General features: G+C 40.3%; 5 protein-coding genes across 25 annotated transcripts; 2 read left to right on the forward strand and 3 right to left on the reverse strand.

Moving 5' to 3' along the window:
- Positions 1–20,684: 20,684 nt before the first annotated feature.
- On the forward strand, positions 20,685–22,079 carry LOC122035110 (probable WRKY transcription factor 41). The gene is made up of 3 exons (XM_042594504.1): positions 20,685–21,030; positions 21,114–21,248; positions 21,335–22,079. Exons 1-3 carry the CDS (start codon positions 20,738–20,740, stop codon positions 21,864–21,866), a joined length of 960 nt encoding a protein of 319 aa, XP_042450438.1. The 5' UTR covers positions 20,685–20,737; the 3' UTR covers positions 21,867–22,079.
- Positions 22,080–22,274: 195 nt separating this feature from the next.
- On the reverse strand, positions 22,275–25,026 carry LOC122035103 (protein trichome birefringence-like 26). The gene is made up of 3 exons (XM_042594492.1): positions 24,794–25,026; positions 23,621–23,904; positions 22,275–23,251 (listed from the first exon to the last, which is right to left on the reverse strand). Exons 1-3 carry the CDS (start codon positions 24,957–24,959, stop codon positions 22,493–22,495), a joined length of 1,209 nt encoding a protein of 402 aa, XP_042450426.1. The 5' UTR covers positions 24,960–25,026; the 3' UTR covers positions 22,275–22,492.
- A 377-nt stretch (positions 25,027–25,403) lies between these two features.
- LOC122035119 (mitogen-activated protein kinase kinase kinase 21-like) lies at positions 25,404–29,038 on the reverse strand. Of its 2 annotated transcripts, none has more exons than XM_042594518.1 (3): positions 28,772–29,038; positions 26,613–28,526; positions 25,404–25,812 (listed from the first exon to the last, which is right to left on the reverse strand). In XM_042594518.1, exons 2-3 carry the CDS (start codon positions 28,510–28,512, stop codon positions 25,649–25,651), a joined length of 2,064 nt encoding a protein of 687 aa, XP_042450452.1. In that variant the 5' UTR covers positions 28,513–28,526; positions 28,772–29,038; the 3' UTR covers positions 25,404–25,648. The 2 variants fall into 2 exon arrangements, with proteins under 2 accessions (XP_042450452.1, XP_042450444.1); XM_042594510.1 differs by having other exon boundaries at positions 26,613–28,530.
- A 512-nt stretch (positions 29,039–29,550) lies between these two features.
- Positions 29,551–37,235, forward strand: LOC122035135. Of its 19 annotated transcripts, XM_042594567.1 has the most exons (11): positions 29,551–29,817; positions 31,544–31,615; positions 31,730–31,788; positions 31,910–31,960; positions 32,042–32,119; positions 32,906–32,939; positions 33,055–33,445; positions 33,557–33,627; positions 33,723–33,918; positions 34,152–34,756; positions 35,340–37,235. In XM_042594567.1, exons 10-11 carry the CDS (start codon positions 34,722–34,724, stop codon positions 37,162–37,164), a joined length of 1,860 nt encoding a protein of 619 aa, XP_042450501.1. In that variant the 5' UTR covers positions 29,551–29,817; positions 31,544–31,615; positions 31,730–31,788; positions 31,910–31,960; positions 32,042–32,119; positions 32,906–32,939; positions 33,055–33,445; positions 33,557–33,627; positions 33,723–33,918; positions 34,152–34,721; the 3' UTR covers positions 37,165–37,235. The 19 variants fall into 19 exon arrangements, with proteins under 19 accessions (XP_042450501.1, XP_042450545.1, XP_042450574.1 ...); XM_042594611.1 differs by having other exon boundaries at positions 31,881–31,960; positions 32,906–33,445; XM_042594640.1 differs by lacking the exon at positions 32,906–32,939 and having other exon boundaries at positions 31,881–31,960.
- A 750-nt stretch (positions 37,236–37,985) lies between these two features.
- On the reverse strand, positions 37,986–58,425 carry LOC122035241 (small subunit processome component 20 homolog). 2 transcript variants are annotated; one of them, XM_042594661.1, is made up of 31 exons: positions 58,147–58,425; positions 57,949–58,071; positions 57,692–57,849; positions 56,595–56,639; positions 56,300–56,378; positions 56,141–56,214; positions 55,156–55,262; positions 53,787–53,993; positions 52,468–52,662; positions 52,134–52,341; positions 51,965–52,039; positions 51,535–51,878; positions 51,259–51,451; positions 50,934–51,183; positions 50,558–50,864; positions 50,051–50,306; positions 49,821–49,961; positions 49,431–49,692; positions 48,958–49,350; positions 48,158–48,618; positions 46,749–46,885; positions 46,381–46,562; positions 45,856–46,284; positions 45,648–45,773; positions 45,508–45,573; positions 43,511–45,303; positions 43,149–43,428; positions 41,006–41,239; positions 39,470–40,006; positions 38,929–39,061; positions 37,986–38,523 (listed from the first exon to the last, which is right to left on the reverse strand). In XM_042594661.1, exons 1-31 carry the CDS (start codon positions 58,210–58,212, stop codon positions 38,267–38,269), a joined length of 8,118 nt encoding a protein of 2,705 aa, XP_042450595.1. In that variant the 5' UTR covers positions 58,213–58,425; the 3' UTR covers positions 37,986–38,266. The 2 variants fall into 2 exon arrangements, with proteins under 2 accessions (XP_042450595.1, XP_042450600.1); XM_042594666.1 differs by lacking the exons at positions 56,141–56,214; positions 56,300–56,378; positions 56,595–56,639; ... (1 more) ...; positions 57,949–58,071; positions 58,147–58,425 and having other exon boundaries at positions 53,894–53,993.
- Positions 58,426–70,416: the final 11,991 nt, after the last annotated feature.

Below are 70,416 nucleotides of genomic sequence, written 5' to 3' on the forward strand. Positions count from 1 at the left end.
TGTTGCTTCATCCTCCTCCAGCGCCCCTCTGCTCTTTTTCTTCTCCGGCGACCTTGCTCCTCAACTCTTCGGCAACCCCCAGGCCCCAGTCGATCATCCCTTTTGCTCGTAAGACCCTTTTCCTCGCTCCCTACGTTTTCTTCTTTCTGTTAATCGTTTCATTCAGTCGGTTTCCCTTCATTCCTTGTTCGAACCTTCCCTTTTGGTCCCGCATTCTTGTCTCTCGACCATGACTAGCACCTCGTAATCGACCGGCGGCGCTCCTAGTCTATGGTACACGACCATGGAGAGCCGGTTTGACGAGGAGGATGCGCTGCATCTCGTTCGGACTTACGACATCCCTTCCGACCACCACATAGTATTAGCCACACCGGCCAATCGGCCTCATGAACCGCCGCCCGACACCGTTCTCTTCTTCCGAGACCAATTTTTGGCCGGGCTACGCTTTCCACCCCATAAGTTTTTCGTGCAAGTCTGCAATTACTTCCGCATCCCGCTCGGCCAGCTAGTTCCGAATTCCATAAGGCTGCTGAGCGGGGTGATAATTCTATTCAAGCTGAACGGCATTCCCCTAGACCCCAAAGTTTTCCACTACTTCTACTACCCCGAACAAGTCGAGTGGGGTACTTTTGTTTTCCAATCTAGGATAGGTTTCGTCCTTTTTGATAACATGCCGAGCTCCAACAAACATTGGAAGGAGCACTTTTTTTACTTTCGTTTCCCCGAACCACCGACCTTCCGTATCAAATGGCAGACGGCGATGCCAGCGCAACCAGAGCTCGGCAAATTTAGAGGCGATGCGGCCTATCTTCATGCAGCCGATCGGCTGGTCGGCCAGCGCTATCACATCGACAAGCTGCTCCTTCCGGGAGTAATGTATATATTCGGCTTGTCTTCTACCCCAGCCGATCTGCCCTGCAGCATGAGTAAGTTCCCTTATCTTCCCGTTTGTTTTGTTCTAACTGATTTATTTTTTGCTTATGCAGCTGAAGTCATGTGGCGCGCCAAGGCTACCGAGCGGCTGAAACTGCGAGCCGCCGAGATCGAGGCGGCAAAGAATAGGGAGGTCGCCGAGCAGGGCTCGGCTTCAGCTGAGCCGGCCGGCAAAGAAGATGAGGGGACTCAGGGTGTCCCCGAAGCCTTAGACGCTCCTGCCTCTCACGACGAGGTCGCGGGCGACATAGAACCATCTGCTCAAGTCGAGGTAAAGGGTCGTTCGGTCGACGACGTTCCTCTGGCAACTCGGAAGCGCAAACAACCGGAGGCAACCTCTCAACCAACTCGATCTGATGAACCGCAATCCGAGCGGGGCGATGAAGCTCCGGTGTTATCCGGGACGGTCTCTATAGAGAGTACCCCGACGCCACTCGGCTCTCTAAGGGCTACCTCTGAGGTGTCGCCCTCCAGTCCTCCCCGAACCCTGCAGCGTCTTAGGCGATTGGGCGACCGTCCTTCTTCCTCCATCGGTGAGCCGTCCGGTAAGGCCGCTGCTTCGAAGGGTGATCCGAGCGGCCCAAAACTGATAAAAACCGTCCTGCGCCTCCCGTCGGAAGAATACATGGCGGCCGCTGATCGGCCGGTGGTCCCCGAACAGCAAACCACACTCACGGGTCCCCTCGCCAAAGCTTGGGAGGATGCTCGTCTCCGAATCGCCATGATGACTCCTAGTCAACTCGGCGACAGCAATCTACAACAGGCGACCGGGGTATGTTGTTTTGCTTTGTTGGTTATTTTGGATCGAGCTTCTAACTTGCTCATATCCGTTCGCAGAACTGGGTGGAGCAGATTGCCATCAGCAATCGCCTAGCCGAACTGGAGGACGAGCTGAAGAAGCTCAAGGCCGCGGGGGACAGCAGATAATCGACGGCCGCTCTGGAGAAGGCCAAAAGGTTGCTGGAAGCCGAACGGGGTAGATCTTCCGGCTTGACAAGCGAAGTGGCCCGCCTTGAAGCCTTAGTCAAGCAGCGGGACAAGGAAATAAAGACTGCGACCACCCGGAAACTTAAAGCCATCGAGGACATGGATATGATGAAAGTAGAGAACCGAGGACTAGAGCAGCGCGTTAAGGAGTTGGACGCCTCTCTGACTGCCGAACGGGAGGACCGCTCTGCCGACCGGACTAAAGCAGAGGGGGCTTTGAAGGACCTTCAAGATGCCCTTAACGCTTCCAAGGCTACTCTTAAAGAGTATCAAGATGGAGAGCCCAGTCGGTTGGCGGAGGCGCGCAAAGCATTCGTCCTCTCGGATGAATTTGGTGAAAAGTTCAGCGACAAGCTGTCCTTGACTTTTGAAGAGACGATCAAAGTGGCAGTGGACTACTGATAACCATGATTTTACTGCATTATTTTGATTTATTTATGCATGGTTTTGAGGTTGATTTTATAGATAAACCATGGTTACATCACATCTTGTGCATAGTGTGTATTTTTGGACTTAATTGCAAATGATATTATTTTTGGTGTTATTTGATGCTAATATTTGATTCTTATTTTGTAGGCATCAAAGGATCTTGAATTTGGATTTGGACCGAAATTGGGCTCAAATCGGAGTTCAAACGAGAAGATCAAGCTTTGAAGCATTATGGGTCGTTCATCAAGAATAGGAGAGATCTGAACCATCCGTTGAAGATCTGGCCGATCCAACCTAATGGGGAGCAGATCTAAGCCATTGATGAAGATCCAGAAGTTTTGATCAAGATCTGAGTTCATCCAGTCATTGATCCAGCCGGATTAATCTGGACCGTTCAATAAAGACTGTGCAGATCCGGGCCATCCATTGATGATCTGATCGATCCGACCTACGGGAGGGTAGATCCAGACCCTAGATCAACATCAGTACCTTAAGATCGGAATTTGGATGACTTTTCACTGTTGATTTAGCCCGGAATCATCTCAGCCGTCCATTTCAGATCCAAATCTGATTTAAATCTGAGAAGCTACAGTGAGCTTCTTCGTCGAATCCTCCACGCACAGCAGCTTTGTCCCCGCGGCATTTCTCCGGATTCCAACCCCGATTTCTTCTCCAATCATCTTCTCAAGCTTCTACCTCGGTGATAATCTCTACGGCAGCTCATCCCGATCATCTGGAGCTTCCGGTGGGTGTTTCTTCCGGCGAATTTTGCATTTATGTTCTTCTCTGTTTCAGCGCCGATTTGGAGGTGGTCTTCCAATCGGCGACTCCGATTCCCATCAGAGACGCTTGGAGGTGGTCTGCCGGCGTTCCTGAGCTTCATGCGATGCCCATCCGCAATCCACAGTGCTCATTCCGATCCAGAGTTTCAGATTTGCAAATTTCCAACATTTTCGGCACTTGAGTGGGTTCCGGGATGTTCTTAGCTCGCCGGGGGTGGTCCGTCGGCGTTGTTGAGCATTCCTTGAACTGATACGCCACTGAGATGCTCCACTGAGGTCCAGAGTTGGGTGGTCTCGACTTTGGCACTCTTGTGTGACGGCAAGAGTGTGAAACTTGTGTGGATTGGTTGTGAGTTGGATCGGTTAGGATTTATTTCATTTTGTTACTGTTTTTATTATCTTAGAACAGATTCATTTGAAGTTTTGTTATATTTTTATGCAAGTAGTTAGCATTTCTTTCCTTGTTGAAGCTTAGTTTAAGTTTTAGTTGATGCTTGGTTACTTGTTTAGTGTTTAAATTCTAAGCTAGGGTTTACATCTTGTTTTAGATCATATTTACTTGAGTCTTGTTATTTCAATCTTAGTTTGATGTATGTTAATGATTTAATTATAATGTAGGGTGACAATGCATTATGGTTTGATTGTTGGCACACAAGTAGATTTCATTTGTTTAGGTTTCACTCTTGCTTTAGATTAATTTCTTAATTGCTGTGTTTTTCCTCTGTTAGATTTAGATTTAAAGCTTTTAAACCCCCAACTCCATTTTTATATCGAAAACCCCAAAAAAATAGGAATAAAAGACAATCCTAAATTACATTCTACCGTTGATTCCTCGGATCGATCCTGGGCTCGTTACTACAACATTATTGCGAAATTAAGGGGTTCAGTGAATATTCATTGTTAATTTGATTTACGAGTGTGACAGACATCGTTATCAAATTTTGGCGCCGTTGCCGGGGAAATTGTAATATGCAATGTTTAGTAATTTTAGGATTGTTGTTTTGATTGCTTTCATGCTTATATATCCATGTGTTGATTTTATTTGTTCCTGAGTCTACTGATTTATTTGCTAGTGTTTTCAGTGTAAGAACAGAAAATTCATGTGACCATGGATCCATATCATCAGTATTTTGGAGATGGGATGGAGAATTATTTTTATCAGCCTCAGACTCAGTTCTATCAGTCCTACCTACCTATGGAGCAGCGGAATAGGTATGAGGATGCACAAGAACAAATTGAAGAATCAATGTGGAAATACAATGAAGTTATGCAACAAATGAGAGAGCATCAAGAGCAACAATTTGCAAGGTTACAGAATATTCAGAGTCAATTGGATCAGATTGCATCGTCCATCAATCAGTTACAAGAACAGAACTCTAGTGGAGAGATGGAGAGTAATGATTTTGTCAGGCCTGACCCTATTCCCATTTATTCACAAGATTTATCTAATATTATTTGTGATGATGATGTAATTGTTCAAATTGTTGATTCTACTAATGTTGTTGCTTTAGATGATGTGAGTGATGCAGGTCTTGTTGCAGAAGATAATTTAAGTGTAGGGGAGTGCTTACTGGAAGCATTACCTCAAGAATCACCAAGAATGGAGGATGTAAGTGTAGGGACTTGTGCTATGGAGCCAAGCACCCAAGAATCACTACATGAAGATGTACATACACTAGAACTGGAGTCTGAGCCATTAGTTGATGAGATAGAGGTAACAAGCACCACTCCAGGTACCTTTCAAGATGACAAGGTGAGTATTTTGTGTAATTTTTCAGAGAATTTTATAGAGGTACCATGCATTGATTTTATTATATGTGAATCATTTCTTGAAATATCTTTTACCCACACTAATATTCTCCTATTTTCTTTTTATCCCACATGCATATGGGAGGTATTTTCTTTTATTGATGTTATAGAAGAATTTAAGCTTCCAAAGTGGGTGCTTAAACTGATCCGACTTAGACCTCCGGAGAGAATTTTGAAAGGAAAAAAGGATTAATAAGAAGAATTTGAGTGGAACCACGATTACTCCACTTCCGGGGTGGCTTCTTCATCTAAATCTTCTTCAACCACCAGGAATGAAAGGGGAGTTGGTTCCAATTTTGCTTGTTTTTGCATTTTAATTCATGCTTTGTGTTTAGTTTTTCTTTAATAAATTCTTTATACATTTCTTTGGTTCTATACTTTGCATTTGCACTTTGTTTTTACATTTTGCATTTTATTTCCATACTTTGCATTTAGTTAGTGCATAGCATGTCATTTGAATAAAAGTCTCCATGGGAATTTTCTAAGTAATATTTTTAATATGGTAAATGTCTCTTAAATTTGATCATCAATTTTAGGTCATTTGACATGATTGAATGCCTCACTTACATGATATTGGTTAATTTGGTGGTAGATTCTATTTTGATCAATTGAGCTTGATTGCATGAAATTACCTAGAGAGGACCACTTTAAGTCTATACACTATTATTTTCTCTTGTGTGGCATGCACTCATAGCAAATTAAGTACTCTAGAACTTGCTTAGTTTCTTTTTAAAGTCACAATAGCATTTGTGTGCATGGAAATTGAGGATTTTGTCAATTTTGTTTCCCTACATACTTCCCAATTTCTTTCCCACAATTTTCTCGAAAATTTTTATCTAGCATTCTGACTATTGATCACTTCATACTTTCCAATTCCTTTCTCACAATTTTCTTTAAACATTTTCCTCTTGCATTTTATCCTTTTATTACCTTTGCATGCTCTATTGTATTTAGAGTTTTGGTTGAATTCTTGATGAGTTTGATTTTGCAAGATGGGTAAAGGTTTAAGTGTGGGGGAGAATTAGTATACATTTGAAGATGTTGAAGGTTTGGATGGTTCTTTGCATTGAATGCTAAATTTAATTGTTCTTTGAGTCTATTCTTGGAAAGAGCAAGTTTCAATAGTTTGGAATTTTTGAACTTGATACTATGGTGATACACTCAACATCTTGGGATGATTTTAAATGCTTCTCAACTGTGCTACTAAGGTGTGTGCTGAATTTCTGGAAGTTGCAATTTGATGTGCCGCTTCGGACATAAGCTACAACGAGTTGAAGAATTGGCATCAAGTTGAGCAGTTACATCTCTTACAAAGTTATAAAAACAGTAAAGAAGAAAGGAAGAGATGCTGAAGTGTGCAGAAGTAGGACTTTATAGCAACAATAAGCTTGGAAAATGAGTTTCAGTGCAAGTGTGTGCCAAGTTTCCTTTGCTAGTCAATGGAAGGTTCAAGGAAAGTTGAAATGGAACCATTATTATCAAGTAGGAATTGCAGTGAGGGCAAAATCTGGAATTGAAACTCATTTACTGGAACCAGAAATTGAATTGGAATCAATGTGCCAATGGTGTGCCAATTTTTCCATGTGATTCTCAAATCAGTGAGAAACTAAGTGAAGGTTGTAGATTTTTTTCAAAAACCAATGGTGTTCTTCTCCCTCCAAGACCTATCCAAACCATAAAGATAAAGGTTTAAGTGTGGGGGAAGGAATGTTTGTTTGGCAAGACTATGGTGTGCTAATCTAATTTGCAAACAAAAAGAGTTCCTAGAAGCTGGAACTAATTTCCGAGAGTGTGCATTTCTGAAACTGCTCTTTGGATTTTCCGGGAACAAGAGTTCTAAAATTGAATTTGGTAGTTGAGTGTTGAATTGGAATTACAGGAATGAACCAGCTTTGAATTTCTGCTGAACTGTGCTAGTTTTAAATGCTGAAATGCTGAATTTTGTCCTGCAGTATATCAAAATCGGTATGCAAATTAGTCATTGCTGGAATTTTGTAACTTGGTTCAAGTCTCAATGAATTGAATTAGGAGCTGATTTGAATGAAAGTCAAGTTGATGGTGTATTTCCGGAACATGGAAATAAAGAGCTGTGCAGATTGGAATGGCTGTATTCTAGACAATGTATTGTGCAGAAATGCAAAAATGGAATGAACATAGAAGTGCAGAAACAAGGAAGCTGAGGGTGTTGTGTATCATATGGTGTATCAAAATTCGGAATGCAACATTAAAAATGAGTGGAAGCTTGACTGAAATTTAAGAAGAAGCTGCAACAAATGGTATTCTTGCTTCCAACCTCTACAAACTCTATATGGGAATACAGACTTTAGAAGCTGCTGATGATGAAACAGAGAATCAAATCAGATTTATAATTTATTGCAGAGGAAGAGTATCAAATGTTTCAATCTCAACTTTATTCTAAAATGGATTGATATTGAATTTTGACATGCAGAAATGTAGTATGCAGTGAGTTGCAGCAGTGAGAGCTGCCACTAAACAGAATTGCAAAATCAGAGCTGAATTCAGCAAGTTAGAATTCCTGCTTAAAGTATCAATTGCGTGCCAAGATCCTTATACAATTTTGCTATCAATGAAAAGATTAAGTAAAGTTCATGCTTACTCACTATTAAATAGTGTTTATATATGTACAAATTGAACAAGGGCTGAATTTGGTCCCTGAAATCAGTGATTTTAATCTGAAATGCACAGAATACAGAGATGCAATTTCATTTCATGGAGAAGTTTATTTCCGGAATGTTGCTCATTTCTTTGTGCAGTTTTTTGGATATTAAATTTCATTTAATCTGATTGCTGACAGAAGAAGCAACAAACTGATGCTGAAATTGATTTGTGAAGTTGTTAGTCTTTGTTGGACAGAGTTGCTGGTGAGAGATTTTCAAAAGTCAAAAGGTTGTTGAGATTTCATCTACTTAGATATCAAATTAAATTGTTATTTTTCAAGGGAGGTCATGCTTTTCTTTTCAAACATCACTTGCTTTCCGAAATCAAATTCTTCATTGATTTAAGATGAATCATTTTGAATCCCAATTCTGAAACGTAAAGCTTCAAATCTGAAATTCTGATTTTGAATTCTAAGTGCTGAAGTTTTCCTTGCAACCTGCTGATTAGTGTTGAAGCAATTGGCCCTTTAAACAGTGAGGTGATAATGCTGGAATTCAGAATTCTGAGAGATAAGTGCAGAACTGAGAAATTCTGTGAAGTTGCAGTTTGGAATGAATGGAGTATCAAGATTTCAGAAATAATGTCTAGGAAAGGAGAAGCTTAGATGAAGTTTCATAATGTGAAGAAACAAATGGAACGTTGGCGTCAACAGCTTCTAACAAGATTCATTTTAACACTGCAAAGATGGAATGGCAAAACTGAAATTGATATGTCAATTATAATTAAGTTGTGTGCCAAGTATCTATTGCGAGTATAAGTTCAGTAAAAATTTTAGTTGAAGAATATTACAATTCCAATTCTGAACTTATTGATTTGTGTTAATGTGCCAATGCTGGAATGTTGTCCAAAAGTTTCAGAAGTTGCTGAAAACAAGAAATAATACTCTGTAAACAGATTTTGTTGATTCTATTTATAAGGAAGCAATGGATTAGTAATGATAATCTTTCCAATGAAGCATACGAGGAAGATATAAACAGGAATTGACAGGAATTCATTGATTCACAACTTGGCATATCAACCCTGTTTTGTGCTAACTTCTCTTGCTGTTTTTGTTCAGAATACACATTGAATTCTAGTCCTATCAATTCAATGGTAATGGGATCTCATTCCAGGTTAAACCTTTCATGATTCAGGCAAATTTTCCATGAAATTTGAATTCTGAAACTAAGGATCAGAAACCATAATGCAGTGTCAGAAATGCATGTTCTGGATTCTGTGTATCAATTGCTAGTGTTGCCTCTGATCAGTTTTATGTATGATTCGATTTCTTAATAAGTTGTTTAGTTGAAAATAACTAACATGAAGGAAATGCAGCTTCAGCTGGTAATAGATCATGTATAAATCTGCTGCTGAATCAGGAATCCTGAATTTTGCAACTATTCTGGAATTCTGGTACAAGAAGCAAAAAAAGATAATAATTGAATCAGTTAGGAACAGCTGGAATTTGAAACCTAGAACTTAGCTATCAGATTCAATTCTAAAATACAAGAATTAATTCATGAGAAGCAGAATGTTAATGTTATTTCTACAGTACTGAAATTCACAAAGAATCTCAAGTTGTTTAAATTCATGAATGGATTCGGAGTTCAACCAATTAGTGGTGGTAAGATAGAAAATTGTTAATATGAATTTAAACAACTGCATCACCTGGAATTGAAGGAATCTGCTGGAAATGGCAATGCAGAATTAGCAATTGGTATGAGTTTCAAGAGGAGATTCTGGAATTGGTTGAAGCAGTAATTTCTTCTAACACTTGCATTGTGCTAATTTTTAAGGTTAATGATGATCAGATTGCAATGTTTGGAACTAAAATCAGAAATCTGAACTGTGAAATGCAGAATTCAGACTTGTACTGTGCTGTGAAAGATTCTTATCAGATTATGATCTCGGAAGTTGCAGCTGAACATAATAGTGAATTTTAACTTACTGAGTAATTGCTGAAGAAGAAAATTGGTAGAATAGCAATACTGGAATTGAAGAATCAACTTATATTATGTTGTTGAAGCTGTAATTTCATAAGCTATTGGTGTTATTATGAAGAAGTGATTTCTTTGTTCAGATTTCTGTAACCTTATTGTGAGAAAATTGTAGCTGCATTTCACCACAGAAACAAAGGGAATGATGAATCAATTCTGCAGATTATCAAGTTTTTGGTTACATGTTATGTTCTATTGTCCGAGACGGCCAATGATTTAAGTGTGGGGGAGGAAGCTCTTCTCCATGAGATGATTTGAGATTATTTTAGTTTCAAAATGCTGAAATTGAAGTGCAAAAATAGTGAAGAAGAAGAAAAAAAATATTTTGGCACATCAAGAGAGTATCAAGTGAAGATAGAGTATCAAGATTTTTGGATTGTCATCAAATTGAAGGAGAGATTAGCTAGATCTTTTGAATTGGTTAAAACAAATGGTATTCATCTCTTTTTACATCAAAATGGTCAACTCATCAAGTATATTCCTCCAATACTCTCATCTTCTCATTTGCGTCATTAATGCCTTTTCTTTTGTCAATTTCATTCACTTCACTTGTTCTTTTTGCTTCCATTTCAATTCTTCATGATTAAAAATCCTTTTGATTCATGTATGCTATATTTTATAGTGGTGGAGAATTAGAAAATAAGCAAGCTTATGGTAGTGAAATGTTGTGAGTTGCATTGAGTGAGCTCCACTTATACATGCTTGAGTGTGAGAGATATAATAGGTGAATCCCTTGTGAGTTGCAACTTGCTTTATTTTTCAATTGGATTAAAACTACCATACCTACTGATTATTGTTTGAATGGTATGCATGATTGTTTGTGATCTTTAGATGATCTTAGTTAAATTCCTTTTACTACCTTTTAGATATTGCTAGGGAATTTTTTGTGGAGATGATTTTGAGTTTTCTTTATTTGCACGGGACGTTCAAGACTAAGTGTGGGGGATTTGATAACCATGATTTTACTGCATTATTTTGATTCATATATGCATGGTTTGATGTTGATTTCATAAGTTAAAATCATGGTTACATCATATTTTGTGCATAGTGTGTATTTTTGGACTTAATTGCAAATGATATTATTTTTTTTGATATTATTTGATGCTAATATTTGATTCTTATTTTGTAGGCATCAAAGGATCTTAGATTTGGATCTATTTGGACCGAAATTGGGCTCGAATCAGAGTTGAAACAAGAAGATCAAGCTTTGGGTCGATTTGGACCGTTTATCAAGAATAGGAGAGATCTGAACCATCCGTTTAAGATCTGGCTGATCCAACCTAATGGGGATCAGATCTGAGCCATTGATGAAGATCCAGAAGTTTTGATCCAGATCTGAGTTCATCTATCCATTGATCCATCCCGACTTAATCTGGACCGTTTATTGAAGACTGGGCCGATCTGGGCCATCCAGTGATGATCTGATCGATCCGACCTACGGGAGGATAGATCCAGACCCTAGATCAACATCAGTACCTTCGGATCAGATTTTGGATGACTTTTCACCGTTGATTTAGCCCGGAATCATCTCAACCGTCCATTCCAGATCCAGATCTGATTTAAATGAGAAGCTACAATACCCAGCTTCTTTTTCGACTCCACAGCGCACAGCAGCTTCGTCCCGCGGCGATTTTTCTGGATTTCGACCCCGATTCCTTCTCCAATCGTTCTCTCAAGCTTCAACTTCATTGTAGAGCTTCACAGCAGCTCATCCCGATCATCTGGAGCCGCCGGCAGGTGTTCCTTCCGGCGCAATTCTCTTTTCTGTGATTTTTTGTTCCCGCCGAGATTTGGAGGTGGTCCTCCAATCTACGGTATCTCCGCCCATCAGAAACACTCGGAGGTGGTTCGCCGGTGTTCCTGAGCTCCATCCGATGCCCATCTGCCATCCACAGCTCCACTCCAGATCCAGATTAGTAGATTTCCAGATTTTCGGCACTTGAGTGGGTTCCAGGATGTTCTTAGCTCGTCGGGGGTGTTCCGTCGGCACTTGTGAGCATTCCTCGAATTGATTTGCAGCTTAGAATCTCCACTGAGGTCCGAAATTGGGTGGTTTCGATTTTGGTACTCTTGTGTGACGGCAAGAGTATGAAGTTTGTGAGTTGATTGTGAGAGGATTGGTTTTTATTTTATTCTAGTTCTTTTTCTTACTGTTTTATAGCTTAGACAGATTTATTTTAATGTTCGTTATATTTTTATGCAAGTAGTTAGCATTTCTTTCCTTGTTGAAGCTTAGTTTAAGTTTTATTTGTGCTTGGTTAATTGTTTAGTGTTTAAGTGCTAAATTAGGTTTACATCTTGCTTTAGATCAGATTTATTTGAGTCTCGTAATTTTATCCTTAGTTTGATGTGTGTTGATGGATTTATCACAACGTAGTGTGACAATGCGTAATGATTTGTTCATTGGCACATAGTTATGTTTCACTCTTGTTTTAGATTAATTTCTTAATTGTTGTGTTTTTCCTCTGTTAGATTTAGATTTAAAGCTTTTAAACCCCCAACTCCATTTTTATATCGAAAACCCCAAAAAAATAGGAATAAAAGACAATCCTAAATTACATTCTACCGTTGGTTCCTCGGATCGATCCTGGGCTCGTTACTACAACATTATTGTTTAATTAAGGGGTTCAGTGAAAATACATTTGTACAATTTGATTAGCGGATGTGTCAGATTCTCGATTTTTAATGTCGGAGCTCGACGGTCTTCAACTCGGAAGGTTTATAGACACCGGCTCGTCTCTCGATATTTAACGTCGGAGCTCGACGGTCTTCCGCTCGGGAGTTTATAGACGCCGGCTCGTCTCTCGATATTTAACGTCGGAGCTCGACGGTCTTCCGCTCGGGAGTTTATAAACGCCGGCTCGTCTCTCGATATTTAACGTCGGAGCTCGACGGTCTTCCGCTCGGGAGTTTATAGACGTCGGCTCGTCTCTTGATTTTTAACGTCGGAGCTCGACGGTCTTCCGCTCGGAAGGTTTATAGATGCCGGCTCGTCTCTCGATATTTAACGTTGGAGCTCGACGGTCTTCCGCTCAGGAGTTTATAGACGTCGGCTCGTCTCTCGATATTTAACGTCGGAGCTCGACGGTCTTCCGCTCGGGAGTTTATAGACGCCGGCTCGTCTCTCGATATTTAACGTCGGAGCTCGACGGTCTTCCGCTCGGCGGGTTTATAGACACCGGCTTGTCTCTCGATTTTTAACGTCGGAGCTCGACGGTCTTCCGCTCGGCGGGTTTATAGACGCGGCTCGTCTCTCGATTTTTAACGTCGGAGCTCGACGGTCTTCCGCTCGGCGGGTTTATAGACGCCGACTCGTCTCTCGATTTTTAACGTCGGAGCTCGACGGTCTTCCGCTCGGCGGGTTTATAGACGCCGGCTCGTCTCTCGATTTTTAACGTCGGAGCTCGACGGTCTTCCGCTCGGGAGTTTATAGACGCCGGCTCGTCTCTCGATATTTAACGTCGGAGCTCGTCGGTCTTCCGCTCGGGAGTTTATAGACGCCGGCTCGTCTCTTGATTTTTAACGTCGGAGCTCGACGGTCTTCCGCTCGGAAGGTTTATAGACGTCGGCTCGTCTCTCGATATTTAACGTCGGAGCTCGACGGTCTTCCGCTCGGGAGTTTATAGACGCCGGCTCGTCTCTCGATATTTAACGTCGGAGCTCGACGGTCTTCCGCTCGGGAGTTTATAGACGCCGGCTCGTCTCTCGATATTTAACGTCGGAGCTCGACGGTTTCCGCTCGGGAGTTTATAGACGCCGGCTCGTCTCTCGATATTTAACGTCGGAGCTCCACGATCTTCCGCTCGGGAGTTTATAGACGCCGGCTCGTCTCTCGATATTTAACGTCGGAGCTCGACGATCTTCCGCTTGGGAGTTTATAGACGTCGGCTCGTCTCTCGATATTTAACGTCGGAGCTCGACGGTCTTCAGCTCGGAAGGTTTATAGACGTCGGCTCGTCTCTCGATATTTAACGACGGAGCTCGACGGTCATAAAGGCTAATCTTTAACACAGCCGCTCGGCGGACACACTAGCCATCCTTTAATTCATTTCTGCTTCCTGCATTACAAGGACATGGGCGACTAGAATATACACAAAAATGAGTTACATCAGTGCACCTTTCACCCAGCTCGATAAGGCTGGAGATGATTCGCGCTCCAAGGTCGGTCCAACTGCCGTCCGTCTTCATCCTCCAAATAGTAAGCGCCCGAGCGGAGCTTTTCGATGATTTTGAAGGGGCCCGCCCACGGAGCTTCTAGCTTGCCGACGTCGCCGACCGGCTTCACTTTCTTCCAGACAAGATCGTCGACCTGGAATGATCTTGGGATTACGCGCCGGTTGTAATTCTGCTTCATTCTTTGACGGTACGCCATCAGCCGGACGGATGACTTGGCTCTCTCTTCTTCGACCAAATCCAGCTCCATGTTCCTTCGCTCGGCGTTGTTGTCATCATAATTCTGGATCCGAGCGGACTCGACGCCAACTTCGACAGGAATAACTGCTTCGCCGCCATACACCAGATGGAAGGGCGTGACTCCAGTTCCTTCCTTCGGGGTCGTTCGGATGGCCCATAAGACGCCGGGCACCTCATCCACCCAGCTTCCTCCCATATGGTCGAGCCGAGCGCGCAAAATACGAAGAATTTCCCGATTGGCTACTTCGGCTTGACCATTGCTTTGGGGATATGTCACGGACGTGAAATGTTGCTCGATGCCATAGCTTTTGCACCAATCTTCGAGCAACTTTCCTGTGAATTGCCGCCCATTATCGGAGATAAGTCGACGGGGGATGACGAACCGACAGATGATGTTCTGCCAAATAAATTTCTTGACCATCTGCTCGGTGATCCTGGCTAGCGGCTCGGCTTCCACCCACTTGGAAAAATAATCAACCGCCACCAATAAAAATTTCCGCTGTCCGGTCGCCATAGGAAACGGACCCACAATATCCATTCCCCATTGGTCGAACGGACAAGACACAGTAGCGGCCTTCATTTCTTCTGCCGGTCGGTGGGAGAAATTATGATACCTTTGACAAGAAAGGCATGTCGCGGCGGTCCGAGCTGCGTCTACTTGTAAAGTTGGCCAGAAGTATCCAGCCAGCAATATCTTTTTAGCTAATGATCGCCCGCCCGGATGTCCTCCGCACGACCCTTGATGCACTTCTTGGAGGATGTATGCTGCATCTTCTGAACTCACGCATTTCAGAAGCGGGCGGGAGAAAGTCTTCTTGTATAGTTGATCTCCAATGAGCGTGAACCGACCGGCTCTCCTCCTTAGCAGCTGAGCTTCATCCCGATCGGACGGTGTAGCACCCGAGCGGAGGAACTCCATGATGGGTGTCCGCCAGTCGCTCGGAAACGAGAGGCCCTCCATACGGTCGACGTGCGCCACCAACAATACTTGTTCAATTGGCTACTGAATGGCGACCGACGTTATCGAGCTCGCGAGTTTGGCTAATTCATCGGCCGCTTGATTTTCCGCTCTCGGTATCTTCTGGATAATGACCTCTCTAAAATTGGCCTTAAGCTTCTCAAAGGCTTCAACGTAGAGCTTGAGCCGAGCTTTGTTAATTTCAAAGGTGCCAGAGAGCTGCTGCGAGGCCAACTGCGAATCCGAATGCAGCGTTACCCGACCGGCGCCAACATGCCGAGCTGCCTGCAAGCCGGCTATGAGGGTTTCATACTCTGCTTCATTGTTTGTGACTTTATAATCCAGCCGGACGGATAAGTGCATCTTTTCTTCTTGAGGGGAGAGCAACAGTATTCCAATCCCGCTTCCGAGTCGAGTGGATGATCCGTCCACAAATATTTTCCACATAGCTTCCGGCTCTGAATTCTGCACCTCAGTCACAAAATCTGCCAATGACTGCGCTTTGATTGCCGAGCGGGGCTGGTACTGGATGTCAAATTCACTTAACTCCATCGTCCATTTGATGAGCCGCCCGGATGCTTCTGGATTTAGTAATACACGCCCGAGCGGGCTATTGGTTTTGACAATGATGATATGCGCCAGGAAGTATGGACGAAGGCGCCGAGCGGCGAAGACCAGGGCGAAAGCCAGCTTCTCGAGCCCAGTGTAGCAAGATTCAGCATCTTTTAAAATATGACTAAGAAAATACACAGGCTCTTCTCCGTTCGCCCTCGCTAGTGCCGAGCCGATTGCTTGATCGGTGGAAGAAAAGTAGATATAAAGTGGCTCACCCGCAGCCGGATTGGCTAATACGGGGAGAGAGTTCAGATATGCCTTCAAATCTTCGAACGCCCGATCGCATTCTTCGTCCCAGTGAAACTTAGTGGCCTTGCGCAAGATTTTGAAAAAAGGAAGGCTCCGGTCGGCGGTTTTGGAGATGAATCTGGATAGAGCAGTTATCCAACCGGTCAAACGTTGCACTTCCCTTGTATTTCTTGGAGGCGGCATGTCTTGTAGAGCTTTCACCTTGCTGGGATTTGCTTCGATGCCCCGCTCGGTCACTATGTAACCTAAGAAACGTCCTCCTTTTGCCCCGAACAGGCACTTCTGGGGATTTAGCTAGACTTCATATTTCCGTAGCGTTCGGAAGGTTTCCTCCATGTCTTTGAAGAGATCGGCCGCTCGGACGGACTTGATAAGAATGTCGTCCACATAAACTTCCAGATTCCGCCCGATCTGCTCCTTGAACACTTTGTTCATCAAGCGTTGATAAGTGGCTCCCGCGTTCTTCAATTCGAACGACATCACATTATAGCAGTAGGTGTCGTCAGCCGTCACGAAGCTAACTTTTTCTTGATCTTCCCGGGCGAGCGGCACTTGATGATATCCTTGATAGGCGTCGAGCATGCATATCAACTCGCAGCCGGCCGTAGAATCCACCAGTTGATCGATTCGGGGCAAGGGGTAAAAGTCCTTTGGGCACGCCTTGTTAAGGTCCCGGAAATCGATGCACACTCTCCACTTGTTGCCGGGTTTGGAAACTAGCACCACATTCGCCAGCCAGCTCGGGAACTGGACCTCACGTATATGGCCGGCCTCCAATAGTTTCTCCACCTCCGCTCGGATGATGGCATTCTGCTCAGCGCAGAAGTCCTTTTTTCTTTGCTTTACTGGCCGAGCGTCGGGTCGGACGTGGAGCTCATGCTGCGCTATACTTGGTGAAATTCTGGGCAGCTCATGTGTCGACCAGACGAAGACATCATGGTTTCTCCGGAGGCATTGGATCACCTCCTCTTTCTGATTCGCCTCCAGATCGGACGCGATGAAGGTCGTGGCTTCCGATCGGGTCGGGTGTATCTGCACTTCCTCTTTTTCTTCATAAACTAAAGAGGGAGGCTTTTCAGTTATAGCATTCACCTCGACCCGTGGCGACTTCCGAGCGGAATTTGCTTCTGCTTGGACCATTTCAACGTAGCACCGCCGAGCTGTCAGTTGATCTCCCCGTACTTCTCCCACTTTGTCTTCGACGGGAAACTTGATCTTCTGGTGAAAGGTGGAGACGACCGCCCGGAACTCACTGAGCGCCGGTCGTCCCAAAATGACGTTGTAGGATGAGGGAGAGTCCACCACCACAAAATTCGCTGTCCGTGTCCTCCTGAGCGGCTCTTCTCCCAGTGAGATGGCCAGCCGGATTTGTCCGACCGGTAGGATTTCATTGCCCGTAAACCCGTAGAGAGGGGTTGTCATGGGCAGCAGCTCGGCGCGGTCAATTTGTAGTTGATCGAACGCCTTTTTGAATATTATGTTGACCGAGCTTCATGTGCCATTAAAAACGCGGTGAATAGTGTAGTTAGCTATTACCGCTTTAATGAGCAGAGCGTCGTCATGGGGCACTTCAACTCCTTCCAAGTCACCGGGCCCGAAACTGATTTCGGGTCCACTCGCCCGCTCTCTGCTGCAGCCGATTGCATGGATCTGGAGCTGCCGGACACTCACCTTTCTTGCTCGGTTGGAGTCTCCTCCGGTTGGCCCACCAGCTACGATGTTGATCTCGCCTCGGGAAGTATTGCTTTTATTTTCTACTTCCCGAGCGGACGGTTGGGGACGTTCCCTAGACATCCGGAGATTCTCCCGTCTCGGAGAGCGATGCCGCTCCGGAGTCTGTTGTCGTCTATCAGCTACCGTCCGTTCGGCTTCACAAGGCCTTTGTCGTCTGTCGGCTGATGGCGACCGACGACCGCTACCTCTAGGAATGGGGTGGGCGATTAGTGGAAGACTACGGCAATCCCTAGTGTTATGTGTGTCCGTCCGGTGGAAGGAGAAGAACATCGGAGTCCATCTCTTCTTTGTCCTGGGCCGTTCGGCTGCTACTTCTTGAACATGAGGTCTTGGATGAGCACGGATTGTTTCGGCCCGTGGTCCTCTGGGTGGCTGATGAGCTGCGTGCGGCTTCCGTTCGGCAGGGGGAGCCCGCTCGGCTAGAGTTTCTTTTTTCCGGGCCGCTTGCGCTTCCTCCACGTTGATGTATTCGTTGGCCCGGTGTAGTATGTGATCGTAGTCTCGAGGCGGCTTCCGAATGAGCGATCGGAAGAAATCCCCATCCACGAGGCCTTGTGTGAAGGCATTCATCATGGTCTCCGAGGTGGTCGTTGGAATGTCCATGGCCACTCTGTTGAACCGCTGGATGTAGGCTCGGAGTGATTCGCGGGCTTCCTGTTTGATGGAAAACAGACTAACACTAGTTTTTTTGATAGCGTCGACTGCTTGCGAAGTGATGGAGGAAGGCCGTCCGGAAGTCCTTGAAGCTTGTGATGGATCCGTCCGGCAACCTCCGAAACCACCGTTGAGCCGATCCGGAGAGGGTGGTGAAGAAAACCCGACACTTCACCCCATCTGTGTATCGATGCAGGGTTGCCGTGTTATCAAACTTGCCCAAATGATCATCCGGATCGGTGGTTCCATTGTATTCGCCGATCGTCGGGGGCACGTAGTGTTTGGGTAGAGGGTCTCGTAGAATAGTCTCTGAAAATTGGCGATTAATCCGCTCGGGCGATGAGTCCGATCGGGGGGCTTTTCCTTTTTTGTCGTCTCGTCTAGGCATTTTATCCGAAGAAGATCCCCGATCTCTATTAGTTGCTGCGGCTTCAGGGGTGCGGAATAGGGCCCGATGAAATGCAACGGTGGCCTGTGGTGCTTCCGCTCGACCACCAGATGCTGACGTTGCTTGCTGCTCCGGCCGCTCGGCTGTTGCTTTCTGTTTTTGCTCCACAAGCTTAGCGGCCCTCAACTCGATCAGAGTGTCGAGTTCCTCCGTGGAAAGCGTCACCGTGTGTTGTCGTCAAGCCTCGTCCATTGTTTCCGTTCGGATGCAGGAGCGTTCCCACAGACGGCGCCAAATTGATCCTGTCCGAATGCTGAATCAACGGACGCTGGGCACGTGGCGCTCTCCAGTTGCTGATGTGGGTCTTCGACTGGTTGCACGAACCTCCGGTGAACCTGCACAGAAGTCAGGCCGGGAAGGGGCTCCCGGCGGCGACCCTCCGACGCTCAAGTCAGGCAAGCTAGTAGTGAAAAAAGTGGCTCCAAAGTTATCGAGCGCGTACCTCCGGCGAAGTATAAGGCTCTTTATATAGAGCGGTGAAAGAGCTCACGCACGTCCACCGAGGTGCATACGTGTCCGCAGCCCATACCTCGGTATGTGTCTGTCAGAAAACTTACCTGACGCCATACTGCTACAGTCCACGCACGTCTTCGATGGGACAACAGAACACCTCGTTATCAGACTTGGAGTATGGCCTAGCCATAGGACTTGACAGCTGTCATAAGATGTTCTTGTCCTTCTCTACCTACCACAGGCCGGGGCGTCCGGCCGGCCGGCTGGACGGGGAGTCCGTCCGGCCGGCCCTCATCTTATGCGCTGGTCGAACGGCATTCACATCACGTCCGACCCTCCGTATGAATCGGTATGCTGGGGAGACTTCAGGTAAGGTGCTATGTAAGGATTGCTAGCAGTATGTTACCTTGCGTCTTTGGCCAAGCATGACTTCTGCTCGGCCCTCGGCTCTTGTCGGGGCGCCTTTTGCCATCGATTATTCATCAGTCAGCCGGCCGGGAGGTCGGCTCATCCTTCTCCGGTCGACCGCCCAGTCTGCCCTTCTCCGGTCAGCCACCTGACCTTTTGACTTCCACATGACATTGACCTCTCAAAATAAGGGTCCCCTATTCTATCTGTCGGATCAACTATCATTTCATTTCCTCATTCTTAAATTCATCAATCAAACACCTCTTTACATGTGATGCGAAATCTATTGTCCCATCAAGATCAGTTTGAGGCCATCTCAAAACTCGTGATAAGCACGAAATCGAAGTGTCGAGGAGGAAATTAACAACCGTTTAGAACTTTTAGGGGTACTCTGAAACAAAAAACAGAATGTGGGGTAAAATGTAAATTCGCGGCACGAGGGAAACGCGCCCCGCCCCGGCATGATCGAGAGGATTGAAAATTGATGCGAAGGACGACGCGTTTACGTGTCCTTTCATTTTATATTATCTCTTTTTTTTTTCTACTTTAATTTTTGTTCTACAATAAAACATTAAAACTGGCTAGAAGACTTGAATCTTTCGTTGGTCAAGTCTCCATTTAAAATCTAACTTATTATATTTTTAACATGAGTTAAGGAATTCTAATAAACAAATTATAACTAATTGTGCATTGCAAGTGGGAAAATGATGTTAAAAGTAGTAGTTGGTTTTTGTCTTTCGTAAAGTCCTCTGGCACTGGCACTTGATGTGTTCCGTCCTTTTCATTTCTCATTCAATGGCGTGCTTAAAGGGAACGGTGCGGCCCTCTTTTCTCTGCGTCCACATCCAAAAAATTACCGAGAAATTACAGAGAAACCAAGTCCGTTATAATTATAATTGATTACAGGATATTTGTATGTATAGTAGTAGTTTTTCATTTAAAAGTTATGCTTTTCCACCCTCCAAGATTTACTTATCTGTCTAAAACGCCCTTCGAGAGTTTAAAAACTGACCGATTAATGGTTACGGTCTAAAATATAAATAGATAAAGTTTTGCCGAACCAAACCGAGTTAATTTTCCAGTGACTCCATCATTCCGGTCGAGTCATGTTTCTGCTTTGAAACAGTCAATCTCTTCCCATGACGCGCTATTCCCTCTCCCTCCTTTTTATAAATTCCTTCCCCTTGACATCGATTCCTCCACGCCGGTGATGGGGAGCGGAGAAGGAGTTGAGCACGGGACCCCTCTAATGGCGGAGCTGGCTCGGGCTTTGCAGCTCGTCAGGGAGCTGGAGTCCCACTTGGCTCATTCTGCCCTGGCCGACTCCTGCAAATCTTTAGCCCCCGAGATTCTGTATTCCATTCAGAAGTCGATCCTGATGGTTCAGTCGAGCAGTCTCGACGGAGGAGGAACACCGCCGTCGACCACCGGCGACAGCCCCTGTTTCGAGAACCCCTGTCCGCTTTCAGAGGAACACGACTGCAAGCAGATGAAGAAGAATAGGTGGGAGAGCTTTAGTCCGAACCTGGCATTTCAGTATAGGCCTCGTTAATTAAAGCTCACGTCTTTGGCTTCGATCTTTGCAGGAAGACACTCCATAAATGGACAACACAGGCGAGGCTCATCCCCGGCGGCGCCGGAGGAGTCGAAGGGCCCGTTGACGACGGCTACAGCTGGCGAAAGTACGGGCAGAAAGATATCCTCGGGGCCAAACACCCAAGGTCATCTAATTTCTGTACGAAAGCAATTTGATTTCCTGCAATATTCTCCATTGTTGACTCATTTGGATTTCGCCCGATCTCTGCAGAGCCTACTACAGATGCACGCATCGAAATACACAGGCTTGTCCTGCGGTGAAACAAGTGCAGCGATCGGATGAGGATCCCCTGCTGTTTAACATCACCTACAGGGGTATTCACTCATGCCTACGAAGACCACACACAGATTCAGCATCAGCATCTGAAGAGCAACAGAGCCAGCGCAAGAAAGTAAAAACTGAAAGATTGGACTCGGAGGAAGCTCAGGAGCAGGCTTTTCTATCCATGGCATCAATGGCTGAGTGGGGAGAAATGCCGCCGGAGATCTTTTCCCTGCTCTCCGCCAACGACGACGTCTTAATTGGCAATTCTACTCTTGTATCTCCGGTTACCTTGGATTCCACTTACTTCTTGATGTCTCCATATCCAATTAATGAGGAGACTTCTGATTCTGACCTCGGAGAGAAAATATCAAGAGCAAATTCAGCAAGCAACTCATCTCTTGTGAACATGGATGTCATGCTTGATGAACTCAACTTGGATCAGAGCTTCCAGTTCGATGCCTCCAGCTTCTTCTCATGAGTGTGTGGAAGAATTTTGTGGCAGTAAATGCTTTTATCATAGGATTTAGCAGAACCACAGCAACTGGCTGTTCTTTTGTCTCCAGCTAAAAACAATGTATAGAAGTATTGTAGTTTTTGTTAGATGAGATAAAGTAATTATATTTAACTTACATTGGGTTGGCGAGCATGGATTCTCGCTGACAATAAATGAGAAGTGCATTTGTGGAAGTTACTCTCTGTTGGCACATGATAAGACAATAAAGTTACAAATAGTGGTTAAAAAAGAAAAACAAAGGAAAGAGAAGTACCAAAGAAGAAAACATCATGATAGAGCAATCTCTATATTATCTCCTAAAATTTGGACAAACGATAAAGTGCGTACACCCTTATCATGATGCTTTTGTTGCTCCATGTACACAAAGCAAAATGAGCAGTACAATGATCGTCTCATTTATTAAATAACAATCATCAACATATCAATTTCACAAACAAATACACCCGATCTGAGATCGTCTTTATTCCATTTTATTGTTTTCATTCTAAAGTACCGAGACACAAACATTAATTAGACCATGGGGTCTCCCCTAATCCAACAGATTATTCTACATGAATGTCTAGTGTTAAAGGCATGAACCCGATAGTTGATTAGAAAGAAGACCTTAGTTCTTCCTCTCCCATAAGAATTGCTATCAACAACTCATTCCAGGTATCAATTGGCCCAGGCAGGCACCAATGCAGACAGTCCTCCTGTGGTTTCTTAGATATATCAGGGTGGTATTTTCTGTAGGGCCCTGGATGCCCATCAGGCCTCAGAAGTGAAAGATGGTAAATATCAAGAAGACTCAGATTCAAGCCATTTACCAATCCTTCCTGAAACTCCTCCAATTCCACGTTTCTCATTACTGCATCCACAGGATCAGCATTGTACTCACCTTCATTGAATGGTTTTGTTCTGTTGCAAATCCCACCACTGTACCATTGCCCATACTCAAAGTGGCTAGGGGTCCAAGTCCTCAGAACTACAAGCGGCTTGTGATCAGCAGCACTTAAGAAGCGGAAAATCAATCGAAGGGCTCTGCGGTAAGAGTAGTCCATACCAAGTTCCTTTAATCCCTTGCCTGGGCAGTAGTGGCAGCCAACAATGGTATTATTCTCCCAGAATGTGGTTTCTTTAAGGAACCATTGCCCACCAGACAGCATTATGTAGTCGTAATTTTGGTATTGGCTGGTCCACACTGGGTCTAGAACATCAAGATAAATCTGTATATCTTTCTTGGACTTTGCTTCTGTGGATTTCACCAAAAAAGGAGCCCAAATGAGTCCCAGTGTGATGTTGTGTGAGGGTAAGTACCATGTTTTGGATTGATATGTTTCATCGTGATAGACTAGTACTGCTTCTTCAACCTGATGATAAGACAGATTCAAGAAGACAAATCATGGACAGAAAGTAGCACGAGGATAAATCATGGACAGCAAGTAGGTTTCAAAAAAAAAGTTTAAATAAAACATAGAAGATTGATGTTGGGGTAATTGTCCTCAAATCAAAAGCTATAATGTTCAACATAAGTTAAGGTTCCCAGCTAAATTGTTTCCCAAATGCCATTTCCATAACTCAAATTTGGCATTTGAAAAGTTGTTTTATGAAATGAAAGCTTGGTTAATTAATTTCTATTAGAATGATATGGAATGATGCTCAAGATCATATGAGAAAGAAGAGAAAAAATAGACAACAAGGATAAAGTAGCACCGGGTTCGAGCATGTCCAGAGAGCACCTTTGAGAGAATACAAAGCAATGATTCCATCTGGTTGCGGAGAATAGAATCGCCAATAAATGCTATGGATTTTCCTCTCATGCTGTTAGAGAACTTCCTTGTGTCTGTGGGAGGAATTTTGCAACCATGTGGTTTCCATCTCCAGGAAAGGTAGTCAGTATTTAATCGGCCATTTGTCAAACAATTTTGAGGAGAAGATATAAACTTGCAACTTGAATTTGAATAAGCAGGGGAAGAATCTTTTTTCCATTCTCCGGAGAAAAGATCACATCTGTTTGCATCATCTGATGTTCAAGATTGGATGAATTTCAGATGTGATAATCATAAAAAATGGATGCAGATAAAAATTTATCATGAAAAAATTAAACAATCAAGCAATACACGAATCTCTGAGCTGCTGGTTTGCATTCACTCATGGATTCCTTTTAGTACATCTAATACAAGCATTAGAACATAAATTGGCTGATAATTAATCATACATAAGTGCTAAGAGAGCAGTGACCTACAATGAAATACTCAGTTCCAAGCTTAAAACAATTGTCAGCTGTGAGCCTTCGACCTACCTTTTCTTGAGAATAATTAATAATCATGAAAACTTTTAGAAACTTGCTTTCATGACAGAAAAATAATCAAGTACAGAAAAGTACAAATGCCATGTTTCTGAGGGTAAAAAATGTCCCACAATTCACACGAATTTTGAGAGAGAAAGTCTGCTCCAAGAAACAAGTTGGTGAAGTTTGGCAATCTGAATAAATTATGTCCAAAGCCAACAATATCCAAATACTTCAGCACAGTTTCAGTAAACAACTGGAGACACATAACAACCAGGTATTGTTTTTTTTTTTTCAATTGGAAGAGAAAAGGAAATAGCCAATCAGCAATAAGCCCATGGTTTGTTTTTTCATTTTCATCATTAATGGGAAGAACCCTAACCCACTCCGACATTCCTCACTTTCTGTCGCCAGAAGCTATTATACCAAACGAAAAATCGATTTTAAGATGATAAACAAGCACTACCCCCACCGTAGTTCAGAGCAAGTTCTCAAACCTCACCGTAAAAATTCCACCTTTCTTAATAACGCAAACAACCATGGCGGCAATCAAAATCTACGGATAAACAAGTAAAATTACCCTAATATCTCCCTACAATAACTTCAACTATCAAAATCTCACCTTCCGTTGGAGCAGGACGGGCGTCAGTCGCGCGAGGAAAGAGAAGCTGAAATGCGAGAACCAAGAGGAAGGCGGAGCCCAAGATCCCGAGGAGGAAACCGTAGAAGCTCTTGCGGCGCGCCGTACCTTGATCTTCTCGGGGCATCTCTTGCTTGCCTTCCGCCATGACGCTGTGAAGAAGGCACAAGATCCACCAGTTCTGCCTGATCTGGTCGGTGCTCTATCATTTTTAAGTCCGAATTTGAAAACGACTCTGTTCGAGTTCATTAAAAAAAAATCTAATGAGCATCTGAAATTAAATAAGACTATTTATATTCATTTTTTGAAAAAAAAAATCCTTTTTAATACGAGCCATTCATTTTATTTTTTATTTCAAAAATATTTTTTTTAATAATCATCATGCGTATTGTTTTTTTTTTTTTTTTTTGAAAAACTGCTACAATCTAACTAAATAAAGATATATATTATAACTAAGATCTAATACAGCTAAATGAAAGGATTTATTGCAATTAAATAAAAGCATTTGCATTCTAAATTAATTTCTTTTATCAAAATAAAAAACCAATTTCTACTGCTAAAGACCAGCTTTGCATCACAAACTGTGATCAAACTTTCAACTAAAATCATTTTCTATCACAATGCTGCTCGAAATGACACTGCCGTTGGCAAAGAACATAAATCACAATCAGTTGCAACTTGATACCACCACCACAACTCTCACAATAAAGCATTTCGGTTCAGACAAGTTCAATCATAACCAAGAATGCAATTGTTGCTCACATACAAAATGATGGACGACAACAATTGAAGTTAGTGAATGTTCAGTGTGTTGTGTTTCATCATCAATGTGTTTTCTTATGTTAGCTCAGAATCTGAGACATGCCCCGACCTCCTCCTCGCCGGGATCATCATCACCTGCTGAAACCTGTTTCCATTGTTCACACTGAAGCTGCGTCCAGATAACTGTGGTGGTTTGATCACTGTTGTTGTGTTCTTCTTCTGCCCTGGAGACACAAGTCCTGCCATAAAGGTTCAAGTTAGTTTGCTTGAAGATTATGATTCAAGACTAATGTGTAGTATGATCAAAGAAAAATAAGGAGATCATTAACAATTTATTCTCATTGGAAGCTGATTATAGCAATACATTCGTAGATTCGAGTAGAATGATTGCAAGTATTATATATCTGAAACTCATTAAGAGGAACTTAGCATTTGGTTAGGTAACTGCATGTATCTAAATGTTCAAAAAGAATGAAGATTGCGAAACCACAATATTAGTTTCTTTTGTTTTGTTGTTTGATTCATTTCTTAAGCAGTAGAGATGCTCTTTCTTCTTAATAGAAAAGCTCTTATAAGTTCTGGTAACTAGAACAAAATATGACAATGCAGCTGGAGAGTAATAGCTATTCAGAATAACAATAGTCTATTTTAGAAAAGGTGATTTCAAGTTTAAAATTTTGATTAAGTTTGCCGAGAAAGAAGTTACGATTTGCATATCTTGTCCACTTCTACATATAATTCAGAAGAGAATTCTGACTCAGCAATGATATTATTATAGAAGTCTCTTAGAAGAGGATTTCTTATAGCCCTTTGAATTTGTTCTTGCTGATCTGACTTCAGGAATGCATTAAACAGCTTTATAAACCCATAAAAATAAGTCTTAGTAACTGTTTCTTGAGACGGTCATAACTAAATTCCTATAAAAGCTTAGTCCCTGGTAATCTGTTCATAGCAGCTGAAGCAAAAATTATAAAGAAAAAAAAAAGTAAACTAAATGCATACAGATGAGCATAGTAACAGTAAGATGTGAAGAACATACTGAACAATTGCTGCTTCAACTTTCCATGAATTTTCTTTGCTGATGATTTCATGCTTGTATCCTGGTTAACTTGTGGCGACAATAACGGATCATCAGTTAGAATCCCAGTATTTTGTTTCTCCTCTCCCCAAACCGATGTTTCATCCCCTTCAATATCCCAGCTCGTGCCCTTCACATTGGCACTTGTCTTCTCCCTTTCCAAAACCCTGTAAGCAAACATTTGAAATGGAACTTCTGATGCCCCGAGCACATCTTTCTGTACCCAACTGGTGAAGCTCTTGCACATGCTACTCTCGAGCTCGAAGTAGTCCACTAGTGGTTGAATGTGCTCTGAATTCATAACCAAAAACCTCTTGATGTACCGAAGTAGTCTGCAAATGGTGGAGAAGCTGGGCCTTTGCATTGGGTCAGAGTGCCAACATTTTTTAGTCAAGTTTGTCAAGTATTTAGGAGATTGAGATGGAAACAATGGTCTCACACCCACCCTTATGTTCTTGCTTGTGTTGTCTTTTTGGCGATGTTCATCCTCAAAGGGCACTTTTCCTGTTAGAAGTTGGAAACAAATCATTCCAAAGCTATAGATATCTGCCTTCTCTGAGCATCTTAAGCGACCATTGATACAACTATTACTATTATTTGTACTCCCATCCTGTGCTTGTTCTTGCTCTTGTAGAACCTCAGGGGCATACCATATACATGGATCCGTTTCACCCTCTACACTTGTTGAACTCTTCGAATTCTTAGTCGACCACTTAGCAAAGCCAGCAACTTTCACATGCAAATAGCCATCAGGTGAGCAACTCCTCGCCTTAACAAGGATGTTGGAAGGGTTCAAGTCTCCATGGAACAATTTCTTGGAGTGTAGATACTCCATTCCTCTGGCAATCTGAAGCATCGTGTCCACTGCCACAAGCAAAGGAAAGGAGGCTTTGTTCTTGGTGGAGCACAAATTCTTGGTGTAGCTTGAGAGATCCATGCTCATCCATTCCATCACCAAGAACCACTCTTTCTTCTCTTGGTCTGCAAGCACGTACATGTAATGTGACACATTTGGATGAACCATGGATGCGAGAGCAGAGATCTCATTTGCTATCGACGCCTCATCAATTGTTCTTCCAATGAGATGTTCGACGAGGAAGCTTTCACCCATCCACTGGACTTCCATGAAGTTGCTGCTGCTTTTACGAACTTGGTAACCTGGAGATTGAACAAGAACTGAGCTGGGAAAAAGTTGGGACTTGGGGCTAATAAGGAGCTCACGGAGGCTCTTCTCATGGTCTGTCAATGGATCCAAAGGTGAGATCTTTCTGTTATTTAAGATTTGTGAGAGAATCCAATGATCTTCCCTGGAAGCCGAGTCCAATCTGGCGCAGAAATCCTTCGAGGACAAGTACAATTCCCCGAGCTTGTGCTGGAACAGCCTGGGTTCCATCCACTCCTTCTCGTACTTCTTGGAAACCAAAACCCTATTTTTGCGAGTGGCCTCGTCGTCGAAGCCGACGGCACCCTCGGCGATGGCCTCGATGGCCTCGAGCACGACGGGGAGGCACCAGAGCAGGTTGTGGAGGTGGAACTCGACGCAGTCGGCTTCGCGGCTGAGGGCGAGGACTTTGCCCCACCATATTGGCTTGGGCTCCAAGCACCTCCGCACGTAGTGCTCGCCCTCGAGGCAGATGAGGTGGAGCTCGGCGAGCGGGTGTTCGAGCGGTCGCCAGCGAAGGGTGTGCCTAGGGTCGAAGGTCAAGTGGGTGCGGAGGGCGTCGGCGACGGCGTGGAAGGCGAGGTCGAAGGCGTCGACGAGCAGGCGGCATTGCCGGGGATTGACGTCGATGGAGTCCTGCAAGACCATCAGAGCACGCAGGCTGCCGAGAACTTCCCCAATCCGCCGGAATTGATCCATCGCCGACGAGAAAACTATCTAAAAATCCAATTTTTTCCCTTAAAAAAATCTTCCTTGGAGAGAATTGAATAATAAAAATTCGATCTTTAAACCATTCAAACATTCAACAAAAAGAATCAAAAGAAAGAAAAAAACAACAACAACATCGCATTGCATGAAGCGCCGAATAAACTACGAAGAATGGCTAGGGGATTGACGTACAGATTCTTAATCAAATTTGACTGAATAGAATATACTAAAGAATTGGGGAAGTACGTACGTGGGATTGACTAAGCGTGCATGAGGATATTGCAGGGCAAGATGACCGACCGGCGAAGGATTGAAGCTCCGCGCGCGGTGGCGCCGGCGGGTGGAGAAGGCGGTGGTGATGAGGACTAAAGAGGAGAGGAGAAGAATTACGACAACTGGACCGGTTGTTGTCGCAGTTCCCCACCACCCGACCGCCGGTCTGTTAATTTGGGGACGAATGCGCTTCCGGTGACCTCCTCTTTTTTCTTCTTTTATTTTCCTCCTTTTTTTCTTATATATAATTTTTACATATACTCTAATTAAATCATCGTCCGTTTGATATATTTTTTAATTATATTTTTCGAATTTGTTTCGGTTATTAATTCAAGTTTTAACATCGAAATTAGTTGGCATTTTTTTGTTACCTGCCCTGTGACTGCTTCGTACTCGTCTACCCCATGCAGCCACACTCGTATCAACTAATAGCCGAAAAGGTGTAACATCGCGTCGCTTCTAGACGCGTACGTCGAAGGAAGAAGTAGGGGGCAGGTGGGTCCCCGCCTGACGACCACCTCGTCACCAGCCACGACGGTACGGTCCACTACACGTGTACGGACCGCGTATTGCCAGACGACCTAATGCTTACTCGCTATCTCATATGCCCACTCATTCGCGTACCCTCGGGCCCTCGTATAGATGCTCCAATCGTCTATCGGGTTTATTTTGGTGCTAATTATTGTGAGTGCCGTATCTGCAATATAGATCGCATATATCTAAAGCTGATTCGGACACGTGTATGGTGATGTGGCATCCTTTTCTCCCTTCTCTTTTCCTCTCTGGCTTGAATCTCGGGACAGAGGATCTGAACTCGAGAAGAAGAGAGTAGCGTCGGAGTTTGGACTTCGTTTGCCTTCCTATCCACCGTTGCATCCTCCTCCTTTTGAAAACGTTTGATCTCAGAGTCGCTTCGAGGGAGTTCGTCCACTTTTTCCAACGGGCTTCCGCTTTTTGGAGGGATATTAGTCGCGAATTGGCGAATTAGATAATCGGACAAGAAATCTGTTCCAGATATTTCAGGTGAGCGACGAATTGTTGGCCTAATTCTGTGCGCCCGCCCTCGCTGCCTAGTCCTGTTGTTATTATTCGTTCGCTCCCTATATACGTTAGCAGAAGTTGAGAGTTTGCTGCCTATCAATTATGTGGTTAGAATTAGGGTTTTAGTTATTCTCTACAAGAAAAATTGAATTCTGGTGGCTTATTGTGGTGATCGGGTATCAATATATGGATGTTTAGGGTTATGTTCGAAATTTCTCAGTAAATATGATTTCTTGTGTGGTTCTACGAGGGAGATTAGAGATGTGCACGATGAATCAGGATAATTGGGGCTTGAAATGGGATCATATGGGGGAAGGCCTGAAGAGATTCGTCGGATAGAAAACGGATGAAAAATTTAGACAGATGGTGAAGAATAAATGCCTTATATATTTTGTCTTTTCTTGATGAGAAACAAATGAGTTAGACTATATATAATACATCCACGAAGGTTATTATCCTGATTTTGGAGTGGTATTCTGATTTAGTTGTCAGTACAATGCTAATCAATGTAGGCGCTCTTCATTGTAGATTGCTATTACTGCATATAGATTATAAAACAGCTATCCTTGCTACCAGAGGGTTCTTAATTTTCTCGTCAATTGTATTATATCTGATCACCATCATCAGTAAGTTGTGTTTGGACCTAACTATCTAGGATCAACAACACGAATCTTGTCCCTCCATTGAGCTTCACAAAAGGATGAATTAAATCACTAATAAGATGGTAGAAAGCTAGTTCAAAGCTCGAATTATCAGAATGCATTCATGGAAATTTTCATTATGGTGATGGGAGTATTACTTGATATACAGAGTCTATTATTATTATGTGATAATAATTTTGTTTTGTTGTAATCAATGAAGCCTTTTGACACCATAACAGAGTTAATAGTTATACTTTTTAGAATTTTATTATTATCAAGGCATATGGTTGAGGCTGTGGCAATAGCCCCATGCCATCTATTGGCATATTTGCTTGTCAAGAGAGTGTAGCTTCTGTAAGATACTGAAAGGATAAAGAGCAGCCACTGGAGTACTAAAACTTGGGTTTCCTATCTAGGCCTCGACCTGAAGTCATGCTTCTTTAGTTCCATCTTGGATAGTTCGAGGGTGCTGCTGTATATCTTCTCATCTTCATTATATATTAAGCTCTTGAATCGCTGTTGCTACTTGGGATTGACCTCTTCCAAAAGAAAATTTTTCTCTTTTCTAAAATTGGCACTGACACTCACTGTAGTCCCTTGCTTTTGATGATATGGTTATGATGGATCCCATATAGCTAACAAAAATATTTTGGCTACTGTGATATCTAATGCAGTGATGTTCCTCCAGAAAATTGTGGTACTGATTGTAGGTTTTAATGATACTGCTTACCATCTCTGTCAAAAAGCATTTTCAACCTTGTGTCATGGCTACTTGCAAGAGCATTTCTGGTCATGTGCTGTCTAAATTTTTGAGCTTATGTTGGACCTTCAGTCAGTATGTGTTTGATTTGTTAACCATACTGACTGGCATTACATACAGTCTGTTTATTGTCAGATACTATAGCGAAGAAATCATTTTGTAAGATGGTCTTCTATAAATCCAAAATAATTGATTAATATGTCATTTGTCAAAATTCCAGAATTTTCCTGGAAATAAATGTCTTGTCATTTATTATGTTCCCAAAAGGTTCTACATTTTGGGATTTTAAGCAATTATATACATGCAGATAGCGACTGAATGGGAAATAATGAAAAAAATGATGTCTCCAAAAACCGAGAAAATGCCTTCACCTGTGCAGGTGGGTACATTTTATATGATGATTTTACATGAACGTTTTCTCTTTATTAAACAACTGATATTTATATATCTGGTTGCTTGTGCTGAACACTGATACAATCTTTACTAACTGTAGGTAATTCAGTAGCAGGGAGCTTAAAGAATAATTGGCTTTCGTGCTTTCAATATGTCACAGTTTGTTTACTTGCCGTCCTTTTCATACCTAAATACCTCAAAAATTGTTCTGTCTTCTTGTTTCAAGTGGTGAGAAATATTAGTTTCTGCAGTTAACTTAATCCATTAGCATTTTCTCCAGTTGCAGCAGCAACCTGCATTTCATCCACATGCTGACTGGGCAGCTATGCAGGTTAGCCATTATTAGATTTGGTTTGAATCATTCTAAAGTAGAGCATCTAAGAATAGTACCAAAGAAACTGTTCTTTTTCAGGCATATTATGGCCCTGGTTATGCACCTCGTCCATACTTGTGATGCTTCCTCCTTATTTCAGCGCTTCAATTGTGCCTGGTTATGTGCCTCATCCATACATTTAAATTATTTGATAATGTTTAACTATAGAGTCTTCAATTGCAACTTTATCTAAAAGGAGATTTATTATTTATAAAAGGTGAACCATGTCTTAGTTTATGTAAGTGGCATTATTCTTGCCTTCAAACTTTTATGTATAATTAATAAACAAAAGAGGAATTGGCACGTCATATGTATCAACAGTTACTCTCTTCAAACTGATCAAACTGTATACACAACTAGTGCTAAGTTGATATATTGACACCAAATTGGAGAATAGTCTAACATCTTTAACAGTTTACAAGCTAGTACTTGGAGGAAATTATGGTGAGGTGCGGAAGGGAATACTCCAGTAGAAACACAGAAACTGAATGATTTGCAAGAATAGAGATGTGCACATACATTAAGATTTCACAATGTAAATGAAGTGTCAACTGTTGGTCAATCAACTAAGAATCGAACTGCAAAAGAATGTTATTAGACACAGCATATTCACTGTATAAGATGAGTATTATCATGACTTTCATCAGTCTTGATGTTGTTATTTTTCATGGACTCAGCCCTTTATCCCTCCTTTTGGGTCACCATATGCTGGAATGTATCCTAATGGAGCTTATCCTCACTCAATGATACCTCCCCTAAGTGGTTCTTTGCGACCTACCATCTTTTCTACATTGAACTTTGCTTGGGGTGTGGGATATATGGCAGCTAGTTTATGCACAGAATAAAATGTGCCTGATAATTTATTAGAATTTCTTTCATTGTGCATCATGTTTTTATTTGCAGGGTGCCCAATCCTGCAGCAACTGCAGCAGTAGCAGTGAGGAATATTTACTTGCAATTTATTTATTGATATTGGTTATAGTGTTTCATTAGAAGCATAAATTCTTTCCCTGGAGTTCAACTTTCTTCGCATATTTGGCCCTATTTTACAGATGGCAACTCCTTTGAGTGTAAAGGCTCCTAATACATCACTAGGGAGCAAGGACAAAGGGCTAACAACTAAGCTTAATGCTGCTGTGGGCAATATAACTTCAAATACTGCTGCAAGTGCTCGACGACATGAGCTGCAAGGACAAAGGGCTAACAGCTAAGCTTAATGCTGCTGTGGGCAATATAACTTCAAATACTGCTGCAAGTGCTCGACAACATGAGCTGTCACATAGGTTTTTCTGAGTGCATATTTGTGGATTAGCATTGCTGAAATTCAGTGAGCAAAAGTTTGCTTTCAGTGGAGATCCAAGTATGTCTTTATCACACATGTACAGTGATTATAATAGTGCAGATTGGTCTAGCAATGGAAGTGATGGGAGTAATTCAGCCAGAGTAATGCCCGTTTTCCTTTTTTCAATTCCTTTGTTGCTTTCAATAATGTCTAGTACTTTTATGGGATCGCACGAATATCACATCTATTCAGAATACCCTCTCTTGTAATAGGGATCTAGCAACCAAAGAAATGTTGGTTCTGAAGATAGACCATCATCAGCTATCATTGTCCAAGCTAGCTTGTACTGTAATTCCTTGAATTGCGTTCTTCCAGTTTGCCTAAATCAAACAAATAACACCTCCTTTTAAAGTCATGAGATATGCTTTTTAACTGCAGATGATAGAAAAAGTGACACGGATTCTAATCCTGTCAATGATGGAGAAAGAAGCACATCCTTGAAAGTTTCTTCAGGAGTTTCTGGGACAGCTGGTCTAGCTCAAGCATTTTCAGTGAAAAAAAATGGCACACCTGTGCCTCAAACAACTATGATACCTGGTTGTGACGGTGTACCTTCTGAACCATATAGATGCAGGTGCGTGGAATCTCCACTCCAGACTCGGATCCATTGAGAATAGAGAACTCAACTTTGTTGGTATTCTTATTTCCTGCATTCATTTACTTTTAGCAGGTCAGAAATGTATGATTTGATCCAGTGTCAGTCAATGCCTGTCTTTTTGATGCAATACGACTTTGTTATGCGATAACCATTTCGGTTAATCCAACAAAATACATCGAAAACTAATAATCCTTTTATTGCATGAACAGGATAGACTGAAAAACTCCCAATTGATCTAAGCAGAACTATTGTCTCTTCCGGAAGAGGAGATTGGAACTGCACCATCAATTTGCTGCTGCAAACTTCTTGTCAATGATCGATAAACCAAGCTCGATTAGTCCACTGAAAAGCTAGAAGATGGCAGCTGTGGCAGGCCCAGAGATGGGTATATTCCTGGGAATTACGCACGTGTCTATGTCCTGAGTCAATCCTCGTTGCCACTGTAGACGAAACCAAATTCACAAATTAGCTTCCTGAATTGCATGCCCTATTTTCCGCTCTTTGGTTCATCGAATCTGGACGCCATTTCGATGAGGATGTCGACATTCATTGAACCTCGGTAGGAGCTGAGCATCCATCCCATTAAGCAGACCCAACAAATCAAACCTTTGGCGACTCGTCGGGTTCTTTCTCCTCCTCCTCCTCACTTTGTGCTTCCGCTCTCCGTCTTCTCTCCGAGTTCCGAGAGAATCAGCCAATCACAAGAAGCCTAAACCCTGACTCACTTATCTTTGATGATCTAGGAACGGCAGTTGCGGTTCTTCGCTTTCTCTGCTTTCATGGAGGAGTTGACGAAATCTTCCCGTGCTCATAGGTATCTTGCTCATCTTTATGCATTTCGGAGTTTAGGTGTCACTGGAGATTGTACTTTCTTTCCCTGCGTTTGCGGAGTAAGTTTCGATTTCGACTTCGCCGGTTTATATTCGGTTGTGCTTGCTTCCAAACAATGGATTTATCAATAGTATATTTTTGTCGGTCTGGTTGATCTTTATGTTGCCTAATTTTTTCTGTGACTAGGCTTAGAAGTCCTAAAATCTAGTTTACTGTTTACAGTTCTGGTATGTCAGATCTTAGCATATTATTATGGTCGTCCTCAGATAGTAATGCTTAGTAAAATCTACTTCATTTATTTTGTTAGACATTGGTCCTGGTAGTTCATTGAGAATTATTTATTCCATCATCAGCTTTTGGTAGAATGCTACTTGTTTGGATTTTTTTTTTTGAAGTTTTATACAATGGACCGCTGTGATACATCTGGTTTTGTCAGTGGAGGTTCCGAATCTTTATTCTTGTATTTCTAACTCAGAATTCTTGTGCAAAATCTACTTCTTGAGAGATTGGCTAACTAGTTCTTGTTTAATCAAGTTTGATTGACCAAAGGGTCCTCTCATGACAAGGTTCGTGGAAAAGAACATGCTGTCCATGGATTTTGCTTCCTGCAGCTCAATGCAATCAGGAGGTCAATTCAGTACTCAAGTGAAGATACCAGTTGATTTGCTTCCAAATGTGTACGATTACACTCCCATCATAGAAGGGTCAAAAAGTGAATCAAATGATTTTATCAGATTTGTGAGTCCAAGAAATCTGTTGCTTGCCGTGAGTTTGGGTCAGTCAAGCACAACAGGCAGCATTTCAAGAATTTCGTCAGCTAAGGAAACTGATGAAGAATCCTCTGCGATCCTAGGACTTAATTATCAGCTTCATCTTGGCAGCAGCAATATCTCAAGTAATAGCAAGTCATCAGTTACTAGTCCAAAAGTTTCTCATACTGGAAAGCTGTTTGGCTTAGAAGTAAGTCCATCAACTGGATCTTCTGAATCTGCTCTATCTAATGCCGACCATTTAACTACAGGACAACAATTGAAAAGCTTGAATTCTTCCGTAGTACCAAACCCTGTGCTGATCAGCAATGAAGAGAGATCAACAGGGACTTGCTGGATATTTGGGGCATGCCTTGGACTTGGCCAATCCAACTTAGAAACAGCTAGTAGCAGCTTTGCTATGCAGATGAAAATGTGTGCTGAAGCTGATTCTACTTCAGCGGTTCTAGATTCCCCATCGACCAATATGCAATCATTGAAAAACCCAGTTTTCGTCCCTTCCGGGGTTTCTAATTCTCAAAAACACAGCAGGAGTATTAAGCACTGTCAGTTCCAGGGATGTACGAAGGGCGCAAGAGGCGCTTCTGGCCTATGTATAGCTCATGGCGGGGGACGAAGGTGCCAGCGACTCGGCTGCCAAAAGGGAGCAGAGGGAAGGACAATATATTGCAAAGCTCATGGAGGTGGTCTTCGGTGCCAGTTTCTTGGCTGCACAAAAGGTGCTGATGGTCGTACCGATTACTGCATTGCACACGGCGGTGGTCGGCGCTGCAGCCATCCAACTTGCATTCGTGCCGCGAGGGGAAAATCCGGATTGTGCATCCGGCATGGCGGTGGCAAAAGGTGTCAGAGGGAGGACTGCACAAGGAGCGCAGAAGGTTCTTCGGGCCTCTGCATTTCCCATGGAGGTGGGAGGCGCTGCCACTTTAAGGATTGTACAAAAGGTGCTCAAGGCAGCACGCTGTTTTGTAAGGCTCATGGCGGCGGCAAGAGGTGCACATTTCCGGAATGCACAAAAGGGGCCGAGGGGAGCACTCTCCTCTGCAAGGGGCACGGCGGAGGGAAGCGTTGCTCGTATCAGGAGGGTGGAGATGTTTGCCCAAAGAGCGTGCATGGAGGAACTCCATTCTGTGTAGCCCACGGTGGCGGGAAGCGGTGTTCGGTCTCCGGGTGCATTAGAAGTGCCAGAGGCCGGACTAGTTTCTGTGTCCGGCACGGCGGCGGAAAACGCTGCAAGTTCGATGGATGCGATAAGAGCGCACAGGGAAGAACCGATTTTTGCAAAGCGCATGGCGGAGGTAGGCGATGTTCATGGGGGCAAGTCGGGTCGCTCTGTGAAAAGTCCGCGAGGGGGAAAGCAAGTCTGTGTGCTGTTCACGATGCTCTTGTGCGGGACCATCGTGTTCATGGCGGTGGCATGGTTCGGCCAAAGCCCGATCCAACACCCACTGAGCTTGACGAGATGAAAGCAATTGTCACTGAACTAGGTCCTTCTGTGAAGCTGGAGAGCAAGGAAGCAGTGCATTGTCTACTTTCTCAGTCTGAGTATTATGCTTTCGAAGGTAGGGTTCGTGGAGCCAGTTTAATTCCAACAATCACTGCGAATGCAACCTACCTTTAGATGCCACGTATAAGCTAATAAGCTATTACTTGGGTTCCATATATATATTTATCCTCCTGTTTTGATTTTTAGTTGTGCGATAAGGTTGATAGTGTTTGCTAGAAATTCCTAGTTTGGGTTTGAATCAGCTCCCAGAGGACAATACCAAACTTGACACAAACAGCTCCTTCTGCACTCATAGCACCAGTACCTCGAATTAGGTTGCACTCTGTCTAGCCCGATCTGCTCACTTGAAATGACTAGCCAAACTTAATTTTGAAATAAAAATTTATCAACAAAGATAATATTTAATCAAGATGGAATAAAATTTTCCTTCTTAAATAATGGAATGGATGGATTAAACTAAGTTCATTGGAAGGAATCATTGCAAGTTAAATTGTCTATCAAACATTAAATAGAAACTGAACCGGTCCGATTTTATTTGTCCGATCACAACATCTAAGGTCGGAGATAATAACGAAATGTGTCTGAACATAATATCAAAGGTGAAAGATAAACAGCTCACTAGCATTTAAATTTAAGAATCAAGTAATAAAAACTACCCCTAAATAAAATGAAGAGAGGTTAAAAGTTGCTAAATTGCAAGGAGCTCAAAATCGAAGTAAACAAAATGACAAATAGTGCACCGCCAGATCGAATTAGATTAGTGCTGCACTTCCAGGTGGAATAGACTGACTGCAAAAACAAGGCAGTTGCAATGACTTCAACACGAGCCAGATAGATGCAATCTAAGAAACCATTCGAGAGATCAATTTTAAAGTGAGCACCGTTCAATCTTTAAAATCAAAATTTTCCAAAATGATGAACAATAACTGCTGCTCTGATTTTCAATATTTCTGATTAAATTAGGAGAAATTGGGTCCAGGTTTGTTGATCAAAATTAGGCTGAGCCTGCTTTACAACAAGTGTCTGAACAAGAAACCTAAACACACTCCTAATTTGTGAAAAAAATAACTAACATAACTTGGATGCTATCAGAACTAACATAATTTGTGACAAAACTAAAATTACAGATCAAGTAAAAACTACAAAAAGGGAAAAAAAAAATTATGCCATGTAGCACTGCGCTAGTGAGATTTGAATCAAATAATACAAAAAACAACTAACTTCTTCCTTGTTGCATCCTCATTGACATTATCCTTCTCCTCTTGTGGACTGTATGTTTGGCAGCCAGTTGCAATTTTCTCTTGGCAAAACGCATTGGATTGATAACAGCAAGCTGCTTTTGCATGTTTCTCTTCTTCTCCCTCTTCTCCTTGAACTTCTGCCTTAATACATTGTAGATATGCACAAAGTTTTCGACACCAATTTTATCCCTTAAGGCATCACATACTACTCCTGCTAATTGTTTGGTTTTATCTGTGACAATAAATTACGAGAAACAATTCAAAATGCATTGTAGAAGACAATCAATAAATGTTTCCTATCAATGCTGAAGACGTGGAATATTACGAGTTTAAAGACAATATTAAGCAAAAAAACAAGATTAAGAAATATATAGCAAGCTATACTTTATAATTTTATCGTTCTCTAAATGTTACAAGTATTATCAATGACAAGATCCAAACACATGGTATGAGTTCAGTCACCTGTTCAATGTTTTTTGGTTGGCAATTGAAACCAACTAATTAAAGCAGTTAGCAAACAGCCAATTTGTACTTAAATAGTTTAGACAGGAACCTATAGACCCATACTGGTGTTTCATGTTTTCAATTTTGCAGTATTCAGACATAATGACAATCAATTAAAACAATATAGACTCACCACTGATGACCTTCCCAGAGAATCCTTCGCAAACTTTATATAGTGGAATCAGAATGTAGGTAGCATATGCCTGCAAACCTTCTGAATCGATCTGTTTAAACATCATCGTGAAGGAATCAAAAATAACCTGCATCTGCATAGACAATATTACAAACATGTAAAGATAAAAGATAATTTCCTTTCTTTAAGCTTCAATCTGAGAACCCGACTAGGTTTGTTAAAAATAAATAAATAAATAAAGATTTTATCAGATTTGGAGAGGGGGGAGAGAGTGCCAAACAAAAAGCAGAAGATTCTGTCAGGGTTGGAGACGGAGAGAGGGAGAGGAGATAAACAAAAGAGGTTTGTGCCACACGATTAAAATGTACAAATCAGGATGAGAGTATATGGAAATTTATAAAACATGGTTAGTGCATGGTCTGGGAGAAGGAAAGACATAGAGATAACGAAAAGCAGAACCAAGATCTAAATTTCAAAGAGCCATATGGATCGCTAGAACTAAGAGAACTCGTTCAGCATATAGTTGCCTTTCAGCATTTACCTGTGTGTCCCTCATCTGCATCGAAATTTTGCCCATGCTCTTCAACAGAGGTATAACAAGCAATGACCTGAGATCTTGCTTGTCTTCATAAATATGATTAATCTTCTCCAATGAATCACTTCGAGCAGGAGTAGATAACAAGAAAGCATCCTTTGTGCCTCTTGAACCAAGAATTTCAAGAGCCTCGAGAAAGATGCTCTGCTCATGGGAATCAAGGGTAGACCAATATTTGTGAGGTACTGGTGTATTTGCAAGCCTGGAATGCAGAGCACATGTTGAAAATACAAGATTCTCCCTTATGAGATTGCTTGTTTTTTCATCGATCAGGTGGGTCTTCAGCTGATTCAAACATAATGCAGCAATAGCAAAAAGTCTACTTGGGCATAAAAGAAAATAGGATCTAGATTTCAGCTTCTGGTCATCACGTTTACTGGTTTCTTTGACTGTAGTGAAATAAGAGTGCACAAGGCTGCTGGAAATACATCGTACCCAAGTGTGTGGATGGAGCATTAATTTGCATATTATCATCCATATCTCCTGCAAACCAAAGAAGATGGTATTAATGTAGAAACCATAGATTAAACTGAAATTTTAAGATGATTTGAGGCTGTTAAATAGTCTCTTTTTAAATTTTCCATGCAGAACCTCTAGTATTCTTGTGAAAAGCACTTTAGCTTTTACTTGGAGGGAAGAATTCAAAATGGAGGGGAAAGAGGGGGAGAAGATGCTTTCTCAGGAAGATTGATGGAGAGAAAAAAAAACAAGGGATTCCTTGACCTCTTCTTTCCACCAAGATTGACCTGCCCCAATTGGATGAATTGGAGGGAAAGAAAGAGGATAGTTATAAGGGACCGTTATACTTTTTCTTCAGATTTGGAAACCAACCTGCCAACCGCTGAACCCAACATCTCTTTAAAAAGGTGCCGGGTGTACTCATTGCTCCTTCCCTCTCAATCTACCACCACTGACCTACTAAAACACCCTTGTTCAGTTAAATTTCATATTATTAAACATTTGGTTCCTCTGTGTACTCATTGCTCCTTCCCTCTCAATCTGCCACCACTGACCTACTAAAACACCCTTGTTCAGTTAAATTTCATATTATTAAACATTTGGTTCCTCTGCAATTCGTACTTTTATCTCCCCATCCAGCTTCATAAGTCCTATACCTTTCTTCGTCAATTATTTGACTTGGAACCAAATAAATTTCACAAACAAGACCAATCCAACCATTATCTATATCAAATGCTAATGCCCCCGGGGCAAGGTTGAGTTGGCTAGTGCGGAGCAGAGTTGCTACCATAGGGCAAGGATTCGAATCTCGGCGAAGTTGGGGAAAAAAAGCTCTCCTCCGCACTGGCCAACTACAGCTTACCGATTTACCTCCTCACAGACGATCGTGGGGCCGACCGTGTGAGGCTGCTAGGGTGGCGGATTCCACCTTTTGCTACCATATATCAAATGCTCTGACAAACAAAAACCTGTAAACCAAGCAGAACGTTTACATTTATTTTTTCAAAATAGAAACAACCATACCTGAACATTCTCTTCAAAATATAAATCTGGGAAGTGTTGTAGCATGTTGTCCAGTAAAATAAGTGAATAATACGCTTCCTTCCATAAAGGAACTGCAGCATCTTTCAAAATGTCATCTTTACTGCTACCAGCAGCATGAGCAGAAGATTTGAGTCTATCTCTCATAACTTGCAATATATTACCAATCTTAAACCAGAAATCCTTTTTCATAACTTGAACCAACAAGCTAAGAACCTGATAATCATATACCCAACTATTAGCAACAGGACGATGAAAATTGAAAAATAAAAATAAAAATAAATAATAACAAAATGCAGAGCATAAATTTCACATATTTAAAAGAGTTCAACAAGAAGAATAACTATAACATAAGTATGCCTTCATGCATACCTAAATCCCAGCCAACTAAACCATCAGCTGGCATTACATAAGCTGATTAGATCTCATCAAATGCTTAATGCCATTTAGATTCACGACAATGTGTCAACCTGTCGGGTCCTTAGATTTTTTGAATTATAGGTATCCAGTGATTGAGATCTCGTGTCGAGCCCGTCGAAATGGACGAAACATTTTGTTCCACCAGCCGACCGGCACCGGCACTAGTCCTGAGGCAGCCATGGGACTGCCATGACGCCCTCGCTAGAGAGGCATCGCAACGCCCGCAGCCACCCCTAAGGGCCGTCGCGATGCCACTGACGTGCCGGAGAGGCCGCAGTCGCGGCCGGCGCGACCCCACGGTCGTGCTTGGGATTGCAGTCGGTTTTTTAAATTAAATCTTTTTTAAAAATTAAAACAATTCCCAAGATAGATAGAGATAATTCAAATAAGCTTAATTAAATCCTAATAAAATTATCTAATTAATTAAATATTTTATTTATTTTAATTTTAAAAATATATAATAAAAATTTTATTTATTTTTTCATTATGTTATTATTATTTTTTAAAAATTTAATTATCTCTAATTTAAATAACTAATCAAATATATTTTTAAAATCCTAATTAAATTGTCCCATTAAAATATATAAAAATTAATTTAAAATTCTAAAACTTTCTAATAAAATATTATATATTCCTAAAACCCTCGCTGTAATCGTTGATGTAGCGATGATCTCTGCGGGTCACCGCAACTGCAATTTTTTTAGTATTTTTTATTTAGTTAATTTTTTATTTTTTAAATATCTATTTTTTTTATAAATAAACTATTATTAATAATAATTACAAAATATTAAAAATTATTTCAAAATTTTTAAATAATTTTAAATTTTAATAAATATTTTATAAAATAATTTACAATTTCTTAAATAATTTTAAAATTAAACATAGATTTTAAATAATCTAAAAAATTAAAAATATATATAATTCTTAAACATTTCATATAAATTTTTTAATATTAAAAACTTATAGATACATTAAAAAATAATTTAAAATTTTCAAATAATTTTATAATTATTTATAATTTTAAATTTAATTTTGAATTTTAAGATTTATTTAATATAAAACATCTTTAATAATCAAATATTAATATACATTTATATTTATATTTAAAAAATACTGAAACTACATCGGCACGGTACAATACAATACTAAAACCATATCGTTCCAGTCCAGAACTAAAACTTCGGCATGGGTAGAGATTTTAAACCTTGCAGTATGTGGCAGCTTTTGGAGTATAAATTCCTTTATTCTAAAGCTAACATTAGGAGCATTTTCATTCCCAAGTGGGCCGCAATTTGTACAGAATTTACTTAGGATCTGATTCAAACTGGTATGCTTTATTCTTATTTAATTCGGGGTCATTAATTGAATTTTTTAATTAATATTGAATAAAGAATTAATTTAAGCCAGCTGCTAGATTGGACTTTTATACAGACCTACTGTGTGTGTGTTTTTCAGATTCTAGAACACTTTGCAATTAGCACTGGATTTTTCAGATTCTAGTTTTTTCACATCTGTATTGCTTTAACCTGTGCTTCCCTGACCACTGCACTGATAAGCGTTTGGATCTAGTGAAATAGATGGTTTAATTGCCACTTGGGGTTGGTTTTTAGTGTGAACCAAATCGAATTAGTATAATTATGAAGGCTGGTTTGATATGATTATTGATTCCTTTATTAATGTATAAGAAGGTTATCAAGATGCATACCTCAGCTGAAGCACTCCACAAATGTGACTTTTCACCTGTGTACCATGATATTGTGTAGCTCACAATGGAATGCATCACATGTTGGCTTATGCGATCCAACAGAACTTTCATGGCTCCACAAATCATGCCTCGCAGTTTGATATCTTGTTCATTTGCTAGGGCCACCACCAAGTGCAGAAAAAATGACTGTGCCTGACTGTCCACAACACTTGCAGGAAACTTTTTCAATATATCATACAGAGTCTGTAGCACAACTTCTCTTCCAGACAAATGTTCATAGCTGCAAAGCAGTAAAGAATGAGAAAAGAAATACAGAATGTTTGCAACGGAAAGTCAACAGAAAGTGAAGCCTAAATCCTTGCCTTAGATTTGCTAACAAGAAATCCATATGTTGTTGCAAACGCTTATCAGACAGAGGGTAATTAAGAAGAAATTGCAACAGAACTTCATTACTCTTCTTGCGAATTGGTTCTGAATGACTTGCCACCATCAACTCAGCAACTTGCACAACAATGTCATATATTTCATGGACAACAAGCTTTTGGTGAATTATTGACTTCAAAAGAGAAAGAGCAATAGGAGATGGTTTTGTTTGGATATCCATAAAAACTGGAAAGTGAATTAATAATTGCAGCTGACGATTTGTAAGAGAAATACTAGTGCGTCTCAATAACACTGTGAGGACTTTCAGACAGGACTGCACCAGTGAACTTCCAACATTTCCAGATTTTTGGACAATTTCTAGGAGCAAACTTGTAATATTGTCAGCATGGGTTTCAATAGATGGTAATGGTTTCGTCACCAACAGAGCAAGACACCTGAAAGCAGCAGCCAGAACATCTTCATATTTGGAACATAAGCAATTGCTCAATAGGCTTACAAAGGGGTCTAACATTGATAATAGCTGCTCATCATTCTTGAGCAATTCCATCTTCATCAATTTCTTCACATGATTAAGAAGTAACCCAAGCGCAAATACAACAATCAGATGAGTGTTATGTGAATCATGTTTGGAAGAATTTGAAATACTCATTTTCTGTGACATTTTGCCAACAGATGTCTTTTGTATCCCTTCGTTGGATATCCAATAGCCTTGAGAACCTTCTGGACTGAAACTACCTTTAATAAGCTCATAGACAAAATGAAAAAGTTCTGAAGTTTCGACTGAAGAGTTGCGTTCGATGCCAAGAGCAATATGTTGTAGCATTGTCTGAAGCCTCACCTTCACCCTAGGTGTAACATGTTTTTGAAGGTGTGCACTGATAGGTGAAAGCAACTTAATAGCATGAGTCCTGAAGGTAATTCTCTGAGCAATTAGTTCAAGAGTCTCATATGACTTTTTCTTCTTTGTTTCTTTCATTTTAGAGGCGATCTTCTCAACCTCCTTTTCCTCGGCAACGTCTCCAAGAATGTCAGCCTCAGCTACAGTGAGCAAGTCTTCCAGACAGTAATCAAGTTCACCGGCGTCTATATTAACCAGAGTCTTCGATAATATGAAGTTGACCGTGTAACCCAACACATGCAACTCATATCCTCTTTTCAATATTGCTTGCAAAACTTTGACTACATACTGCAGGTATTTCAGTCCAAGCTCCTTCAAGCATGCAACCAGAGCTGACCTTGCTTCATCACGTATGCTTTCCAAGCGATTCTTTAAAAAACAGCATACGCGGTGTATTATGGTTGAAAGATGTGAGTCCTTGATTTCCACCGGGAGCAACTTTAGTACTTTGATAGCGGCAAGATTGAAATTCACATTGACATTTAGTGTATCAGAAGTCAGTAGTTTTTGAATCTGTGGAAAGAATACATTTTGCAAATACTTCAGTGCCTCAACATTTGATAAATTGGCTTTGGCTTCAGGAGCAGAAATTTCACTTTGATCATTTAAAGCTTTGGGAATTTCCTTGTTTGAAAATGGGAAATTATCAAGGATGGCGCATATCAAACGCAACAACACTTTTTGTTTATCTGGTTTTTGAGCTATCTCTTTAAAACTTTTCATTAATAGGGACCGATAGGAATCCCAGCTCTGCATATGACCTGCAATAGAGGCAATTGTATCTAAACAAACATTTGCTAAATCCAATCCTTTCCCATCTTGATCGAGCAACATCTTGAAAAATAGTGGAAGGAAGATTTTGGCGATAAGGTCCTGTGATATGAAAAGAAGTCAATAAATCAATTATACAAATTAGAAACTATTTTCTCATTCAGTAATAATTTGTTTTTTCATTCCATAATAACTTCTTCAAACTTATATCAGTGGTGCAGAGAAAGCAAAAAATAATATATTTAAACTCTACCTTCCATTTTAAAATGAAACAGAATTCTCATCGAAACTAATTCTAGTTATTACCTCTGTTAAGTTCCCTGAACCCAGGATATTTCTAAAACGTAATACTGCCCTTTTCCTTCGATGTATCTGCAGCAAAAGACAACATGCAAATCAAAACCTGATAAGATATCAGACACACAGTTAAGCATCAAAAAGGTTACCTGTAAGTGGACAATATTGTTAAAAAAGTCTACTTCATCATCCTCACTGTAGAGAGATTTGAGTGGATTTAAAGATGGTAATCCATTTAGATAATATACCATACCCCGTAGGACAGCAAACCATTCCTGTAAATACATTTAAAAGTGGTAAGACACCAAAGCTCACAGAAATCAGACAAATAAAAACTTTGGACTGAACATAACATACTCTTAACACTGAAATATCTTTGTTTAAGGCACCACCAACATTGGAGAGAAAAGTTGTATTAACTATCTGCTTAATACTCTTTTTTGTCCATATACTTTGACTATCTTCCTTCTTCAGAATGTGATCTTCTGGGACTTCCTGTGTTTCATTGTTCAACAGCATCTTTGAGGAATTATCCTCACTGTTTTCCAACACTGATGCAGCAAAATGAATAAAGGATAACAGTGCATTAGATGCACTCTGTCGAAAAATTAATTCGACATGTGACATATCATATACACAGTGTGAAAGTATCAACATAACATGCTCTACTTTTAGCTCAGAAAACAATCCTGGCTTAATTTTTTCATAAGCACTGATTCTTCTGTCATAATCAAGCTCTCCAAGTAACGAGGAAGAAACAGCATTTAAGTCGCACAAAAGCTTGGCCTGAAATTAAGACCAGGAAAACAAGCGTTCAAAAAAGCCATATGTTATTTTGTAGAGAAAGAAATTAAAACTCTATTAAAGAATCAATATTATTACCACACTGGCTATTGAAGAATCAATATCCTTAAGCCCATGAAGAATATCACAAATGCACAATCGAACATCCAATCCAGAAGAAACTAGCAAAGGCAGAATTGCCTTGAGAATTTTCTCATATGATTCAGATCCTACAACGGACAGGGTACCTTTAAGAACCAGTAAACCTGACAAAGCATCATCTGCAGCCAAGACAAAACCCAACTTCTGTTAAGGTTCTATTGGACACTAACATAAGTATAATCCTTCACCGACTCAAATGAACATCATATTATACAAGAGCAACTATTTCAAGTAAAACTTTGAATCATGCATTTTGATTTACAACAAGACAAACATGAAACCAAAAAAAAGCATATAAAACCCACCAATATTTAAGTTTTTCTTCTTGAAACATGGCAGCAGTATGTCCACAAATTGTCCGGCTACAACAGGATCAACAATATATCTAGCCAACAATTTTAATACTCTTGACTCTGCATTACCAGGCCAATTGATCGATTTCCTAATATTGATGCCAACAAAGCACACAAGTCAGAAACAAATCAAAAATACACTAACCAACAACATCAATAACAAAATTCACACTAAAAGTGGCATGTTTTAGAAAACAAAGATTGGAAATTATAAAGAGAATGTCATCAATTAAATCTCTTCCACAGATTTAGCCTTCTCGAAGCAAGTTATCACTACTAGGTAATGCAAATGAAACAGCAATCACTTCCTTGTATCATCAAAAGTGTTCTCTTTTAATGATTTCCAGCTAAACCCAAACTTCTCAGGAAGGGAAGGAAGTATTCATAATAGGATGAATTGCACTCCATATCAAAATCACTGCTGCTCCTACTCTAAGAAGCAAGTGTTTGGATAGGCACAACACCATATCTAACTGGCTCACTGTTCAAGACCATTAATATTACTTGTCAAGATCCTCATTGGCCAAGTCAGCATCTAACACCTAACAAAGAGGAGACCCACATCACAAGAGAGTTCATCTTGAGATGATTCCACCTCTCAATGAACCATTGGAACATAAAATTTCTTCAAAAAGCACCTCTTCTTTACAACTCAAAATTACCTTCAATAATGTGTCGGACCTTCCATTCAGTATAGACATCATCTAGCATGACATCAAGATCATGACAAAGTACTAAGAAATTTCAATCAATGATTTTAATCTAGGTCTGCACTTACATATGTAACCGAGTATCAGTAGTTCAGTACCATACTTGTAGTGGCATTTTAGGATTTTAAATTTATTCTTTTGGTCAATACCAAGTGGTAGAACTCATTAAATTCACATATCTAAGTCAAGTACAAATCTGGCAATATTTCATAGCACAACTAAAACTTGTTCACTGGTCCCTATATAGCCCACATAAACCAAATAATATAATTCCACCTCTCATTAATGAGTAGCATTCCCACACCCTTTTTTGGATTAAAGACATTGTTCTTTGCAGATGATCCTCGAATGACACTAGTTCTACTAGACCCATTTACAATTTGAAATAGCAGGAATTATATTGCATGTGTAAACCATCAATAAAACATACAAATGAGAATGTCAATCAGTAGGTAGAACTAACTGAATAAAAACATATAAACAAAGGAAGTTTGATAGTACAACTGAATACAACAAATAGATTGAAATAAATAAAAGTGGTCAAGAAAAAGAGAACAAAGGAAATATAGTTATTTTGTCAAATATAATGTCCCCAAATTATATTAATGTACCAATCAATACTAAAAACATAAATGAATTTTAGAAATTTACCTGTAAGCTTCATTGCGAGACAGCAAGTGCCCATGAAGACTTTGGATAAGTACATCTATATGAGGCACCAAAAGATTTTTTACAGACTTATTTTCTAGATGATCCTCGCTGTTATCGAGATTCAACAAATTTTCAATAAATTCGAGAACAGGATATATGATTGCATCGGACGCAGTGCTTAGAGATAGCGCTGAAAAAATTGTAGGGACAAGATTTGCCTCCCTCTCCAATAATGAAAGTAGTTTGGTGCTTTTGCTCATTGAAATAAAGCAAGAAAGAAGTAGGTTTAGTCTTTCACCACTTGAACCCTCATGTTTGAAGCTGTCTAGCAGAGGCTTCGTGGAACGGAAAAAGATGTCCCAGAAATCTGACTCAAAGTCATGATTCACATACTTATTAAGCACAAAAGAAATAATTTTTAGGCATAAGGATCTCAAGTCCTTTAATTGCTTTGAAGTCATCTGCATCAAACCACTAATATTCATCAGGCTTCATTCTCAGTATGTTTGTGAAAAGTACTACTTTAGCATATAGCCACAAGCAAGAGAAATAGATACACGCATGATGAATAAATTTAAAGTGCATAAAAAAAGCTTGTTAGCTTGAATTATGGAACAGATTAACGAACAGACAGATACTTGAGAGTTTTTCAGAAGTTGCAAATACAACAAAGATAAAGAAGAGTTGAATACAAAACATATCAGATATTTTCACAAAACGAATATAAAAGGAACAGATATTTTCTCACTTCATTAAAAGACAGTGAATGCCAAAAGAGTATCAAGCATAGAAGAGGCTACCTTTGAGTTACTCAAACTATCTCCACTTGAAAGATTTGGCATGCAGCTCTCTAATATCCAGCCAACAATCTTGAGCAATGCATTGAGATATGGCTTGATGTGTGCTTCATCAAAAATCCTTAGAATTTCATCTATGACATGTAGAAAACCATATTTCTGTTTCCATGACAGGTCAGCCACGAGAATTGATGTTGAATATTTATTAAGGATGGAGGAGCTAGATCCATGTGTGATGTTTGTAGATGCTTCAGCAGTCTGAACATCAAGCACTTCATTTGCTCTTGGCCTGGGCAATAATGGCTTTAAAAGTAACATGAAAAAAAGCAGAAGCTCATCAACTTCAAGCTGGGCCAAGAAACATAGAATTGCTTTTCTAAGAGCTAAACCTGTATGCTGCAGAGAGGAGCTAAAGGGTCAGTCAAGTATAACTATCTTATGTATTTCAACAGTATTATTATGCGATGATTATCAACCTTTCTTGAACCAAGAGTCTTTAGTGTCCAAACTTTTGGTGTTAACAATCTGATGAGTATAGGAATAAAATGACACCTATGTTCTTCCTGAATGCATTGTGACTCTTTCGAAACAGACCACGTAGCAAGCCCCTCACGCAAGTTTTTTGATATGATCAAATTCTTGAGATGCTTCTCATATGAGATCAGAAAGTCATCCTTCCAATTCAGTAAGCAATCAAGAACTTTTAATTGTATGTCTGCATCAACATCATCTAGAAGCCTAAACAACAGCATTAAGAAATGTGAACACAGATATTTTTCAACCTTGGTGAGTCTACAAACCAATTATGCTGCAATAGTACTAATTTTACGTGTTGGTCATAAAATGAGTTATGCCTTTGAACTAACCTTTTCATCAGAACTTCCTTGAGTACTGCACTTTGATACAAAGATTTAGCATTACACATTCGTACCAGTAAGTTCAACCACTCTTTTAGAATCACCTTCCAGTCCTTTCTCTGACAAGCATGACCAGCATATGACTCAAAACTATAAAAGACATATAAGACAAATTGCACTTAAGTATTAGCCATCCATAAATAACAAACTGTAGCACACATTTGTCAATAAAATGATACCTGAAATTATCATTTGCACCATAACCCAAAAATTTCAAGAACAAAGGTATAAGTTGTCGCGACCTAGATTCAGCAATGTCTGAAATCTTTTGAAGCGAATGAAGTAATAGAGTTATTATGGTCACACTAGGCGTACAATCAAAAGCAGGAGCCAGATATAACTTAAAGCGTTTAACCAAAGAAAAATCAGCAGAAGCAGGAGCAATGACAACAATGTCATCGTCAGAGTTATCATCATTGAGTTCCTGAGTCACAGCTGCAAATGAATAACAATAGAAAAAGATGTCAAGGTCCTACGATTAAATCAATAGTTACAATTAGATTTTCGAAAATATTTTTCTGGCAACTATAGAGTTTAGAATAATATATCACATATTAGGAGAAGATGTGTTAAATTAAGGGACTTCCAGATTCACTGTGTGAATAAGAATGATACTAGCCAAACATCAGCACAAATATTAGAACACTCATATATTCAATAATATTTCTGGAGTTAAAAGGTCAAACCTTCCAGCTGAGGATTTTCAGAAATAATCTTGGATTGAGATAGGTCAAGATAATGCACAAAATAAATCCATACAAGTTCCTTGTATTGGCTTATCAAAGTAGCGAGGCACTCTAGTGCAGCTTCCCATATTTGGCTAAAACGATTATGTAGAATTCCAATAATCCCATTGAATAAAAGGGGAATATAAGAATCTCCAATCCGTCCAGAAGAAAGACTAATTTGCAAGTTTTGCAGAAGTACAATAGCATTACGGCTTGTAAAAATTGATAACGGAGTCGCCTCAACTGAAAGGAGAAGTTTGATAACCTGTTTTTGAATCAAAATGTTATAAAACATAAGAAGTACTGAAATTTTTAAACAAAAAATAGAGCATACATCAGTGTGTTGAGAAATTTCATTGTTAGCTCCAGATTGATCCGTTTTTAACTTCTTACAAGGGCGTATGTCATTTGAAGGAAGAGCATCGACACGTGGTCTATAGTGAAACAATATTCTCAAAGTGGACAAGCGAATGGCCTTATTTGGATGACTCAAATTGACTGCTAATGAGATAACTGCGTCCACAGCATCTTGCTCATCAACTTTTTGAAATGCTTTCAGACTGGAATCCTCCTCAAATTCAGTCCTACAATTTGACATTGTTAAGTTTTGAAAAATAGCCTGTGATAATCAGAAATTTATAGACACAAAACAAGCATACCCAGAAATAGAATCCAAATATTCAGCTACAGATGACAATACTTGAAGAGATGATTTGTGTTTCTTTGCAAGATTCAAAAATGTCTTTACTTCTGAAGTGGCAAGTTTATTGACCAACAGCAGTTTATGATACGAACTCAACACACCACCAAGAATGCCCTGCCAAGTAGATTTCAGCATATTTTCTATTTTATCTGCAATAACAGAATTAGGATATATAACTATAAACACATTTAAACATACGATGAAACATTACATGGAGATAAATGATACCTACCAGTCTCAGCTTCCAGAAACTGATCGATAGAATTGATCAGTTCTTTAAAAAGTCCAAATTTCTCATGCAAAATTGGAAAATAAGGAAAACAACAGATTACTCCCCATAAGATGGCCACTTCAGATTCAGGTATTTGCTTGTAAAATTGGTTATTGCTCTCTGCAGTACCAAATAATTTGATCCAGTACACAATCTTCTCTCTTAAGAAATTGCATAACATATGAACTTTGTCTTCAGAAACTTCAACAATATAACAGCTCTCATATTTGCTCTGTTTTGCAAAGAATGTTAACATCAAGGATAAGGTTTCTTCAGGAGAATCTTCAATTAAATCATCCATGGCACTGAAAGCAGAGGAATAAAACAACATTTTCATATGCTTCTCTGTATAATGGAGATTGACAATTTTAAGAAAATATAAAGTGACTACCTTAATATATGGCTTCTGAATACCTGTACAATTTGAGGTTCCTTCAGGATGAGTTCATCTAAAAAAGGGCAGAGGCTGAAAAAATAAACAAAAGAGATAAATACACATACGATATTCAACACTTCATTGTCCCAAACAGCAATGACATCCTGTGGAAAATGGCCATTACCTAGAGCTGTTCAACTTAAATGCAGGAACATATAGTGGCAAGATGCTGGATATATCAACAGAAATGGATGGAATATCAAGAAGGTGCAGCATCAATTTCAGGACTTTCTTAAGAACCTTATGTGTCACGGATTCCACCTTCACACCAATAGAAGGTACAACAAACGATTGTACAAATGAATCTACAAGATTAAGCAACTTTGGTCCATCTGAAAAAGAAAAGAATTACATTATTTACATGTCAATACACAAAAGAAACAATCAGAGAAAAACAATAAGCCAATGAAGATAGTGATTAACGAAAAAAGCAACTAGTATAAGCCAGCATCTCTCACCAATAATTTTGTTCCCATCAATAAGAAAAACAAGAAGAGACAACAGGTGATTTAGCTGATCCAAGTAACGATTGGTGATGCACTTAGATGTCTCTTCAAACAAACAATTGTATATTACTTCCAACTCTTTAGGGTCAATTGCAGTGCATAAATGGCGAAGAATGCCTGATGTAACTTCTAAAAGAGCCTTAGAACCTGCAAGAAAGAGTAACTTTTTATCTATGTAATGTACAATCCATGCAACAAACATGTTATTACAATGATAAAGACAACCGCAGTAAATTTATATGACTTCATTTTATAGCTTCCATTAAACTAAACAAACTGTCCGAATAGCTGCAATATATAGAGAATAATTGTATATACTAACTAGAAGTTGTGCTTTATATTGTGAGAAAATGTAGGGTGTGAACTCCATAAACCCTTCAGTTATTAAGAATTCAAGAAGAAGAGGTATTTTAGCACGGACAATCACTAACAAACCATTTATCTTTGATACTTGGAATCTTCATTTACCCCCTTTGTACTTGTGTCCCACACCAACATTACAATACTGAAATTACATTGCTCATGCAAATTTGACAATTTGACAACTACGTTATATCAACACACATTAAACGTGCATACCCTAGTTCATGTAGTATATCATATGTTGTTGACACAGGTTCTTATTAGCATCAAGGGAGAAGGAACTCATCTAAAGCTCCATATGAGTTGATGGGTAATGGATTTCACTAAAGGATAGGTCTGCATCGGGAGAGGTTGATTCTTATTGATCAATGACAGACAAGGTGCAATAGATTAGAGTTTGCCTTAATTAAACTTAAACAGGCATACATCATCATCCTCACTGCTTCTTGCTCCTCTTCTGCTTCTCACTCCTCTTTCTGCATCCACCAAAGGAGCAGATTGGCATGATCAACCTGTGTCGAACTATATTGTCACGACACAGGTTCGCAACAATGTCATTCCAATCAAGGTTGTCAATATCATGATTCTACATAGGTTGTTGGTGGTTGTTACGACACAGGTTAATGATTGTGGGTAGAAAATATATTGTCACAAAACAGATTTAAGATTGTTGGCGGCTTATGATTATACATAGAACTATATTATGTCAGAATGCAGGTTTACGATTGTGGATAGAAAATATAATCATGGAAGTTGGTGGTCATTATAATATTTAGTTAGCCGTAATTAGCTCCTCATTACAAAATAAAAAGGATAAGAGGAATTGGATAAAAAAAGAGAAAATAAGTGCAGAAATATATGAGCACGAGAAATAAAAACTATAATTAGATATATCAAAAAAAACATGCCTTTGGTATATTTTTCAACCATAGTAAAAGTTGATGTGTCAATCAAAATCTGCCAGACAGTTTCAGCTCTTGAATGAAGTAGTAGCGAAACCCCTCTCATTGCATACCATAGCAAAGCAGAAACTCCATTTATGGACGATGAGCTTTTACTTTCAGCATCCTCTGAGCTTTTGGTTTTAGCAGCCTCTCTAATAGCCTTCCTAACACCTGTATTGCATCAGGAATCAATATGAGTGGTTTCCCTTTGGCAAAGATGATGGTAAAATCAAAGCACTACATGTCCTCAATTAGGAGCCCATAATTTAAAGTTAAATACAAATATGGAAAAAGCTGCAATTTGACATATAATATTTCCAGAATGACAAAATAACCGAGGCACCAAAAAAATCTAGAAAGTTCAAGAAAGTGAAGAAAATGAGGGTCCATTACATATTTAATAATGAGAATTACATTAAAAGACAAACATATTCTATTCTAAATCCAAATAACAATTTGACATCAAGAGAGATGACTAGTGATTATCCGAGTAAATCTCACAACAGCTTCAGGAAAGACATGGTTTAAATCCTATATTTGATAACTACCATGAACCAAAAGAGTAGTGTAAAAGAATCATTTATCCCAGAACATTTAATGACCCAAAAAATACCATACTAGATATTGATGCCATTTTTGTTCTAGAAATGCAGAAAAAAAGATAATGCTGAATCTCCCGCTGTTAAACTATACAACAATAAGGCATGGTATTACGAATTACTTGGGCCAGCCAAATGTAGCTTTGTGATTTATGCAGACCACAATGAATCAGAAGAAAAAATGTGAATATCCCAAGAATGGGTGAACCAGGGTGGGAGACAAGTACTTCACTAGCCAAATTAAAGGCTAGAACTAGTGACAACTTATTGCAGCTTAGTCAAGCATTCTAGCATCCTTGTTTTATTACTCATACCATGTAGCATGAAGTTTTGCTATTGTTTCAACTTCCAACTAGTCTGAGATATTCTTGCTAACAGAGACATCATAGAATAAGGCCCAACCTCCCTTGTTGTCCCCCCTAGGGTAGATGGGAAGAGAGGAATGAAAACTTACGATTCTAAGAGTCCAGAGAGAGGAAGGAAAAATTAGGATTCCAGAAGTTTGTAAGCATGGGGAAAAAATGAATAGAAAGTGGTGTGAAATTGGAGCATTTTGAGGATAGTTGCCTAATAAGTGACAGGAACAGACACTTCAGGTGTACCACATATAGTGCTCCCGTCCAAATATTAGGTAGCCAATAAATACAAGTCTTCATGAAAACATCCAACAGCTAGGACAAAAATAATCATTCATCATCCTAACAAATAGAGTATAAATAAATAAAAAATCATACCTTTTTGAAGTTGCCCTTTGCATGAATTCCTCAACAAGAATGAAACTGACTCAGCCATGAATTCTTGGACATAGTGCTTTGGGAAATATCTTAGGTCCGCTGTAATTCTTCATAAATACACCAATAAAGTCATTTATACAGATAGGGAATATAATAGAGAGAGGATAACTTAATGTGTGTGTATACAAGCAAGGACAGATTTTGTCGATAAACAACAACAACACACATGAGAAATAACAGAGAAATCAATGGTGACTTGGAAGTCATGTCATATCATAAATATATTCCATTGGACAACAATGTTAATGTTAAAAGCATTTGATAGAGTTTCTTATTACTGATTTCATTTCAAATCTTAATCGAATATAATAAACAATAATTTGTACATCCTCACCAATATGTAAGATATGAACCTATGTACTTCTATTATGAATCAGAATCAACATATTTGAATACTGTTATCATGCTATCAATGAGGTCATTATATTATCTTATATCTTTTGGACACTAGAGATATTTATAAGTTCAAGTTGAATTATTTTTATATATTTTATATTTTTTGATATATCACGATTCAAAAAACCCATCAAAATGATTCAAAATATAACCCATGATACAACAACCTAGGGTCAAAATATAATGGAATGCAGCAAATAGCAAAACCACAGATAAATGGAACATCAAGACACATGCAAGTACCAAACAAAAGTAATATTAATTATGTTCCTATTAGACTAGAAGAGGTACATTTATCACAAAAAAAAAAATAGTGGTATCTTCCAATCACTTGAATTGTAAAGTTGTCAATGTTGGTTCTGTGCCCAGATGAAAAAGATAAGAGTTGTGCTAGAGCTGACAGTCAACTTGAAACGTGTCTAAATCCTTGTATTGGATCTTATCAAAACACAAAAGTTGGGACAAATGTGGCTTGATGATGATCACTTTCCAATTGCCTATAACCCAATAAAAACGCATAAATACTTACTTGAGGACATAAACAAGATCCCTTACAAGATACTTCTGCAAATACATCATGATATATGACCAAGAAGTGAATATCTGAAAGCAGAACACATTCAAGCTCAGATATGGACTCTAACAGGTATTAACAAAAACAAGCCAAAAATGCATAAACGATATTAACCTGTTCTATGACCTCTGGATCACGGTCGCCACCATTTTTTAGTAGAATCACCAATGAATCTACAAGCCTTGGAAGAAAACTGTAAAATGTAGATTTGTATAAGTGACCGGTAACATGAATAAGAACAAACAGAAGTAAACTGGCAGAACAAAAACAAAAAGGATTCCACTTATTCAAAAAGCACCTATTTAAGTTATTTTACTTCTACTGCTGCTAAATATGTGACAGTTGCAGGAGCAGTAAAGCTTTCTAGATAAAGTCAAACTGCAAGATGAAAAATTATATGGAGACTTACAATACAAATTCATCCAGCAAATCTCTGGATAGAGCTGCTATTAACCTGCATGACCAAAGAATTATGAGAGAAAAAACGTCCAACTAAAAGAATATACAACAAATTGTAAAAAAAAAAAATAATCTCTAATAACAACTGAGAGCACTAAAAATTATAAGGTACCAACAAATACATATCCAAGCACCAAGCAAGAGTTTAAAGCGACTATTTAATAAAATCTAACATAAAACCGCAAACATAGGAAATAACACACAATTTACTAGAGAATAAAGGCATTGGTTCACATTCTCCAAGAAATAAGGTGTGTTCCAAATCATGATACTGCTTGTTCCAAACCATTGAAGGAAAGATCTTTCTTAACTGTCGAATGTTTCACAATCTAGAATAATGTGTGAGTACTTTCTGAGACTGCTCATTGGGCATAGAAACAAATATTGTTCAGCCAACAATCAATATAATTAGCTCTGCAGGTTCATGTTTCCTTGGTGAACTCATGTCCTTGATGATGATATGAAAGTGACTGTTAAATAATCAATGGTTGGCAAAAAGAAAAAAGTGCATTTTAAAAAATCATTCCATCCCAGTTGCCAGGGATTTACCCAACAGCAAAAAAATTACATTATAAGTCCTATGCACGCCAAACTTGCAGGTAATCACTGATGTCGAAAGAAATTTTTTTACAAAATATACTATGGAACCTAGACCCATCACTACAAATAGAAGTACGCTAGCATATCAAAACCAAACACAAATGTCAGCATCAAAATCAATTGGCATATGTCAAGCAAAAAATTGTTGTTCAAATTTATCTATGTGTTAAAGCAAAGTAGCAGAAGGGGAGCCTTGGCGCAACGGTAAAGTTGTTGTCATGTGACCAAAAGGTCACGGATTCGAATCTTGGGAACAGTCTCTTGCAAAAAGCAAGATAAGACTGCGTACAATGAATCCTTCCCCGGGACCCCGCATGACGGGAGCTTTGTGCACCCGGCTGCCCTTTTTTTTAAAAGCAAAGTAGCATCGAATGTTCCATATCTAAAATCTCATATATATCTTTAAGTTATTCCAGAAAATGAAAAGGTGCTCCGAAGTTCACATGCCTTAGAATTGGCTCAAGAGACAATATAGCTTCAATCTTCACTTTATCAAGAAGCTCCGTCATAATGGTTTCCTTGTGCAGTATAACTTGCGATAGCGTCTGAACAAATGGCATCATGTTTTCATAAAAGGAGATAAAGTCTTCCGCCGTATTCAATTCCTGTATATTGTAACACATGAAAATAAACAAAAAATGCAACTTTAACATTAAGGCATCATTTTATAACTATTCCTGTAAAATTGACAAAACGCATCATACCTTCCAGTAAATAAGGCTCTCTCGCAAGAATGATGAGCCGTCAGATGGTTGAGCTTTAACGGAGTCAAGACTATGAAAAACATTGATCTGTATCTCTTCCACCCGCTGGGAGAAACTCTTGAACTGCAATAAATATGAGATCTCGAATTACAAAACGTACTCGGTAATTCATAATATAAATTACTTTGAGAAGCTTGCCGTAAAGCGCCTCCGGCCGGCGGACGTATTGAGAGACTTGACGGCCTGTGACTGAGAGGTCGTCATCAGAGACGAAATCTAAATTTACGTGTGGAGAAGGAGATGAGGAGTAAAGACGAAGGAAAAACGCGGAAAAAAAGCGTCGTGACGGAGGATTCGGATAAGGGACGGAGAAGGAGATGGGGGAGCGGCGGAGAAGGAGGTCGAGGACCCGGGTTAGGTAGGGGGAGAGCAGCGGCCGATGAGGAGGCGGCGGAAAAGGGACGCGGGGTTTAGGGTAGAGGGAGGAGAACCGGGTTTTTCCTAAATAAATTAATTAAAATTTAAAAATCTTAAAAATTGAAATATTAATCGACAAAATATTATTATAAAAAACAATATATTGATTTTTCTGCTTTTGTAAATTTATAATTCAAATTCAACAAATAATTTTAAACCACATTAATACTAATTCAAGAAAATTTAAATTTAAAAATAACTACAAATTTATTACGTTGATATACTAAATCGTGAAGTCAATTTTTCTTAATATCCAAATTGCATAATCAAATTTCATATTTATTAAAAATATATCTAATTTATATTATACTCCTCTTTTATTCCATGTGTGGGGTGCCGGCCTAGATTTTGAAGGCCGGTAAAAAAAAACCTTAATAAAATTCATGTTATATAAATAATTTCATTAACAAAATAGATTTATAATAATGACAATATTATAATCCATATCACTTGATCCGGCGGTAAGAACAGGGTGTTGGAACCCCAACATTGTTTTGGTGTGATCAACAAGTTAAGTTAGGTCCTGTGTGTATTTAACCTTGTGTCTAAGTATGCAGGAGCTTAGGAGCACAGGTACTCGAGCGGAAGACGCAGCTAGCGAGAAGGACGGCACGTTGTGCGTCCGAGGGACGAGGTGCTGCGGAAGGGTACACCGGCGGACGAGAAGGAAGCGCGCGGTGGCTCCGAGGGACGAAAGCCGGAGCGGAAGATTGCTCGGAGAGCAAGAGACGCAGCTAGCGAGAAGGTCGACGACCGAGGGACGAAGACTGCGGATGAGTACGCTGGCGGACGAGAAGGAAACATGCGGCAATTCCGAGGGACGAGAAGCCGGAGGGAAGCACGCTCGAAAAGACCGGAAGTTGGGTTCGGGTGAGCCCTATTCCGGATGGCAGAGATCACCCAAGCGAGCGGATCTGGAGGAGAAGACCCGGACCGAGGCGGGACTGAAATGGAGCAGAGGTCCCGGACACAAAAGTCAACCAGAGTTGACTTTTTGCTTCGGGGCGCCCGGAACAGTCCGGGGCGCCCGGAACGTGAAGTTTGACCAGAACGCATCTTTCGCGTTCTGGACGTTGGGGGATAAAGTTTTATCCCCCCAGGGCGCCCGGAACCCTTCCAGGCGCCCCGACTAAGGCTATAAATATAGCCTTGGTCCAGAAGCTTTTCATCAGTTCAGAAATTGTAACAACACTTGTGTGCTCCCACTGCTTTGATTAGCTTCTTTCTTTTTGTGCCTACACTGCTGTAAACGAGGTTTCTCCGCCTGAAGGAGTTCTTAGTGCAACCATCTTCCTTGGATTAACAACCTCCCCGGTTGTAACCAAGTCAAATCCGGTGCCTCGTTTTTATGCTTTATTTTCTGCTTAATCTATTTTTCAAGTGTTACCTTAATTGTTCGAGAAAGGGTTGTGTTTTATTCAGGGCTATTCAACCCCCGCTTCTAGCCGACCCAACGGTCCTACAAGTGGTATCAGAGCCAAGGCGCTTCAGGAGGACTAACCGCCGAACGAAGCAACGAGATGGCCGGACCAAGCATTCACCCGCCGAAATTCGAAGGGGATTTCGCCACTTGGAAAAAACATATGCAGGTATTTCTTACAACAGATATTGAATTATTTTTAACAATGAAACTTGGCTTTCAAGCTCCAGAGGACAAGGAGATAGATAAATGGACAAAAAAGGAGCAGGCCGACTTCGTAGCGAACGGCAAAGCAGAATACCATCTGCTAAGCGTTCAACAGGATCGGTAAATACAACTCTGCAAAGGAACTTTGGGAGAAGTTCCTCGAGCTGCACGAAGGAACGTCCGAAGCTAAGCTCGCCAGAAGAGATCTGCTTCGCAATCAGCTCACCAGCCTGTGACTTGGGGAAGACGAGTCAGTCGCGCATCTACACTCGAGAATAAAAGAAATTATCATCGGTCTTTCGAATCTCGGAGAAAAGGTAAGTAACCGAGATTCGCTCAGGTATGCTTTAAATTCCTTTCCTAGAAATACCAAATGAGCATCATTAGTAGATGCATTTTACATTTCTAAAGATTTAGAAAAGATTTCATTAGAATAATTCTTTTCAACATTTGAAGTGCATGAGTCAAGATGTGCAGGAATGAAGGAGCCTAAAAACAACGTCGCCCTCAAAGCCTCGAGAGACGAACCAGAATCGGAATCCTCTCTCGACGACGAGGAAATGGTAATGATGGTAAGAAGATTCAAGAAACTTTGTAAATCCAGATCTACTAACCATCCGCAGGGAAAGAGGAGAAGAACGATCCGCTGCCACCACTGCGACGAAGAAGGGCACGTCAAGGACAACTGCCCCAAACTGAAGAACAAGGACAAGGAGAAGGGTAAGAAGTCTATCCAAAAACGAAAGGCCCTAAAGGCGACGTGGGACGATACATCGTCCGAATCGGAAGTCGAAGCTTTCTCCGGACTCGCACTGATGGCAAGTCATCAAGACGACGACTGCGATTCAAGCTCTTCCGAAATGAGCATCGAGAGCATCGATGAAGGGGGAGACACGTCGGAAGAAAGCAGCAGCTCAGGGGGAGAAACGGACAACGAGATCGACAAGGTAAGTCAGGTACAATCTCTTCCTCCCGATAAAATGTTTAAGTTCGTTAAACTTTTAACAAAAGATTGCTGCAAATTAGAAAATGAAATTAAAAATTTAAAAGTAATTATAGCTAAGTTTTGTCTCTTAGAAGAATTAGATAAATCAAAATTGAAAAATGAAAAATTGGAATTAGAAAATCAAAATTTGAAAATTCAAATAGATAACTTAAAAAACTATGCATGTTCATCTAAAACCAATTTTAGAAGATTTAATAATTTAAATTGATACTTTAAATATCACCCGGGACAAATTAGGAACATCTCAAGAAAACATATCTGTTGGTGCAATATCCCTCAGGTCAAGGTTGACCTGGGTAACCAAGCTGAGTCTTGGTTTGGGTTTAGATGTTTGACAATAAGATATTGATTGAAGAAGAGTCAAGTAGGTCAAGGTTGACCGGATACTTGACTGGGAAGTCCTAACTGGGATGTTAGGCAAAATGAAAGACCTAGTGAGTGAAGCTAGGCAGTAAGAAAAGTCCTGGTGAGTGAAGCCAGGCAGAAGGAAGTCCTAGTGAGTGAAGCTAGGCAGAAGAAAAGTCCTGGTGAGTGAAGCCAGGCAGAAGGAAGTCCTAGTGAGTGAAGCTAGGCAGATGGAAATCCTGGTGAGTGAAGCCAGGTGAAAGTCCTAGTGAGTGAAGCTAGGCAGATGGAAATCCTGGTGAGTGAAGCCAGGTGAAAGTCCTAGTGAGTGAAGCTAGGCAAATGGAAAACCCTAGTGAGTGAAGCTAGGCAGATAGAAATCCTGGTGAGTGAAGCCAGGTGAAAGTCCTAGTGAGTGAAGCTAGGCAGATGGAAAACCCTAGTGAGTGAAGCTAGGCAGATGGAAATCCTGGTGAGTGAAGCCAGGTGAAAGTCCTAGTGAGTGAAGCTAGGCAGATGGAAATCCTGGTGAGTGAAGCCAGGTGAAAGTCCTAGTGAGTGAAGCTAGGCAGATGGAAAACCCTAGTGAGTGAAGCTAGGTGAAAGTCCTGGTGAGTGAAGCCAGGCAAGGGAAAATCCAAATGGATCAAGGATGATCGGACATCTGGTGCTGGGAAGTCCAAGTAGGTCAAAGGATTGACTGGATACTTGGCATGAAAGAAAAGTCCAAGTAGGTCAAAGGGATTGACCGGATACTTGGCACAGAGAAAAGTTCAAGTGGGTCAAAGGGATTGACCGGACACTTGGTAAGGGAGTCCTAGCATGTCAAGGGAGTGACTAGATGCTAGGTATGACATACCAACAGGTCAAGGTTGACCGGATGTTGGTTTTGGGAGGTTTGGGACTTTGTTTTGGACAAAAATCAAGTGCTGGATCGATCAGAGGATCGATCCAGGATCTGGATCGATCAGTGGATCGATCCAGACCTGTCCCAGCGAACAGAGAGCCTCTGGATCGATCCGTGGATCGATCCAGAGGTCCCAATCGATCAGTGGATCGATTGGGACGCGGCTGCTTCGCGCGATAAGCACTGGATCGATCCGTGGATCGATCCAGGCGTTTTCCCAGAGCACAGAGGCGCTCTGGATCAATCCGTGGATCGATCCAAAGCCTCCCCGATCGATTGGGAACATTCGAATCGATCGGGATCCGACCGTTGGCATCGATAAAGGCCGCAGGCGCACGATTCCTTCGGCAATCTCTTCTTCTCCGATTTACTCCAGATTTCTCGCCAGCTCCTCCACAGCACTCACAAAGCTCAGATCGCCAGTTCTTGAAGGATCTTGGAAGTTTTCCAAGTCAAGAGGCGGATCAAAGCCAAGAAGAGAAGCTAGGGTTAGGGTTTATACTCATTGTAAGCTTGTAAGCTTGTATTTCTTGTATCCTTTCCCTCTCTTCTTGTATTGAGTCTTGTAGGGCTTCTCCGCCCTTGGTAGTTACCATAAAGGAGAGTTTTATTTAGTGGAGGGTGTGTGTGTTGGTGTGGATCCTTGGATTAGTCACCTCTTGCGAGGTGGATACCAAGTAAAACCAACCGTGTTAGCGTTGTGTGTTTGTTTCTGTATTTTCCGCTGCATATCTTTGAAGGAACAAGCAACGCCGAGTAACGAGCGAACGCGACGAGCTATTCACCCCCCCCCTCTAGCTACTTTTGGTCCTAACAATATCCCTAAAAACTTTTTAGTTAATCCAGTAGGTTAGAACCTATATTGGGTTCCTAAATCATGCTTAAATTAATTTTAAAATTAAAATTAGCGCTTTAAGTGAGAAAATTAAACAAATAATTTCTTTATGAGGCTTTGTCTAAGGAAGTGGTTGTTGCTCCAATAACCAAGAAGGCCTAGTGCCTCGCTACGACCTAGAAGCCAAAATATTGAAATAAATGTTTAATTAACTTACAAATGAAGCATTAATACAAGAATTAATTAGTGCTTGAAAAAGGTTATTCAAAACATTTTATTTCAAATTAGAAATTTACTTACTTAGGATTTTTTGCTTAGAAAATTCTCAAAAATTATTTTTTTTCTAAGTTAAGAACTTTTTCTTGAAACTAGAAATCTCAGCTTAAATTATTTAGAAAAAAATTTTAAATCTCTTAAAAACTTAGAATTTTTTTTTTTTAGAAATACTTTTTCTAAGTCTTTAACCCTTAGATTATTTTTCTTGGAACCCTATTTTTTTGTGATCAAAAGGGGAGAAGGGAAAGTATAAGTCTAGGGGGAGGTAGATAGATTTAATTTGATTTTATCTTTTCTATCTTTTTGCACTTAAATTGAAAATTAAGTTAATTTACTTAATGTTATTTAATGTCTATTTTAACCCTAGCTTAACTTGGGTTGATCACACCAAAAAGGGGGAGATTGTTGGAACCCCAAGATTGTTTTGGTGTGATCAACAAGTTAAGTTAGGTCCTGTGTGTATTTAACCTTGTGTCTAAGTATGCAGGAGCTTAGGAGCACAGGTACTCGAGCGGAAGACGCAGCTAGCGAGAAGGACGGCACGTTGTGCGTCCGAGGGACGAGGTGCTGCGGAAGAGTACACCGGCGGACGAGAAGGAAGCACGCGGTGGCTCCGAGGGACGAAAGCCGGAGCGGAAGATTGCTCGGGGAGCAAGAGACGCAGCTAGCGAGAAGGTCGACGACCGAGGGACGAAGACTGCGGATGAGTACGCTGGCGGACGAGAAGGAAACATGCGACAATTCCGAGGGACGAGAAGCTGGAGGGAAGCACGCTCGAAAAGACCGGAAGTTGGGTTCGGGTGAGCCTTATTCCGGATGGCAGAGATCACCCAAGCGAGCGGATCCGGAGGAGAAGAACCGGACCGAGGCGGGACTGAAATGGAGCATAGGTCCCGGACGCAAAAGTCAACCAAAGTTGACTTTTTGCTTCGGGGCGCCGGGAACTGTCCGGGGCGCCCGGAGCAGCCCGGGGCGCCCGGAACAGTCCGGGGCGCCCGGAACGTGAAGTTTGACCAAAACGCATCTTTCGCGTTCTGGACGTTGGGGGATAAAGTTTTATCCCCCCCAGGGCGCCCGGAACCCTTCCAGGCGCCCCGACTAAGGTTATAAATATAGTCTTGGTTCAGAAGCTTTTCATCAGTTCAGAAATTGTAACAACACTTGTGTGCTCCCACTGCTTTGATTAGCTTCTTTCTTTTTGTGCCTACACTGCCATAAACGAGGTTTCTCCGCCTGAAGAAGTTCTTAGTGCAACCATCTTCCTTGGATTAACAACCTCCCCGGTTGTAACCAAGTCAAATCCGGTGCCTCGTTTTTATGCTTTATTTTCTGCTTAATCTATTTTTCAAGTGTTAGCTTAATTGTTCGAGAAAGGGTTGTGTTTTATTCAGGGCTATTCAACCCCCCCTTCTAGCCGGTCCAACGGTCCTACACAGGGGACCCCCGTTCCAAGAAGTCAACACCACGTGGAGGTTAAAAGGTTAACATGACTATCGGAAAATGGTGGACCGACCGGCCGACCAGAATTGGTTGGACCGACCGGCTACCGGTGTCCAACTGAACGCAAAGGCGCCCCGGCGGGAGTTGGGGTTCCGACGCTCATGGAACATGGTCATATGGCCGAGCGGGTGGCTCGCTCGGCCGAAAGCATAAAGTAGCAATACTGCGAACAGTCCACGGAGCACACTACCGGGATTCTCCCTAGCAGACCGGCACATACAGGCGGTCGGACGTGATGAAACTACCGACCGGCCAGACGCTCAGCATGAGGTAAGAAGGGACAAAAAGGACAGGGGAACATCTTCTGACAGCGGGTATATTCGACGAGCAGGCCATACGCAAGATCTTATGACAGAGGGTTCCGCTGTCCTATCAGAGACGCGCTCGGACTGTAGCAGTATGGGGTCAGGTAAGCTTTTCTGACAAGCCCATACTGAGGTTTGGGCTGAGGACACGTATTAGCCTCGGTGTGTGTGCATGAGCCCCTTCCCAGCTCTATATAAGGAGCCTCACACTTCGCCGGAGGTACGCATTCTCTGAGATTGTGAGTCATTTCTTCGTTGTCCACTTACCTGACTTGAGCGTCGGAGGGTCGTCGGAGGGAACCCCTTCCCGGCCTGACTTCCTTGCAGGTTCGCCGAAGGTCCATACGACCGGTCGGAGATCTACGTCAACAACTCGGAGACCGCCACGTGCCCAGCGTCCGTTGATTCAGCGTTCGGACAGGATCATTACTAATAATCAATATCATTACATGGTAGAAAATGAAAAAATAACTATTATAATTATCTATAAAAAATTGATCTTATTGTATTTTTATCTGTAAAATCATCGATCAATTTTTCATAATTAAAATTTTCTAAAAACTCATTCTCAATTGAAATCATAGCTAATGCATTTAATCTTGTTTGAGTCATGATTAATCTCGAACAAGATTTTAATCACTTCAATTTAGAAAAACTTCTTTCTACATATGCAACAATCATCAGAATAGTCAATAATATCTTGTATGCAATGAATAAATTCGGGAAACAATTCATGTTAAAAAAAAATAGTATTTCACTTATTGTTTTTGTTTCCTTTGGTAGGATATGTTGTATGATTTTTCAATTCTTGATATAAGTCATCTCCATCCAAATCTAAAACATCTTGTTATGTACTCTCTTTTCTTTGTAGTTTTTCTTTCAAGATTCTTGCAACTAGCTTTTAAGTCCTCATCAATCAATGAACTCAACTTCTCAACTGTGAAAAGAAATCCAAAAAGTATTAGCAATTTAATCTGCAAAAATCACTTTTTATGTTGCGGAAACCCCAAAGCTAGCCACGGATCCGTGCGAAGATAAATAATAAAAATTCATGTACATGTTTGTCTACACTATATCTACCTTAGATCTACATGAAAAAGAAGTTTACCCTTGTAGCGATGTCCTTCGCTTATCCCGCTCATCTAAATGGTTGTCGGATCTCATAGAGTGTCAAGTGTACACTCCTCTACACGTATCCACACGGACAAAAGATAGAGAGAACCACTTAGAGTGTCCTAGCACCCTTAAGAGGTCTCGACAATGGAGGAGAGGGAGAATAGAGAAGAGAGGAAGAAGAAGAAGGGAGAATCAATGAGCACACAATTGCTTCACACACCACCTATTGTGGTCGACCACTTATTAAAGGTTTTAAACCTTCATGTAATACCAAGAGTCATGGCTCTTGGTCTTCCTCATGAGGTGACACACAATGATGTAGCCTTGATGATGTGGAACACCGTCATTGGCCGGCCCATGCCAAGTCACCATGGCGTGGCATTCGGTCAAGTCAAACTTGACCCTTCATCTTCCCTCTCAAGTCAAGTCAAACTTGACCTCTTATCTCCCATGGTTGATCAAATCTAACATTTGATTCAAATCAATTTAATTTAATGAATCTCTATTCGTTGGTTTAAATTGACTCAATGAATCATAGTCTAAACTAGACTCATTCGACACATGAATCAAATTGAGTCCAACTCAATTAGTCTAATTTGGATTACTCTTAATCCAACTTGGTTCATCACATGAACCTAATCCTCTTGGTCCATCATATGAACCTAATCTCCATCTAATTGTCCTTTGTGTGTGACCCTATAGGTTCTTGTAACGTTGGCAATGCTCCTAAACTCATTTAGAAACATAAGCAATCAGCGGTATCTAGCAACACATCATTACTACCCAAGTTACAAGAATGTTGAGATCCAACATAACCATTGTGACTACTAATTGTGACTCTCACAATATGTGACAATGTCCTTCTATCTTTGACATCTAGATTGATCAATTGAGGCATAGACCGTGTCATCCTCTAATCAATCTATGTCTTGAACTCCAAGTAGACTCACTTTAATCAAATGAGCTCAATATCTCATATTGACTCATTTGGGCATGACTATGCACTTAGTGGTCTCACTCTATCAAGAATCATGATATCACTCCCGTCATATAAGAGGGATAGATCCCATCTACATCACTCACATCCCTCCACATAATTTGTTACATACCAGTAGTCGCCTTTAAAGTCTACCCATTTACGGGTGACGTTTAACGAAGTCAAAGTATGCAACTCCTTATGTAGGAAATCATGGTGACTTTAGGTCCAAGGACTGATAGTCATACTAATAATCACATGAGAAAATATATGACACTCATATAACGATTCATGTTACTTTCTCATAGCGGGTCGTTCAGTATACATTCTCCAATGCATACCCATGTGTCAACTTGATATCTAATATCCATGACTTGTGAGATCAAGTCATCGAGTTGACCTACATGCTAGTCTCATCGCATTAACATTGTCCATGAATGTTAATACTTTACTAGGAATGATTAAGAGTAGTGTTCTGTTCTCTATATCATCTCACTATCAATTCAACCAATCGATTGATATAGATAAGAATCTTCTACTCAAGGGCGCTATTATACTTAGTTATTTGGCACCAATACAAGTAAGTATAATAACCATAAGAAATGTCTTTATAAATATAGGAATATGATACATCGAGTCCATACAATAATCATCACATGATCGGCTATAGGGCTCTCACTAACAAAAAGATCTTCATATTCCTCATATTGTTCAAACCTTTTCTTCAATGGTCCAATTGTTTGATCTACTATATATAAGAAATAATGAACTCTCAAAGCTTCCTCGATAGAACTTGAGGTATTTTGGAAGACGCACATGTAACCTCATCAAAATACCTTTTTCTATATATTTGTCTCTTTTTAGGAAAACATGATCAATCTCTATTGTTAAAGCAAGTTCATTTGTTGTATTGATAGCTTGTCAAAATCCAGATTCTCTAAGCTCTTCAAAAGAAACAATTAGCCCCTTAATCTTGGTCACAACAAAGTCAATAAACATGTTTTCAGATTGTAAACTTTTGCTAATAATGTTAACTTTACCCATACATTACACCAAATAGTCATACCCACTAAAATATCAAAATTTCCAAGTTCAAATGTTGCTAAAGACTTAGCTTCACTTCTTATTTTAGAGTCAGCGTTTTTTCCTTCTACAATTTGAAGTAAAGTTTCTCTGATTTGTTTAGCTTGAAATACTACTACTTTCACACTTTCAATATGGCTTTCCTATCGAGTGATTGACAATGGTTTGAGAGTTAAACCTTTTATCGTCACATGTCCATCAAAATCTTCCACCTCTTTGTAGAATGAGAAAATATTGTATAAATTTGTTATATTACTCTAAAAATTTTTTTTTGCTTAACCACGAGAATTTGCAATGTCATGAAGTATTAAATTCAAACAATGACAACCACATAGAGTGTATAATGCTCTAGGATTTATATCTAATAGTTTTTTTTTTTGCCTTGGTGCCTCTCTTTCATATTTGCTCCATTATCATATATCTGCCCCCTCACATTATCAATATCAAGATTAAAACTTTTCAATACATTTTGTATTTTTTCAAACAACCCTTGTCCTGTTATACCATCCACTTTCAAAAAATTCAAAAAGTATTCTTCTATCTACATTGAGCTGATAGAAACATTAACACATCTTATAACCAAAGTCATTTGCTCTTGGTTACTAACATCAGGAGTGCAATCAAGAATTACAGAAAAGAACTTAGCTTCTTTAATGTTTTGAAGAATAGAACTCTTGATTTAAGAAGCTAGCAAACATATCAATTCATTCTGAATTTTGTGGCTAAGATAGTGATGATGTGTATTTCTTTTAAGATGCTCCTTCATCATTGAGTCACACTCGGCAATCATCTCAATAGTATCCATAAAATTTTCATTGTTATCATCATAAAGCTTCTCATTACTACCGCGAAATGCTATGTTTCGTTTTGCCAAAAATCTCACAAGTGAAATTAATCTGTATAATACCTTCCTCCAATGCTCTTTTGCTTTCTTGGTTTGATCTTGAATAGCATGATCAATTGTTGTACCATTCACTAACCTGATACACAACTTAGACTAGCTAGTATAATAATTGACATGTTCAATACTTGTCTCATATTCTTTAAGTTTGCTACTGAGATTCCCCTATATCCCTCATTTGCTAGTTGACTTGGTCGAGACCCCCTTTTAAACAATTTGCAAAAAAAAACAAAATGTTTTATCAAGTGATTTCAAATAGACCAACCAATATCTATGGTGTTTTTGATCATTTGGTAAAATCCAAGCATAGGAATCTAAATAGAATCGTCTATTTGATTTATCTTTGGGACCCTTCCTTGTTAATACATCTCTTATAGGACCCTTTTCCACTAATTGATCCTTCCGCTTAAGATCTAAATTCTCCCAATTTCTAGGATCAAAAATATCAAGTAGAATCAATAAACTTGGCCCTTCATTCACTACATTAATAACATCATCATTATTTTTAGAATAATTATTTTTAAAATCTAAGTCATCACCACTTTTATTTCTTTTGATCTCATTCACATCTTCATATACATCATTTTCAATCGCTAAGTCTTCGTGTAATTCATTATGATTGTTTTCTTTTTTCTCTTTATTATCAAAATATTCAAGTGATGAATTTTTCGATTCTTTAACAACAAACCTGTCAATTGCCCCTCTTTAATACTTAACAAATCCTTCAACTTTTTTCTTCTTTTTTTCTGTTTATCATATCCTGATAGATATTTCTTAGTAGGAAATATTCCAATTTTCTACCAAAAAAAACAAATCAAATAACTATTTATTATAGATATTAGACAAACACTTATTATAAAATGCTCATTTTAGCTTTAACGACACTAAACAATTTTTTTTTAAAAAATAATTGAATCAAAGGGGATGATACTAGTTGTCTCATATCAAAGGGTATGATACTAATTGTCTCTTGTTAGCAAGGGAGAAGTATGGATAGAGAAAGCTCTTTGTCATAATTTCTAATTATCCAATCTGAATTTTATCCTCTCAAGTATCTCCACAACGACTTTCTAATCTAATATCATAATGTAATTCTAAATTCTCTATATCTTTA

Source organism: Zingiber officinale, chromosome 1A (genome assembly GCF_018446385.1).
Source record: "Zingiber officinale cultivar Zhangliang chromosome 1A, Zo_v1.1, whole genome shotgun sequence".
NCBI lineage: Eukaryota > Viridiplantae > Streptophyta > Magnoliopsida > Zingiberales > Zingiberaceae > Zingiber > Zingiber officinale.

Coding starts and splice junctions, on each gene's coding strand:
- LOC122035103 (XM_042594492.1), bottom strand. CDS start 24,959: ATGGCGGAAGGCAAGCAAGAGATGCCCCGAGAAGATCAAGGTACGGCG. Junction 23,905..24,793: donor CCGTCCTGCTCCAACGGAAG/GTGAGATTTTGA, acceptor CTTGAACATCAG/ATGATGCAAACAGATGTGAT. Junction 23,252..23,620: donor TGCTTTGTATTCTCTCAAAG/GTGCTCTCTGGA, acceptor TCTTATCATCAG/GTTGAAGAAGCAGTACTAGT.
- LOC122035119 (XM_042594518.1), bottom strand. CDS start 28,512: ATGGATCAATTCCGGCGGATTGGGGAAGTTCTCGGCAGCCTGCGTGCT. Junction 25,813..26,612: donor GTTGAAGCAGCAATTGTTCA/GTATGTTCTTCA, acceptor CCTTTATGGCAG/GACTTGTGTCTCCAGGGCAG.
- LOC122035241 (XM_042594661.1), bottom strand. CDS start 58,212: ATGACGACCTCTCAGTCACAGGCCGTCAAGTCTCTCAATACGTCCGCC. Junction 45,774..45,855: donor AAGATATTTCAGTGTTAAGA/GTATGTTATGTT, acceptor ATGTATTTACAG/GAATGGTTTGCTGTCCTACG. Junction 45,574..45,647: donor ACAATATTGTCCACTTACAG/GTAACCTTTTTG, acceptor CTTTTGCTGCAG/ATACATCGAAGGAAAAGGGC.
- LOC122035135 (XM_042594611.1), top strand. CDS start 34,722: ATGGAGGAGTTGACGAAATCTTCCCGTGCTCATAG. Junction 34,757..35,339: donor AAATCTTCCCGTGCTCATAG/GTATCTTGCTCA, acceptor TCTCATGACAAG/GTTCGTGGAAAAGAACATGC.
- LOC122035110 (XM_042594504.1), top strand. CDS start 20,738: ATGGGGAGCGGAGAAGGAGTTGAGCACGGGACCCCTCTAATGGCGGAG. Junction 21,031..21,113: donor AAGCAGATGAAGAAGAATAG/GTGGGAGAGCTT, acceptor CGATCTTTGCAG/GAAGACACTCCATAAATGGA. Junction 21,249..21,334: donor CTCGGGGCCAAACACCCAAG/GTCATCTAATTT, acceptor CGATCTCTGCAG/AGCCTACTACAGATGCACGC.